The sequence below is a fragment of the Quercus robur genome, chromosome 4 (genome assembly GCF_932294415.1).
Source record: "Quercus robur chromosome 4, dhQueRobu3.1, whole genome shotgun sequence".
Taxonomy (NCBI): domain Eukaryota; kingdom Viridiplantae; phylum Streptophyta; class Magnoliopsida; order Fagales; family Fagaceae; genus Quercus; species Quercus robur.
Genome location: NC_065537.1, coordinates 45,045,566 through 45,117,654, shown reverse-complemented (window position 1 = coordinate 45,117,654; position 72,089 = coordinate 45,045,566). Strand labels below are relative to the sequence as shown.

The following is a 72,089-nucleotide window of genomic DNA, read 5'->3' as shown; positions in this document are numbered from 1 at the left end:
TCATTAAGACTCTTGGTATGGCAACTCTATTTTTTTTCATATGAATAAAAAAATTTGTCACCTCATTATCTTATGCCACTTTGTTGATCACTAAAAAATATTTTCTTTAAAGATTGAAAGTAAACTTTAAAGTGCAAGAACTATCAAATTTCAATGTGGTTAAGCATTGGAACACAATCATTGATTTTAGTGGAAAATGTGACAAAATAACGATCTAAAATATTTTAGACAAAATGTATAGTTGTGATTTCTAACTATTTTGTGTTGGCTTTAATTTCATGCTAAATTTGATTGTAATTTCTTCAATCATTTTCCCTGTATGTATGTGGGTTTATTTGTAAGAGATGAGTGTGAGAGATTGGTGAATAATCAAGATTCAAAAGTTGAATCAGTGGATTTCGCGACTAGCTCGCGACTAGCTCATGAGAAGCAACCCACGAAAAGGCCACGTGTGGAGCACATGATGGGAAGATGAAGAGTTGTGCCAGGCTGTCAATTTCGCGACTGTCTTGCAAGAAGGGCCAACTCACGAAAGCTTCTGTTTAGCAAAAAGATGCGTTTGCTTTACCAAGTCTTTACCCACACTATACATACCCTCATTACCCACAAACTGTAAGGAGTGATTTTCAGAAAGAAAACCCTAGAAAATACACTTGAGAGTTAGAGATTGTTATACCCACAATTATCTACACATTTCCTTTTTGTTTTCCTTAATTCCTACCTCTCCATCTCTAGATCCTTGAGAGGTTGTTAGCCCAAACACTTACCATAACCATTCTAAGTGTTAAGTGAGATTTTGGTGCTGTTAGGAAGCATTGGAAGGAGTTATTCATTGGCGGATGCAATCGGGTTGAATAACAGGATCCAGAAATCTAGAGAAGACAAGACTCTAAGAAGTCCATTGGTAGCAGGAGCTTGGAGGGCTCAAGTACATGGGGTAGACTAGGTTTGGAGGGTCTTTTGTTATTCTTGTACTCCAACTTTATTCTCTAGTGGATCGATTTCGACTTGGAGGATCGCGGAGAGGTTTTTCACCGAGTTCTTCGGTTTCCTCTTCGTTAACACGTCTCGGTGTTATCTTGTGTTTGCATCTCTCTTCTCTACTCTTTAAGCTTTTATTTTATTGTTGATGACGGATGAATATGGATTAAGGTAGTTTTATCGATTCATTGCACTAATTTACTCTTGTTCTGCATTTAGTCTAAGTTAGAGTAAAAGCAATCTAGCCATAATTTTTAATTGGGGGCCTGAACAAGCTCTTGTGTTTTAGCACAAATCTGAGCTTTTAGTTGGTATATGAACGGATACACTTGTCACATTTCAATATCCTTGTGTGATCCAAAACCCCATGTGAGATGGATAGATCTCAATCCCTTAATGCACCTCCCTACTTTGATGAGAGTAACTATGCTTTTTGGAAAGTTCATATTGTTAGGACATATGTGATTCAATGTTAGGAATTTATGTCATTATTTTATTTAATTGGCTAATCTTTCACAAAATGCAATTTACTTGTAATTGAGTAGATCTAGGATGTATTTAATGCTTCAAGAAACAAGGTTTCAAGTTCAAGTGTTAAAGCCATGCAAGTCTATCCAAGAATCAAGTGAAAAAGTGTTGTTCATTAAAGCTCGACAGCTAGCATCCATCGAGGTTTAAGAGAGCTGTTTAGCCTGTGGCTTGACAGCTACTCGACAAATAGGGTATTTGTTGAGGTTTATGAAATTCAGATTTTTAGGTCTGTTTTGATCCAATCTGTGAATGTATGTTTAGAATTTCTTTTCTCACAACCCTAGACATATATAAGGATTATTTTAAGGGCTGTCAAAGGTGACACGAATTGCACAAGTGTGGAGCAAAGTTTTGTTCATGCAAATTTTGATCGGAGACAAAATTTGCCTTAGTTCATCTATCTCTTGAAGAAGCTGCTGTGTTTGTACACCGTAGGGTTTTGTGACCAAGGAGCTTCTTAAACTTCATTGTGTGATGAACTGAAGAACTTTGCAGCCAACATCCTTCTCAAGTTAGTGATTAAATCGCGTACTGGGATCTGCGCAATTGGTCAGTCACGTATTGGGAGCCATGCATTGAAAAGGTGCGATTGTCACTATAGACCAAGTCCAATTGGATATTGGGGTAAGGGATCAACTGTAGGTTGATATAAGGTACTGGAATTCCTTTACTTGTAACCACTTGTTGTGATAATAGTGAATTTTCGGGAGTGATGACCTTAAAATCACCCGGTGGGGTTTTTGCCATGTTGGTTTTCCCTATTCGAAAACAAATCATCTTGTCAACTTTATTTTCTACTGCATATTTACTTAGTTGGTGATTTGTTTGTGCTACCACTCTTTTGCATATTAATTTGATTAATTAATAAACTTGGCTAATTAATCAATTAATTTATCATAAGGGATCAATATATTCTTGGCCTATCAAGTGGTATCAGTGCAAGCACACTCTGATTAGGGTTAATCTTTGCTATGTGATCCATTGACCCCTGTTGTCATGGCTACAACCAGTTTGAAGAGATCTTTGTTTTCAAATACATCTTATTTTTCTAATCTCTACTTGTTTGAGTGTATCAGAAAATGCAAGTCTAAAAGTTATTTGAATTCTATTATGATGACTATTGGAAAAGATCTCAGGTTGACAAAGAAGAAACTAGACTGTCTCAGAATGAAAATGTACAAAGGAGTTCATCTGAGAAGAGTGAAGGTTAAAGGTTTAGCTCATCAAAGGCAGATGTGCAAAGGAGTTCGTTTAAGCACAAAGTGTGCTTCATGATGAAGTTCGCATTTAAGGTTATGGACACATGTTTGTGATACCTTGATAGCAGCTGCTCAAGACACATGATTGGAGACCGATCTCTCTTCAAGGTTTTCGAGTCTAAGAAAGGTGGTAATGTCACTTTTGGTGATGGGAGCAAATCACAGATTAAAGGAAAGGGAATCATCTCTCTACCTAGACTGTTGAACATTGCAAATGTTCTATATGTAGAAGGTTTGAGAGTGAACCTGTTGAGCATAGGTCAGATATGTGATCAAGCCTTCATGGTACTATTCTTGAAAGGAAAGTGCTCGGTCATGGATAAGTCTGGAAAGAAACTCATAAGTGGTGTTCGCACTCTAGACAATTGTTATGGATTGGTTCCTGATGCTGATATTGTGTGCAATAGCATTTGTTTACCAAATAAAGATTTATGGCACCAAAGGATGGGACATGCTAGTTACAAACATCTTTTAATTGAATCTAAGCATGAATCAGTCTTGGGGATACCAAAACTCAGTAGAGTGAGCAATGTGGTGTGTGGACCATGTTAGCTTTGGAAACAAACGAAAGCTAAACATCCGGGCACTCAGACATATGCTACATCTGGACGATTAGAGCTTCTACATCTGGATCTTATGGGTCTAACTAGAACCGAGTCTTTTGGTAGTAAGAGATACATCATTGTTGTGGTAGACGACTTCACTAGGTACACTTGGGTTATCCTTCTGCGATCCAAGTCTGATGCTCTTGAGCACATTGAAGCCTTGTGCACAAGATTATAGAATGAAAAGAGCCTGAAGATTAATATACCTTAAGAATTCTCTACTCCTATTACTCCTCAGCAAAATGGTGTAGTAGAAAGAAAGAATAGGGTTATTCAGGAGATGGCTAGAGCCATGTTGCACAATAAGGATATGGCTAGAAACTTGTGGGGATAAGCCATTAACACTGCATGTCATACGGTTAATAGGGTGTACTTTAGACTCGGTACTAAGAAGACTCCATATGAGTTATGGAAAGGAAGAAAGCCAAATGTGAAATACTTCAGAATTTTTGGAAGTACTTGTTTCATACTCAAGGATAGAGAGAATGTTGGAAAATTTGATTCCCGAAGCGATGAAGGAATATTTCTGGGATACTCCTTTACAAGCAAGGCTTATCGGGTATACAACAAAAGAACCATGAAGGTATTGGAAACAGTGACTGTTGTTATTGATGAATCTTCAGATTCTGGTTCTGAGAAAGTTAGTGAGGAATTCCCCAAAGAAATTCTTCCCCCTGAGCCAAAGGAAGTTCAAGAAATTGTTGAATAAGAGCCCGCATCTCCAAGTACTCCTAGTACTTCGAGTGTTGTGGAAGATTCTGCAGATATATCCACTTCACTAGATTCTGAATTCCATGAAGAGAAATAACCTTCTTCCAGGATTAAATTAAATCATCCTCCTGAAGTTATTTTGGGAAACATGAATGAGCTCACATTAAGGAAGCGTACAGTTGATAAATGTGTTGCTAACTTTATGTCTTATTCTTGTTATTTGTCAAAGGTTGAACCCACTAAAGTTGAGGAAGCTCTTCAGGATGAAAGCTGGGTTGAAGTAATGCATGATGAACTACTTCAATTTCAGAGGAATGATGTCTGGACTCAAGTACTTAGACCGGAGGGTGAGCACATCATCGGCACAAAGTGGATATTCTGCAATAAGACTAATGAGGAGGGAAATGTGACCCGCAACAAGGCTTGTCTTGTAACTCAAGGATACTCACAAATGGAAGGACTAGACTATGATGAGACATTTACCCCAATTGCCTGTATGGAGTCCATCAGAATTCTCCTAGTCCTAGCATGTTACTTAAAGTTCAAGCTTTACCAAATGGATGTAAAGACTGCTTTCTTGAATGGGCTCCTTAAAGAAGATGTCTATGTGGCTCAACCAAAAGGATTCATTGATCCACACTTTCAGGATCTTGTGTTGTACCTAAAGAAGGCACTTTATGGTTGAAAGCAAGTCCCTAGAGCTTGGTATGATCAGCTCACACAATACTTAGTGTCACATGGGTTCACAAGAGGAAAAGTTAATTAGACTCTCTTCATCAAAAGGGAAGATGGCGAGTTGATAGTTGCTCAAGTCTATGTAGATGATATCATCTTTGGGTCAACTAAGGATGAACTTGCACATAGCTTCTCAAAACTCATGCAGGCCGAGTTCGAGATGAGCATGATAGAAGAGCTGACTCACTTCCTTGGATTGCAAATTCGTCAACAAGATTCAGGTATATTTCTATCTCAATCGAAATATGCTAAGAATCTTGTGAAAAAGTTTGGTTTGGAATTGGCTAGTTCTGTCAGAACCCCTATGAATCCAAATGTTAAACTCACTATTGACTTGTTAGGTAAAAGTGTAGATTCATCTTTATATAGAAGCATGATAGGTAGTCTTTTTTACCTTATTGCTAGTAGACCTGACATTAGTTATAGTGTAGGAGTGTGTGCTAGATATCAAGCTAATCCCAAAGAGTCTCATATGATTGCTTTGAAAAGAATCACAAAGTATGTCAAAACCATTGCTGACTTTGGTGTGTGGTATAGCAAAAGCACAAATGATGTCTTAACTAGGTATTCTGACGCTAATTGGGCTGGGAATGTTGATGATAGAAAGAGTACATCGAGGTGTTGTTTTTTATGTGGGTAATAATCTTGTCTCCTGGATGAGAAAAAAGCAGAATTTCATCTTATTATCCACTGCAGAAGCTGAGTACATCGCTGCCGGTAGCTGTTGCACCCAACTCCTATGAATGCAAAAACTCCTCCATGATTATGGTATTTGCCAAGAGCATCTTACCATCTACTGTGACAATACCAGTGTCATTAACATCTCTAAGAATCCAATTCAACATTCTCAAACTAAACACATAAAGATTCGACATCACTTCATTAGGGAGCTTGTCGAAGATGGTACTTTTACTCTTGAGTTTATTCACACTGATGATCAGAAGGCTGATTTGTTTACCAAACCTCTTGACAACAAACGGTTTGAATTCCTTCGTTAAAACATTGGTGTCATCTCCATGGATTGATCTCGTGTTTGTGCTTGCTCACTCCCAAGTGCAGGAGATTGTAGCAATATAATTCTCGGAGTATCGAGGTCGAACCACAAGGAGCGGGGTAAATTCAAAGACAATGTAATTAAAAAAAACTTTTGGTGAAGATGAAGAATAATTTTTGTCTAGTAATTGTAAACAAGAATAACAATGATAACTTATTTAAATCAATAATGTAAATACTAGGGCATCGGGGTGTTTTCCTATATCGATATGAAATTCTTTGTGATCTAAGAAAATATCTATTTCATAATTGATTGTTCTTATACAATTAAAAACTTATGATTCGGTTGAACTGAGACAATTCAAGAACGCATGATAACCTCGATTAATAATGCGGTTAGAAAAGTTTTCAGAAAAACCCATTCACTTTAAAACCTGATTTCTATTTGAAACTATTAGAAATTCATCTAAACAATAAGAAAAACATGATTGAACTTATTGAAAGCATGGCAGGACTAATACATCAAAAGAAATCTAATTGAACAATCAAATATGTTGTTGATAAAATCCTAGAAAGAATCACATTAAATATTCATACCGTATAGAAGAAACATAACCTCTAACCCTAGCAAAGAGTTTAGACTACCATTAGAGAAAGGAAAATACAAGTTTTTCTCCCCAAAATTCGTTCTACCCAACCTCCCTCGAAACCCTAATGTCTAAGTGTCCCAAGAAAATAAAACATTTACTATTTTAATTTCCGTCCAGGTTTACAGCGGTAACTTGTGAGTTAATTTCGGCCTTCAAAAATTGAGAATTTCGAAAAACTCAAAACTGGAAAGTTGTAGATATTTAAGTCACGGTTCCAACCCATCTGGCCTTATGTCAATTGGATTTTTGAGAAGAGAGATACGCCCAAAATACTGATCAGTGCTCAAATCAGATTTTTCCTTTTCAGATTTTGCCTCTTTGATTTCTTTCCTTATTTGAAGCTTTCAATCATGGTAGACGATCCAAGCACTCCAGCTGCACCTCCTTAGACATTTAAGCATGGTCCTTTAGCTCCACTTTAATTCTAGTTTGGCCTCCATTCTCTCACAAATTCCTTTAAACTCATCTTTCTCACATAATTTCCTGAAAGTAGAAAATTACACACAATGAATAGCATTTTATTTAAGAAATTATGTAAAGATAAATAATAGAAACTAATGCAAATCATGACTTAATTATACAAATTAAGCATAATAATAAGAAGATAACGCCCATATAAATATATAACAAGTATACATTTTAAGGCGTTATCAGTTTGTGGTGAGTAAGATTAAGTTATCTCTTGTACTTAACACTCGTATAACTCTTTTTGATGGGAAATACTAGAAAATCTTAAGAGAAAAACATAAATAACCATCTCACCACTGTTGTCTGCCAATCATGAAATGACATTTGTATGCTTCGACATAGCAAAAGTGAAATGTAAAATTCTTAACATAATTGGGTATTTCTTTTCTATCTCTTATGTTCTCATGCATGGTTTGCTTAAAAGAAAAAAAATATGCAAAGAAAAATAAAAAGCAAAAGAAAAAAAAAATCAAATGCTTTATATATGATTGTAAGCGTGTTTTCTAGGAGATGTGGGAATTATAGGATGTACCTCGAAGGTGATAGTCCCCATCAAACAGTTATGACTGTGTGTGAATTAAAGTGATTTTCTCATATCTTAAATCGTCATAACATGTAGACACTTATGCAATCTGGCGATGTTTTTCACACACAACACGCAATATTCTTTGCTACTCTTGATACATGTGTAGGTACAATGTGATTTAACCATTACAAGATTTACATGTGTTAATGTATGCTCACTAAACTGTCTTGACTTGTTTTTGAAATATAAAATTGGTTAGACTTATTTAGTGTGTGTGTGTTTTAGGATCTATATGCTTAACATTTTTTTTTGTTGAGAGATGATTTTGAGAGTTTAAAATGTTGTTTGGGTCCTTGATTGAGTTGCATGTTTGATTGCATTCATGTATGTGTTTTTCTCTTCTTAGAAAAAACTGTTTTTAAGTAATCTCGACACCTTTCGACACCTAGCTTATCTATCGAGCTCTTCAGCTTCTTTTTTATCGCAATCTCGATAGTTGCTCGTTAGCTCCTCGATCCATCGAGAAAGTTTCTGATCTCTCGATAGCTCCTCGATCCATCAAGCTTGTTTTTGCTGTGGACACCTCTGGACAGCTGCTCAATAACTGTATCTATCGACCCTTTAAAGCTTGACACCTCTTGATCTATTGAGAATTACTGAGCTTCTATATATAGGGTCAGCATGATTCAGATCTCATTTCTCTCGATCTCTCTCGACTCCTGCAGACTCTTCACCTTCTAAAACCTCTCTTTCTCACTTTAAACTCCTTTCCCAAAGGTTTTTCGGCCTAGTTTGATCTTTCTTCTTCTGGTAAGATCTCTTTTCTCTCATCTATTATGCATTTCATGCTTTCTAACCTAACTTTTGGGATTTTTGTTAAACTTTGGGGTTTTTCAAAATTGATTGAGTTTTTGTGAAATTTTGGGATGGGTTTTGTATGTTTGATCTTAAAACATCATGCATTGCATCTCATTTGCATTATAACAACGTTTTCATGTATTCTTAGATGTGTATTTACTTTGTTGCAAACATGTGTGCTGGTTGGATTGGATTAGGCTGAGCCCATGATGTTTTTACTATTGCATATCACATGCTCATGCATTTTCATGCATACATACGTTACATTCTCTATATTCTTATATATTGAACTGTATTGGGACATTTCTGATTGTCTCTTTCTCTCTCTCTCTTTCTCTCCTTCTTGCATTAGTTTACTTCTACGGCACCTAAATGCAAATCTACTCCGTCCTGAAACCCTCTTCGTTCTAGTGCATCCACTTCTTCTGATCCTACTCCCTCTTACGTCCAGTTCCGTGATGAGAAGGCCAAATCTGACTTCTTTGAGAACTTTTTTAGACGAGGCATTCATTCGGAACGCCAAGTCATTTTGTCGGACTTCTCCAACACTAACCTTCCCACTGTCATCTACAATAGGGATTGGGGGTCACTGTATGACGTCCCAGTCACTTGTCCATCCGTGCTTATTCAGGAGTTCTACTCCAACATGCATGGATTTGATTATTCAGTACCTTTCTTTGTTACTTGCGTTTGAGGTACACGCATAGTGGTCACTCTGGATATTGTATCCAATGTGCTCCGTGTCCCCAGGGTAGAGCATCTTGACTACCCTGGTTGTGATTGTCTTAACACCATGTCTGAAGACGAACTTATTTCTTCTTTTTGTGAGCGTCCTTCTGATTGGGGTGAGCGTCAGTTCACTTCTTGTTCGGCCTTTGCTAAAGGCCCTAGGTTTCTTAACATGGTCATGACTTTTTTTTTGCATCCTTTATCTCATTATAACTCCATTACAGAGCCCCATTCTCGATTTTTGCTTTCCCTTTTAGAGCATCTTACTATAGATTTTCCCTCTCATTTTATTATTCCATCATAGATGTACATAGGGATTTGGCGACCCACGATAAGCTCATCTTCCCTTCGGCTATCACAAGGATTTTACGCCATTTTTCTGTTCCCTTTCTCATTTCCGACCACTTCTAAGTTATGTGTGCTATAGATGCCGCTACCATTAAACGGAGAGAGGCATAGCTACATTTGAGGAGGTTCGGGTCGGCAGTTCCTTCCACTCCTTCAGCTCCATCCACCTCTGCTCCCTCTTCTTCTGCGGGTGGTGTGACTCTTGATGCGATCATGGCGCAGCTTTAGCGCATGGATGCTCACATTGACACTCTCAGTGATGAGTTATGTCAGGTGAACACCCGTGTCGGCCGTATTGCCAGACGGAAGGCTCGCCTTAGTGGCTTCGTGGAATCTCCCTCTCCTTCTCCTGAGGCATCCAAGGACGACGAGGCATCCGAGGACGATGATGACTTTGACGACAACAATGATGATAAGGATGGAGATGCTAGCTCTTCTAGTGCTGACGATATGTCTACTTGATACTCTTACCCTTTGTCACTCGTGACAAAAAGAGGGAGTAGTTTTTTATATAAGAATAGTCATACTCATAGGGGGAGGGTTAGTATAGGAGATTTTTGTTAGGGGGAGTGTTTATATTGAGGGATGTAGTGAGGATTTTATGTATTTTTTTTTCTTTTCTCTCTATTTTAGATACATTGTTCTTGTACATTGGTCTTGATACCGTTTTGACATTCATTGTACTTATATTTGATTTTTAGATATATTGATGTATGTTATTCACTTATCTCTACATGTGTTGTTTCTTTTCTCTCTCTATGCACATGTTTCTTATTATTGTATGCAAATCTATTATTTCTGTTTCACACTAAGATGCCGTGATGAGTTTTGTTTAAAGTGTTTCAGAAATACAGGTTGTTACAGTCTACTTGCCATAAACTCTCTTCTTGCAGAGTTTTTCAAGAGTTTGTGTTAGGATAGATTTTATTGTATTCAACAAGTAAATATGAGTTGAGTGATTTATGACTTCTCTCATATGTTCATTTGTTTGTTGTGGTTTTGTCACAGATTGCCAAAGGGGGAGATTGTTAAGACATATGTGATTCAATGTTAGGAACATATGTCACTATTTTATGTAATTGGCTAATCCTTTGACAAAACGTACTTTACTTGTAATTAGGTAGATCTAAGATGTGTTTAATGCTTCAAGAAATAAGATTTCAAGTTCAAGTGTTAAAACCATGCAAGTTTGTCCAAGAATCAAGTGAGAAAGTGATGTTCATTAAAGCTCAATAGCTAGCTCTACAGCTAGCATCTATTGAAGTTTAAGAGAGCTGTTCAGCCCATGGCTCGACAGGTGCTCGACAAATAGGATATCTATCGAGGTTTATGAAATTCAGATTTTCTAGTCTATTTTTCATCTAATACGTGAATGTATGTTTAGGCTTTCTTTTCTCACAACCCTAAACATATATAAGGATTATTTTAAGGGTCATCAAAAGTGACACAAGTTGCACAAGTGTAGAGCAAAGTTTTGTTCATGCAAATTGTGACTGGAGACAAAATTTGCCTTAGTTCATCTATCTCTTGAAGAAGCTGCTGTGTTTGTAGACCGTAGGGTTTTGTGACCAAGGAGCTTCTTGATCTTCATCATGTGTTGAACTAAATAACTTTGCAGCCAACATCCTTTTCAAGTTGGTGATTAAGTTACGTACTAGGATCCACACAATTGGTTAGTCACATATTGGGAGTCGTATATTGAAAATGAGAAATTGTCACTACAGAACAAGTTTAATTGGGTATTGGGGTAAAGGTTCAACTGTAGGTTGGTATAAGGTACTAAGATTCCTTTACTTGTAACCGCTTGTTGTGATAATAGTGAATTTTCGGGAGTGGTGACATTAAAATCATCCGGTGGGGTTTTTGCCGTGTTAGTTTTCCCCATTCGAAAACAAATCACTGCGTCAATTTTATTTTCCGCTGCATATTTATTTAGTTGGTGATTTGTTTGTGCTACCACACTTTTACATGTTAATTTGATTAATTAATAAATTTGGCTAATTAATTTATCACAAGAGGTCAATACATTCATGGCCTATCACATATGCGTGTTTTTCTTTGTGCGATTGATAAGATGGTGCGGGATTCTGTCAAAAATGGTTGGGTAAGATCCATAACAGCCAAATTCGAATGGTATAAGACTGCTCTTACTTTGGCAAATGCCAATTGCAAAGTGATTAATGCTATTTTCTATAGTGTTTCTACTGATGAGTTTCACAGGATTTCGCATGTGAAGACTGCCAAAGAGTCGTGGACCATTCTTGAGACAACCTACGAAGTTACCAAGAAGGTCAAGGACACCAAGTTTCAAATGCTCACTACTCAGTTCGAGGAAGTTAAAATGAGCGACAATGAGTCATTTGATTCCTTTTATGGGAGACTCAACGAGATAGTGATTTCCAAGCTCAATCTTGAGGAGAAGATTGAAGACACCAAAGTGGTGAGGAAGATCTTGAGATCCTTACCCGAAAGTTTCCGGGCTAAGGTCACCGCCATAGAGGAGAGCAAAGATTTGGATGAGATAAAGATTCAAGAACTCATTGTATCTTTCCAAACCTATGAGCTCGGACTACCCTCTCACAAGTCCAGCAAATCACTTGCTCTCAAAACTATAAATGAGAGAATGGGTGATTCCTTCGATGAAGACGATGTAGAAAAGGAGGTGGCATTTCTTGCAAAGAACTTCCAGAAATTTCTCAAGATGAAGAACAATGGGAAGTCGTTTGGTACAGGAAATTTCTCATCCCCTAAAAATGACTAGATAGAGTTCAAGAAGAAGGATGGGAAAGACTCGTCATCAACCCAATGAATTATGTGTTATGAATGCAGCGGTCATGGACACCTAAAGAAAGAATGTCCAAACTACTTGAGAGGAAAGGGTTAAGTGTTTGCTACTACCCATAGTGACTCAGAGAACTCAAACTTCGGCGCGAAAGGAGAATGTGATAGTGATGGAAACTATTTAGCCTTCATGGCAATTACCACCGTTGATTCGAGAGATAAGTTGAGTGACTTGGTTGATGAACTTGGTGTACATTCTAAAGGTGAAGAAGTTAATGATTCGAAAGATGAGGATTTGTACCTCAATAAAGGTGAGAAGAACCTTTAAGAAGTGTATGATGTGTTGCTTGAAGATTGTGACAAATATGCCAAAGTTGCAAAGAATGCTGTTGAAAAGACGAGGAAAATTGAAGAAGAGCATAAGTCCATACTTGTACAACTCAAGGACGCGAAATGTGAAGTTGAAGAGCTAAAGGAAGAGTTGTTGAATGCCTATTCCAAATCAAGTTTCTTGAACTTGAAATAATTCAAGCAAACGTCAAAGTGGAGCACATTTCCACCAAGAAGCATAACAGTGTTTTCTCTTCTCAAAAACCTTCAAATGACAAGATCGGTTTAGGCTATACTGGTAAAGGAAGCTCAAGCAGCGGACCTAAGAAGGATGTGAAGTTTGTGTCGGCAAAAAATGTAGAGAAGCCCACGATAGAGAAGCCCAAGGTTGAGAACCCCACTGTTGAGAAGAAAGTTATTGGTCCAAGACCAAAGGAAAAAGGGAAGTCATTGCCCAAAGATCAAAGGGGATCTCATGTGAAGCATTTTTGTCATCATTGTGGTGTACGAGGACATACAAGACCAAATTGCTTCAAGCTTCAGGTACTTAAGAAGGCTGATTCTTTGCATGGTCAAGACAACTCAAGAAGAATGCCAAAGGGAATTCAAGCTAAAGGAGAAAATGAGGGACAACTCATTGGAGATGTTATGGAGATAATGAAAAACATTTCACTATGCCTAGCTAGCTTCACCCTAAAATTTGAAAGTTATGTCGGTCGTACCCCTCCTTCTAAGGATCTCACCCAAAACATTCGTACAGTGTGGGTGAAAAAGGATACTTGTAAAATTGTGATTTCCAACTACGTGTTGGCTTTAATTCTATGCCAAATGTGATTGTAATTTTTTCAATCGTTTTCCCTGTATGTATGTGGGATTAATTATAAGGGATGAGTGTGAGAGATCGATAAAGACTTAAGCTTCAAAGGATGAACAAGTGGTTTTTGCGAGTGTCTCGCGAGTAGCTAACTCGCGAAAAGAGCCACGTGCAGAGCACATGATTGGAAGATGAAGAGTGTTGCCAGGCTAGATATTTCACGAGTGTCTCGCGGGTAAGGCCATTCAGTGAAAGACTCATGAAACTCTCTGTTTGGCAAAAAGTTATGTTTTGCCTTACCATGTCTTTATCCACACTATATATACCCTCATTACCCACAAATTGTAAGAGTGCTTTTTAGAGAGAAAACCCTAGAAAATACACTTGAGAGTTAGAGATTGTTATACCCATAATCATCTACACATTTCCTTGTGGTTTTCCTCAACTCCTACCTCTCCATCTCTGCATCCTTGAGAGGTTGTTAGCCTAAACACTTACCACACCCATACTGTTAAAGTGAGATTTTGGTGTTGCGGGGAAGCATTGGAAGGAGCCATTCATTGGCAGATGCAATCGGGCTAAATTGCGGGATCCGGAAAGCTAGAGAAGACAAGATTCTGAGAAGTCAGTTAGTAGTAGGAGCTTGGAGGACTCAAGTACATTGGGTAGACTAGGCATGGAGGGTCTTTTGTTATTTGTGTACTCCAGCTTTATTCTCTAATGGATCAATTTTGACTTGAAGGGTTGCGGAGAGGTTTTTCCCCAAGCTATTCGGTTTCCTCTTCGATAACACGTCTTGGTGTTATCTTGTGTTTGGATTTCTCTTCCCTACTCTTTAAGCTTTCATTTTATTGTTAATAATAGATGAATATGGCTTAGGGTAGTGCTACAAGCAAGTGGCAAAAGTCTCAAAGCTTGAAGCCCTGATTGGTTTGCCAAAATTTGGAAAGATCGAGAAAAATGTTTATGGCCCATGTCAATTGGGAAAAAAAAACTAAATCAACCCATCCCAAAGTAAATGTCATTGCTACATCTCGTCCATTGGAGTTGCTTCATGTTGATCTAATGGGTCCAACGAGAATGGAAAGCATGGATGGAAAAAGATACATCATAGTTATGGTTGATGATTTCTCAAGGTACTCTTGGGTGGAATTCCTTAGAGAGAAGTCGGAGGCATGCGAAAAGATGGAGAGACTATGCACGAAGCTTCAAAACGAAAAGGGAGTTCCCATCATCAAAATCAGAAGTGACCATGGGGAGGAGTTTGAGACTGCTAAATTTGAAGCATTTTGCAATGAGCATGGTATCAACAAGGAATTTTCAACCCCAAAGACTCCACAACAAAATGAGGTTGTTGAAAGGAAGAAGCAGGTGATCCAAGAGATGGCGAGAGTGATGCTTCTCAACAAAGACATTACACAGAAATGTTAGGCTAAAGTGATGAACACATCAAGCCACATTGGGAATAAAATTTTCTTTCGAGCGGGAACAAAGAAAACGTCATATGAGATTTGGAAGGAAAATAAGCCTAAGGTGAAATACTTCCAAGTATTTGAAAGTAAATGTTTCATTCTCAATAACAGGGAGAATCTTGGGAAGTTTGATGCCAAAAGTGACGAAGGGATTTTCCTAGGATACTCTGTAAATAGCTAGGCATATAGAATGTACAACAAGTGCACAAAAACGGTGATGGAATCAATAAATATGGTCATAAATGACATCATTATGGAAAAGAGTATTGGGGATGGAGAAGTTCCAAGCCTTAAGACGAATGATGGTGATGGTAACATGTCTCAATGTGATGATGGTGAGAGACAATCACCAAAAAGGAGTCTATTCCTACTGCATCGAGAAGGGAGACTAGATCAACTCAAGGGTCATTAAGTCCACTCACTCCTTCGGAAGTTCAGCCTCCAATCTCAAGTGATGAAGAACCCTAAACTTCCAAGAAACCTTTGTCAAGACTAATTCTCAATTATCTTAAAAGCAACATAATCGGTGATTTGGATGAAGGACTTCGTTTGAGAAGAGGACCGAACTATAGTGTAAATCATGTGACGTATCATTGCTACCTTGCTCAATTTGAGCCAAAAAGAGTGGAAGAAGCCTTGAAAGATGAAAATTGGATAGAATCCATGCACCAAGAGTTACATCAATTTGTTAGAAATGATGTATAGGAGTTGGTCCCAAGGCTTAAAGACACTCACGTAATTGGCACCAAGTGGATCTTCAAGAACAAGACTGATGAAAATGGTGAAGTTGTTCGAAACAAATCTAGATTGGTGGCTCAAGGATATACTCAAGTTGAAGGTGTAGACTTTGGTGAGTCATTTGCTTCAATAGCAAGACTTGAGTCCATTCGAATTCTTCTCTCCATAGAGTGTATTATAAAGTTCAAACTATATTAAATGGATGTGAAGAGTGCCTTTTTGAACAGACTTCTACACGAAGAAGTATTTGTTGAGCAACCTAAGGGGTTCCAAGATCCACATTTTCCGAACCATGTTCTAAGATTGAAGAAAGCTTTATATGGGTTGAAGCAAGAACCAAGAGCATGGTATCATCATCTCACGTCATATCTTTTAGATCATGGCTTCAAGAGAGGTTAAGCTGATCAGACACTCTTTGTCAAACGAGATGAGAAATCTCTCCTTATTGCTCAAGTATATGTGGATGACATTGTCTTCGGGTCAACAATTGATAACCTTGCTCAAGAATTTTTGGAAGAAATGAAGAAGGAATTTGAAATGAGCATGGTGGGGGAGCTAAACTACTTCTTAGGTCTTCAACTAAAGCAATGGAAAGATGGGATATTCATATCTCAAGAGAAGTATGCCAAAAATCTCGTAAAGAGATTCAGTTTAGGCTCCAAGAAACATGCATCCATTCTAATGAGTTCCTTGGTAAAACTGAGCTCAGATCCAGCCGGTGTGGAAGTAGATCCAACCCTTTACAGCAGTATGATTGGCAGTTTCCTTTACCTCACTGCAAGTAGGCCGGACATAGCCTTTAGTGTTGGGGTATGTGCTCGTTTTCAAGCAACACCCAAAGAGTCCCATATGACAGCAGTCAAAAGAATCATCTGCTATGTCAATGGATCATCTGACTATGGGATTTGGTACTCATAAGACTCAAATGACTGCCTAGCCAAATACTCGGATGCTAATTGGGCTGGTCGTGTTGATGATAGAAAAAGCACCTTGGGAGGTTGCTTCTACCTTGGAAGCAATTTAGTGTCATGGATGAGTAAGAAGCAAAAATTCAGTGTCTTTGTTAACTGCTGAAGCAGAATACATAGTAGCGGGTAGTTGTGCTCAACTATTGTGGATGAAAAAGCTTCTTCATGATTATGGGATCTCTCAAGACACCATGTGCGTCTTCTATGGCAACACTAGTGCCATCAATCTATCCAAGAACCCTGTTCAACACTAAAAAATCCAAACATATCGAAATTCGATATCATTTCATTCGAGACTTGGTGGAAGAGAAAATTGTATGGCTGGAATTTATCACCACTAACAATCAAAATGCTGATATATTCACTAAACCACTTGATGGTCCACGGTTTGAATCTCTTCATAAGACCATTGGTGTCGGTATCATCCCTTGACTAATATCTCTTGTCTGACCTACACTTGATTATTGGTGCATTCATGTTGAAAAGGTCTCACATGTTATCATATGTTTCTTTTAAAAGGTTTTGTTGTTCACCTTGTTTATGTTGATCTTTTTTTGCTTGTTCTATTTTTGAGTGTGTTGAAAAATTCAAAAACCCATAAAAAGTGAAAAATCTGAATAAGTTTGATCGCTTGTGTTGTGTATATCACATGTGAGTTTGGCCTAGTACCTTTGTACTAATAGCGTAATGCATTTACGAGCTTAGCTTGTTATGTATGCACATTCTTTAAGTGTAAGCGACATTTAGAAATCTATATTTGATTGTTGTAAATAGATTTTCAAACTTATCATGAATGATTAGTTAATAGTCTTGTTTGATCTAGATACATGTGTAGACTTGTGCCTATATATCTCCTCACATTTTTTTTCTTTTTCAAAGAGCTCTACAAATGTCTATCTCTAAAAAGAGAAAAAAGCTGAGAAAGCCTTACTTCAAAAACTAGTTTAACTAGGTAAAGGTGGAGCAAATTTGTATTAAAATGTATGGTGTCAAAGCCAAAGGCTTACTTGTCAAAAATATATCAAAAAATTCATGGCATCATTTCTTAAGAATTTGAGCTGTATTTGATCAAAAAGTATGAAAAATGGAAGCCAAATGAAAAGCTTTCAATCAAAATGTAAACACATTGGTGAAGGATCATATATGTTCATTTCTACAAATGAGATAGGTCACTTGACTTCGTACTAGTTGTGTATGACTTGATTGAATTGATCATTGAAACTTCATACTAAATTATAGTCTAGTTCATACTTGATCCACACACATAACATACAAGTCTAATGTTCAATGAATGCTTATTCCATTTGTGTAATTGTATGTGTTCAAATGTGATTTGTATACTCAATTACTTTATGATCAAACCGAAAAAGATTTTTGAGTATTTTATATGTTTTTAAAAGTGTTTTTATGTATTTTGTGTGTTTAGAGTTTTGTTTTCCAAATAGTCCATTTCATTTTTGTTGAAAAACTTTTTCAGAGGCATTTTCGCGAGTAAGTCGCGAGTAAGATCCTACCTGCGAAAATGAGGAAGCCAATTTCAGTATTTTATGAAATTTACATAGAGACTTTCGCGACTACTTCGCAAGTAGAAGCTACCCGCGAAATCTGTCAAGGCTCTTCAGAGGCCATTTTGCAAGTAACTTTGCGAGAAGCTTACCCACGAAATGAGCGGTTTTGCAATTTTTAAAGCCAAACATTGACAGTTTTTCAAATCACTCTATTTTGCCTCCTCCATGCCTCTCTCAACCCAAAACACTCTTTCCCTCAATATCTCACCCAAAACTCAAGAACAATCATCCCTAAAACTCATCTAAGGTATGTTTTAACATTTTTTCACACTTGATTCCTTAGATTAAGTCTTAGATTCTAGAATTTCCAGGGTTGGGTTATTTTTTGAAAGGGGTTAGGAGAACTTACTTATCTTGCAAAATTTTCTGTTTTTCTTGATTGGGTTGTGTCCCATTGTGTTTGTGTTGGCCCCAAGTGGCATTTTTAACATGTATTTAGACAAGATTTCATTAAGTTCATGCATTGCTTTACATGTCAGTGGTTTGTATGCACTCTAAGTGTTTGATGAAATGCCCAAATGACATTTTTTTCGTTGTTTTGGACTCCGATGAGTACCAAATTTTGGGGATTACTATTTTTTTACATTCTTAACATGTTTTCAACATTAGTTATATGTTTGACACACTTTGCCCCATGAGTGCTTTGTCATGCATTGCTTTGTCATGCATTGCTCTTGCATCTCTCATGCACACCACATGCACGCTTGATGCACACACTTGATCACTTGACATATTTTGTATTTCACTCATGTTAGATAAGTTTAGTTAGACCTTTAGCACTTAAAAAATGGTCGTGTGACGTTGTTTGCTTGTTTTTATGTTCTTTTTAGGACTTTTGTTCGTTTCTATGGACTAACTTGTATCTAATCAAGTTTGTTTCCTTGTTTGTATTTGTCTTTGTTTCTTTGTGTTTATGTTTGTTTTGTAGATGTCTCCTATTAAGCAAAAGACCATAAAGAAGTCGTCCAAGCATCCCTATACCTACTTGGATTTGTTCCAAACTGATGATGCTGATATGGCCTTCAATGATCACAACAAAAGGGCCCCAATCATCTTAGAGAGGACTATGGACTTAGACTCCTTAAAGGGCACCTTCATTCCAAATGTGTTCAAAGAAAGGACATGGACGAAGTTGCTTCATCTGAAGGGCGATGTCTTTGAAATTCTCATTCGAGAATTCTTCGTAAATGCCATTGTGGAAGGTGATCACATCAATTATTGGCCAAGGGGTAGAGAGTTCTCAATCTCTAGGGATTCAATGCAGGATGTTTTGGAGATTTGATTGACGACTTCATACACATCTCTACAATATGATAAGAGACAAGAGAAACTAGAACCCCTTGTGGAAATCCTTGGTGGCCAACTCAACAAGAAGGCCTTGCACACCATTTCATTCACCCCGAAGATGCGAACTTTGGCCTACATCATGATCTTTAACCTCTATCTAGTGAGAAACTTGACGAACTTGTTAGCACCGAGGACCATTTTCCTATATGATCTTTTCACTCACATGGAGATCGACATCTGCAGTCACATTTACCAGCTCTTCGTCAAATGCATCACAAAACGGAATTCAAGGCTAACTCTACCTTTCCCTAGCCTTGTCATGTCTCTTATCTTAAGGGAAAGGGTGAAGATACCAAGTGGACTCTAGGTGATGCAAAGAGAAGATCTAATAAGTGCGCAAACCATGATCCGAAGCAAAACTCACATCCCCGAACCAACTATTGATGTGTCTCAAATTTCAAAAGTTGACGCTGCTGAAGAAGGAGACACCAAAGAGGAAATCGAGCATTTCACTTCAATTCCAGAGGACACTGCACAACCTTCTTCCCAAGCACGCATAAGAGCTCCTAATCGCCTTGATCGTCTACTCGGAAGGGTTGTAAAGTTGTATGAAATGCTAGCTTCCCACATTAGCCACTCCACATCTCAATTCACCTACCTTGAAGGCCAGATCACTGCCCTCTCGTCTCAGATTGATGACATGATGAGAAACTCGAGGCAAGAGCCGGCATCAGATTCGGAGTCCAATACATTCTAGTCTCTTTGGCCATTCCTGTCAAAAAGGGGGAGTAGTTTAAGGGGGAGTACAGGTTGAAGGGGAGTAGCAAAGTAGCAAAGGAACACCTTTTAGTTACATTGGTTTATTTTGGTAGTTTCTAGTTTACTTTAACTTTTTATAGCTTTTGGATATTTACAATGCTTTAATTTAAAGCCTTTAAGTACTTTAGTTTAAAACTTCGTTTTCTTTAGTACTATTGTGTTTCTTGGTTTTTATAGTCGTTATAATGCTTATTGCTCTCCAATGCTTTTAGCTTTAGTTTATTTAATGCATCATGTGTTTGTTGGACATGTAATTGATTTTATTGCTCTTAATTGTATTGCGTGTCCGTATGATCATTTACTTGATAAATGTTCATTGTGGTCATTTCTTAATGACTGTTCATGTTTGATCAAGTTATGCTTTATAGTTTACATTTCTTTGGTATCTTGATCGCATTTTACTTATTCCTTATATGTACCTTGTGTTATACTTGTCGTGAGCTTAATGAAAGTTTGATGTGTGTGCAAGTGTTTCAGGATACAGATGCATACAGTGCAAGTGCTTCACAGCTTTTAGAATTAGGTGTGAGTGAGTTTTGCCTATGTTCCCAAACTCGTGTTTAAGTCTAGAGTCTGTCTAGGAGTTTTGTCACAGAATAGCCAAAAAGGGAGATTGTAAAGTTGTGATTCCAACTATGTTGTGTTGGCTTTAATTCCGTGCCAAATTTGGTTGTAATTTCTTCAATCATTTTCCTTGTATGTATGTGGGATTAATTGTAAGAGATGAGTGTGAGAGATCGATGAAGACTCAAGCTTCAAAGGATGAACAAGTGGTTTTTACGAGTGTCTCACAAGTAGCTGACCTGCGAAAAAAGCCACATGCAGAGCACATGACTGGAAGATGAAAAGTCATGCCAAGATAGATATTTGTCTCGCGGGTAAGGCCAACCAGCGAAGGACTCGCGAAACTCTTAGTTTGGAAAAACATTATGTTTTGTTTTACCATATCTTTACCCACACTATATATATCCTCATTACTCACAAATAATAAGGAGTGTTTTTCAGAGAGAAATCCTTAGAAAATACATTTGAGAGTTAGAAATTGTTATACCCGCAATTATCTACACATTTCCTTGTGGTTTTCCTCAACTCTTACCTCTTCATCTCTACTAGGGGTGTGCAGAAAACCCACCGACCCGCCAAACCCGACCCGACCCACCGGGTTAGGTCGTTTTTTAAGACTTGGTGGGTTGGGTTGGGTTACCAAAAAAATTATTATCACGGGTCAAGTTGGGTTTGGGTCATAAAATTACAAACCCGCCAAACCCGACCCGATCCACCCATATTTAATATATATTTAAAATATATTTTATATTTAATAATTTTTTAAAAAAAAATCAATTGTATGGCACTTTTATATATATATATATATATATTTAATAATTTGCATTTCTTCAATTCCTTTTACTAATACTAATTTAATATATATATATATATATATATATTATATAATTAATAAATTTCTTTAAATAACCAATTCTTCCTATCCTATATAAAAGTCAATTAGTTCACACAAATTCTAATAAATTACTATTTTTGTTTAGTCATTAGTGTTGAGCCTTCAAGGAGTTACATTGATACTAATCTTTAGGTTTTTTTAATATATTAATATTTATATTTTTTTTCTACTCAATTTAATAATAAATAAAAAATTGTCAAACCCATCGGTTCAACCCGACCCACATGGGTTGGGTTGGGTTGGGTTGAATTTTTTTTGACCCACCATGGTGGGTTGGGTCAAAAAATTCCCTTAACCCGACCCATGCACACCCCTAATCTCTACATGCTTAAGAGGTTGCTAGCACAAACACTTACCACACCCAAACTGAGTGTTAAAGTGAGATTTTGGTGCTTCTGGGAAGTATTGGAAGGGGTGGCACGATAGAATGGGTTTATAATCTTAATAAAGTTTAGTTATCGTTGTTTTCAATATAAAATAAATAAATAAAAAGGTAGCACGAAAATAACATTATATTCGTAAAGGATAACATTATATTTGTAGTATTGGTTTACATTTACTATGATTGAATTCAAGTAGAGTATCTAAAATTATATTTACTATGTAGTATCTAACATTATATTTGTAGTCTATTTTCGGTTCCATACATTTACTATAATTATTATTTTTTTTTCCTAAAAAAAAAAATTAGGGTACTTAAAATACCATACATAAAGATATATATCTAAACTCTATCTAAGTTTTTCTCGAATGATTTTATAGGTATCAAGCTAAGTGATCACCTATTACTTCAAAGTTAGACCCAAAAGTAAAATACCTTATATATTCTATAAGGTTGCATTAATTTTATTATTATTATTATTATTATTTTATTTTTTGTGTGTGTGTGTTTGGTAAGCACTACGCTTAATGTGTGGCCATAAATTATGTGGATTAGGGTGGTTAAATGTGTGTAATGGACATGTGTTGAGTCCCACACCGATTGTTTACAAAATGGAACCAAGTTATGTAAACAAGTATAATGAGTTTCAATTGTAACTAAACTATTTCTTGTGGCAAAAAGTAATGGGAATTTTTGTAGGCTCTTTCTTTTTTTCTCTTTTTTTTTAGGCTTTTGCATGGTCATAAACCGACAGATACAAAAGGGTCAGCCTGGGTTGAACCACAGTCAGCTTGGGTCCGCAAGCATTGGGATTTTAGTGCAAACCCACGTTGGGTTCGATATACAAAATCCATGAAGAACAGTATATGCGATGGGACAACCATCACAACTCAAACAGCCCTACACCCCATCAATATAAATACATGCATACAGCTTTTTTGGATCGAAACCAGTTATTCAGTGAATGGACCACCAACAAAGATAAAGGAAATATCTTCATTTGGTTCGTCTCTAGCGAGATCGCACCAGCAATTCTTTGACACTACTAATGCATTGCCGCAAGGCTAACATGATATGTATCGTTTTCTAGTGTTCAGTCACAATCACTAAATTAATTCAACAACAATAAGCTTAGTCCATGCATTTGGGTTTAGCTTTTTGCTGATTTCCTTAAGTATAATTGTACTTAGAAAAGTGAAGCTTTATAAAACTGACAAATAAGTTCAGAGGAAAAAGCTAAACCAATAGCACATTAATTAGCACGCAGGGCTTTAAAACATCCTCTACAATAGTCAGTATCCACTGAATATTGATTTTTTTTTGGGGGGAGAAACCACTGAGTTTTGAAATTGATTAGCTGCTTAAATGGATACATTTTTATATGAAAGATATTTCTTTTAGTGAACAAACTTTGTAGGCCAGATCGTTATTATTTTCTGAAAAGATTAATCTGTCTCTTTGTAAAGGAGGTCCATATAATTCCATTCCAAGAACAATTTTTAAAATGATAAGATCAGAGTTTAATCAACTAGACAAGAATTTCATGAGGTTTCTCAACATAAATTAAGTAAATAGCAGACCTTGGCTGTTCCTATAATCCCCATGTGATTCGTACTAAAACTTGAAAATAGCAGCACCACTTGATGGCTTCGAAGCAAAAACATAGAGGCCAAGATCATTCTTGTTAATAGTCCCTTTGTCAATCCTTGATTGATAGAAGCGTTCCTGATACACGTAACAAATCACATTGTCAACAATTGTTTCGTCCAACTGTATAGGAAGAAATTTCCATTTAGGACATAGAAGACTTACCTTCAAATTGAGGATAAACAGTGGAACAATGCTCTCTTTCACCAAAGCAACCGCACAACCACCCCATCCAGCTCCTGTAAGCCTTGCCCCAAGTGCAACATGTTCCCGACATGTACGTAGAAGTTCTTCCAACTCCGGACAGCTAGTTACAACAAAAATAAAACGAATGTAAATACAGTAAGATGCTGTGAAATAAGAGAGCATATTTCGTAAAAGGAACGATTAATGCAGATTGCAGTGTACACAACAGGGGAAAAAATCATCATCATAATAGTAGTAGATTAAATACAACAGTTTTTAATGTAATAAAGATGCATGCTTTCAATCAAGTCCTGCTAAAGCAACAAAGACACATCGCTCTCTCTAAGTAGAGAATGCCAACTGCCAAGAAGATGTTTGTGAAGGGCCTTCATGAAATGCTCAAATTTTTTAAAGAACAAAAAAAAAAAGGAAAATTTGTCAACACAAAAACCATGTAATTGAGTACATATAAGCTGCAAATTTATATGAGAAATTATTCAAATTTTTTTACGAGGTTTTTTCACTAATGATGAGAAATAATTGGAAGTGTGTGCTTTCACATTCTAGAAGCTGGACTTGAACATTTATACCTGCACTCATATAAAACACTACAGCTGTGATGGCTCTCATTCATATGGTCACCAAGCTTCTTTAGCTTGTCCTACTCACTGCAAGAATTAGTAGAAAATTAGAACCAAATAAACTTGAACTTCGTATTTTTTAAAATTTTTTTTTAAAGTCGAACTTGGATGATAGCATGAACAGGTTTTACATCATGTAATTTATTTAACATTGAAATATAAAAGGACACAACAGAAAATAATAATGAAAAATAAAATCAGCCATAATTAAGTTGGGTATAATCCACATCACAGAGTTCTATTACCATCAGACCTTCATCCAATGACTAAATTATAATTCCCAAGTCCTAACCTAGTTCATAAGGGATCCAAATGCATATAAGAATATCCCAATTACAGAAATTGCACGAACATATAATGCATAAACTATGGTGATTAAGTTTTATTCTGGACGCCAACTTACCACCTCCCTCCTTTTTGGGGCTTGGACCAGCCTCATAAAAGGATTAAGGCCAGAAGTGACAACAAAGGCAGAGTTGGATACAAATGCACACAACCATGCCATAACCGATAAAAATAAGCTAATCCAAATGCAAACATTCTCACACAGCCATGCCATAGATGCATGTCAGTAAGAAAAGCAAGCACTAGAAAGTATGTAGAGAAGCTGTAACAAGCTAACAAGAGTTTCTATGAACATAATGTGCCACAATTGATAGGAACTCTATCAAATCTGGAATTCATCATTCTTAACAGACCTTCCATGTGCAATAATGCAATAACAAATACACAACTGAAATGCAATGACAAACCCTCCATTTACAAAATCCAACATTTCACTTGTAAATGGCAGGTTAAATAATCAAGAACAGCAGCAGAAGTACAATTACAAAGTTATGCATACCATATCAAACCAAACAGCAGAACCTTTAATAACTTACCTACACAAAAATGAGTGCTGTAAACGTTGAATCACAAGTTATGCAAAACTATATGGCGTTTAATAACAGCAGCAGAAGTACAATTACAAAGTTATGCATACCATATCAAACCAAACAGCAAAACCTTTAATAACTTACCTACGCAAAAATGAGTGCTGTAAACGTTGAATCACAAGTTATGCAAAACTAATACGGCGTTAAATCAGTGTTTTGGTACTTTAGTTACTAATGAAAATTCTATACAAAGTTTTGGTACAAGAAAATTTTGTCAGCATTAAAGCTGTACTAAAAGGAGAATCTAGAAACTTCTTCATCTTCGTCCTCATCCTCATCTATAGCATCTTCATCGTCAGTAAATCTGTCATTATCATCATCATCTTCATCTTCTATTTCTTCATCTTCCTCATCCATCATGGTTTTACTCTTATCTCTTTTGTCCTTCAGACCAGTGCTCAAGACAACAGTTTCTCCCCCAGATTTCTCCATATCCTTCCTCAATTTATCCAAGTTATCCTTCCTGCGATCTTCCTCCAAACGTTGCTTCTCTGCCCATCTCTTGTCGAGATCAGCCCTGCACAAACAAGAATAAGCAGCAAAAGTAATAAAAGTTTGATTATTTAGTCTGATCATTATGGTAGCAATAGCATTGCCAAGCAATAGAACTGTAACAAAAAAGCAAGGAGAACATTTATCAAGTTCAAGCAATACTTATATGTTTCCATGTACTCCTCAGCACTTGCTTCAATGGCCTTGAAGAAGGCATCTATTCCAGCACCAGAAACAGCAGACACACCAACTGACCGTAAATTCTTGTAGAACTCATCCAGCACAAGGGCAAGGCTCTGAGTTAGAGTTGATGTGTACGAGCTGTCTGAACTTACTGCTGCGTGAAAGGCCTCAAAGTCATCCATCCACTGCATGCACATCAGCATTCAAGACAAGGTTATAAATACAAAACAAAATCTGCTCGTATATATATATATATATATATGCAAGTTAACCAGATGACAAAGGGAATGGAGAAAAAATTAGTGTCCCAAGAAAAATGTAAAGGCTATTTACTTTTTCTTTCCTCTTTCATCATTTAGCTTTAAAAAGAAATAAGCAAAACTATTTAGAATAATTTTAAAAAATAAATAAAAATGACTAACCAGTTGAGGTAGAATTCCAAAATAACCTTGGCAATCAAATATGATAGAAATGAACACTATATTTTTCTGTTAGGACCACTAACAAAATTTGGCACAATAGAAAATGCACAGCTTTGTATTATTCAAATTCAACCAGACTACAAAGATCCCAAACACTAATGAGTTTACCCTAATTTAGCTTCTCAATGCACCAAACAGACTGGTTACAAGTAAAAAATACATAAAATGAACACTCTACATAAAACAATTACAAGTAACTCAAGAAGAAAAACTGACAGATTGTAGAAAATCAGAAATGGAAATACGTTGTGTGAAACCCCAAATTCTAGACCACTGAAACAAAGTCCCAACTAGCATATAGACTTCAAAAGATCTAAACATATTGATATTAATATTACTTGCTTGACTAAAGAAATTGTTAGTTCGCACTTTGGGGTTTAGTTCCAAAGGTTCACCAACATAAGACACGTTCAAAATTTATCAGCAAACAGAAGCATCAGTTCTTTTTTCTTCTTCTTCTTCTTTTTTCTTTTCCATTTTTCTAGTAAGTAGAAAGCTAGAAGCACAAGGATTTAAATAATGTAACTTCAACATAAATTATGTACTTGAAGGGTCAAGTAAAAACAAACCTCCAAGGCAAATTGATGTTGAGCCACATCAGTCTTGTTGAATGCCAGCACAAAAGGCAACCTTGTCTTGTAAAGTATACTACAAGCATATAACATATTACTCATGAAAGTAACTGGACTTGAGGAACGAGGCGTATCGACTACATAAGTGACAACAGTAGGGAAGGTTGAAGCAAAAGCTTCTGTAATAATAGCACCAGAAGCAGACCAAGTAAATATTTCAATTTGTCCAGGAGTATCCACAAGAACATAATCAAGCTGATCTGCCCGCTTCTCGATAACAGAAATAACCTGACATAAGGCGTCATAAAGATCATTACACAAAAAAATACTTGGTGAAAAATGGAACAAACAATAAATGAGAGTAAAAGATTTTGAAATGAGAACATAAACCAATCCAGAGATATATAATCACCATAGAGTATCCATGGCTGAAAAGTGCTTGGCTATGCATGCAAATTAATAGATATTGAACTAGAAGTACAATCTATATGCTTAAACCAGCCAATTCCAATCTAAATTTTCTCCAAGAGATTTCTTCAGGATGTTTATTAGTTTGATAGTCCAAAGAGGACACTTATAAATGGCTGTAATACCACCCATTCTATAGGTCACAAGACTCACAACAAGGCCTCATTAATGGCAAAGGTGAAGCTGGACGTGCTAAGCAATTGAGTTGTTCTAATAGTTTAATATACGTTTTTGTATTGGTAAGCTACGTGCACACAATGGGTCTTAAAACATGACTAAACCCTCCACCCCATCATTGTGAGAGGAGGAAGTGTCAATTGAGCTAGAAATCATAGGCTAGAATAACAGATTTACTCTAAAGCAGATATTTGACATGTAAGCTTTACCTCATCAAACTTCGTAGCAAACAAGTTAAGCGATGTCAAAATTCCACCATTAGGTCCTAGATTGTACTGCTTCATCACTTCCTTATACTTCACAGTGTCTCTTATATCAATGTTAGCGCCAAATGGAAGCGTCATCACTGCAGGGTCAAGGTTAATCACATAACCCCTAATATTCGAAGCCTGGGTGTGGCAAACCAGTCGATGAAGAAACGTTGTTTTTCCACTCCCTAAGAAAATCCATATAACATCTTTCAGTCTTTATCTCCAAACAGTAAACATTACCAAAAAGTTTCCAAAAATCCAAACCCATATAAACCAACGAAAAGACAACCAATATTACTTCTAAACAAAACTGATTAGAGTTAATTTAATCACCTGCCATCCCTACAACAATGATGATAACTGGTTTTCTCTTGAAGTTGGTTGACGAAGTCCCAGCCTGCCCAGATGATGATCCCTCAATATTTAGCTTATCCATTGTCTCAGCAAGCTCCTCTTTTTCTTTACCCTTTGCCTTTGACACAGATTCAATCAATGAAAATCAATACTGTGCATCATCCAACTAACAAAATTAAGCTAAATCTTACTTTAGTCAGCGACTACAAGTGTTACAAAAAACTAAAAAACAAAAACAAAAAATCAGATACTGCACCTATGAAACATGGGTTTATATAAATTTATAAAAATTGGGATCTGAGCCAGCAAAGCACTCAAAAAGCATACTTCCCTTTGTTTTCTAAACAACTAACAGAGATAAAACACACACAAAATGAACTAATTTAGAGTAAATAAATAAAACACTTCAAAATGTAAAATTCTACACTTTTCTTTGTCTGTGTGTTCCTATTACTTTCCTTTGTTTTCTCAACCACAAACATAGATAAAACACATGAAAGATGAACTTCTATATAAATAAACGCACTCAAAATGTAAAATCATACACTTTCCTTCATTTCCTATATTTTCCTAAGTTTTCTCAACAACCAAACAGAGATTAAACACATGAAAAATGAACTATAAAAAAAAAAAAAAAAAAAAAAAAAAAAAAAACAAACAAACAAACAAACAAACAAACTATAAAAACAAAATTTACTGCAAATGTAAAATTCCACACTTTTCCTTCATATTCTCAGCAACCAAACAGATTAACATATGTAAAACAAAAAAAAAAAAAAAACAAAGAGGGGCTGAGTGAGAGCAATAACTTGAGCGGCTGACGAGTCAGAAGAATCCATTTGCATTGCCGCACCTTCCTCCGATGACTTGACATTCAAATTGTTGGAATCAGAATCAATCTCCATTTCAAAAACCCTCGATTTCCCAACCTATTCCAGCTCTGCCATATCAAACGAATTTAATGCAATAATCAAATGAGCAAATAAGTTTCAAATAGAGAACTAAATAAATAAGTTCATTACATTCAAATAACAAAAAAGTTTCAAACAAACAACTACTAAGTTTTAAGGTTCATTTGATAACACAAGCCTCGTTTGTCATGAAGAAAATTGAAATCATAATAAAAAGAAAAGAATATTAATTATTACCTGATGAAGCCGAAAAAAAAAATGAAAATCAAGTAATCATAATCAAAAGAAAAGAATATTACCCAGAACTTCAGACGCCGAGAAGCAGAGAGCAGAGCTCAGAGGGCGAGACCGAGAAGGAGAAAAAAAAAAAAAAAAAACTCAGAACTTCATTATTTCAGACGAAGTCAGGATGAGAAGGAAAAAAAAAATTGAGAGGCGTGCGTGCATGCGTGAGCTTGAGTTGAGTTCAGGTGAGTGAGAGAGTCACACAGTGAGGCAGAGAGTGATCGTGAGATGAGAGTGAGGCAGGGAGTTTGAGAAGAGGCAAGAGGCGTGAGGCGTGAGATCAGATGAGAGTGTTTTGGAGTTAAGGGTTAGTTTTTAGGTTCCCGAAACAAAACGGCGTAGTTTTATTTCCCAGAAAATTCAACAAACCCCAACCGGTCATTAACCGGTTCGACCATGCCGGTTCCCGGTTCTCGGATTGAACCGGCCGGTTTTCTAATTTTTCCGATTTTTAAGTTATTTTCGGTTTTAACCATAATCGGACTGGATTGAAGACTGATTTCTGGTTTAACCGGTCAGACTGATTGGTCTGATCCGGTTTTTAAAACCATGGTTATTATCTTATGTTAAAACTTAAACGACGTCGCTAGACGTAAAAGTAAAATTGAGAATGAATGAAATCCTATCATATTTCTCAAAAAATTAATTGTCGTTTTTAATAAAATTATAAAAACATTTTTAAAAACAAAAAAAAAAAATTCAAGTAACAACGTCGTCTGCCTTAGTTAAAGAAGAAACAGAAACAAAAGTACAAAACAAAAACTTGAAATGGGTTTTCAGTTTGCATTATTGTCCTGTTTGGTTGCTGAGAAAGAAAGTAGAAAACCAATTGAAACTGGAAACACATAGAGGCCCACAAACAATAGCCAAAAAATATTCCAAAAGTTTCTCCGCTTACTTTCCTTCAACTCCTCAACGACCAAAACCCAGCAAACTAACTAAACAAATAGTAATGATAACTTACAGAGATTGTATGAAGTTTTGACATTTGAAATGAAGAAATACGGTCAGGTTTGTGGTGGAGACCAACAGTCCAAAGTCCCCTCTCTTTTAGTCGGCTCGTCGAGTTAGGGATTTGGGGTATGTTTCAGTTTTTTTCTCTCTTTTCTTGAGTTAGACAGAGACCACGTCGTTTGGGGTTTTTTATTTATTTTATTTTAATTAGTGCAACAATAATTTTAAAATAATTAATTAAATATTAATAAATTTATTAATTAAAAGATTACGAGTTGCTGAGAAAATTGAATTCCAAGAAAATCAAATCAAGTAAGAAAAAAATGGCGAAACACAAAGAGCTACCAATACCAGTGTTCTTGTCACTTGAGCAAGTGTACAACGACAGTTCTCAAGTCGAAGAAGCTCAGCTTCGTTTCGACAATTTCAAGTCCAAGTTTGTCCAAGTTTTCGATCACACTCCTCACGTTTTCGCTTGCTCTCTAAGTGTGTGCGTTTATCAGTGTTTGGTTGCTGAGAAAGTGTTTATAAAATACCAAAATCAGAATTTAGAGAGAGAGAAAAACTCTGTTTGGTTGCTTCGAAACTCTGCGATAATAAAAAATCAACTTTGTTTTAAATCTCATTATAATACTATTGAAAACGACTCTAATCTCTCTTTCAGCGTATACGTGCTTGTATGTATTTATATGTGTATGTGTATTGCAGTAATTTTAAGTCTTTAAGACTGTTGTACGTATATTTATGTATGAATGTATCTATATTTGTGTATGTACGTGCACGTATGTATAATGTATGTCTCTATCATATATACATACGAGACGTATTGATAGGAAGGAGAACTGCGATGATAAAAGTTGTGATTGGTGTTGCTTTTGATTGAATTTGAGAGATTGTTGATTGAATTTAATATGATCATCTGTGGTATCCTGAATCTGCAGACTATGTTCTTCCACATGAAGTTCTGGATCTTTGCCTCCGAGATAGTTGATAGTGCTTCTGCTTCAACCCATTTTGTGAAGTAATCAATTGCGACTAGTAAGAATTTTACCTATCTCTTACCTTGGTGTAGTGGGCCCACGATGTCAATTCCCTACTGAGCAAATGGCCATGGGGAGGTTATTGGCATCAACTTCTCCACTAGGATACACTGAACGTTTCCAAACCTCTAACACTTGTTGCATCGCTCAACAAACTCTTTTGCGTCTTTCTGCATAATAGGCCAGAAGTAATTTGTTTTGATGATCTTACTTACTAGGGATCTTGGGCCTGCGTGGTCTCCGCATGTTCCTTGGTGGATCTCCTCCAGGATGTACTTAGCCTCACTTTCGTCGACGCACTTCAGGTAGGTCATGGAGAAGTCTCTTTTGTACAGGGCATCGTTCAAGATAGTGAACCTGGCTGCTCTTTTCCTGACTTTCCTAGCCTCCTCGACGTCCTGTGGAAGTCGTCCATCTTGAAAGAAAGATAGAATTAGGGTCATCCAGTTGCTTTCACTTTGAATTGCGAAGGTGTGGATCTCTTCAATACTGGGACACTTTTGGACTTCCATCTTTAGATCTATGGTCGTCGGTCTTGCTTCTGACTACGCTTGCTTTGCTATCTCGTCTGCCCCTATATTTTGACTCCTAGGGACCTGTATGAACTCTACCCGATCAAATTCTCAAGCCAGATGCCTTGTCAGCCTCGGGTATTTCTGCGTCCTTGCCTCCTTTGCCTTATACTTTTCCTTTATCTGTCCCACGACTAGCTTAGAATCACTCTAGAGGAGCATGTTTTTAGCGCCCAACGCCTTTCCAACCCTTTGTCCCGTCAGCATTGCCTCATACTCCATTTCGTTGTTGGTGGCGGGGAACTGAAGCTAGACTCCATATCTAAGCGTATCTCTTTTTGGGTGGTGATAATAACCCCTACTTCGCCCCTTTTTTGGGCTGATGATGTTGAGATCGTCAGTCGAGTAGGTTCGTCTAGATTAAGTCAGCACGAGCTCCGTCTCTTTACTTGCAAGGTCGTGAAAGGAATCCTTTATGGGTGGTCACCGGTGTGGTGCAGGCCACAGAGTCTCTGATGGTAAAGTCAGCAAATGGAAGCTAAGAGAGATTATGAGAACTAGGAAATATCAGTGCTTTAGCATGTGTGTATCAAATGTACCTTCTTTAGTTCTAAAAGGGGCAATATATATATATATATATATATTCCTCTCTATTCTAGCTATTGTTCCCTATTTATGGTGGCTTTAGTGCTCCTTCTATAATGCCTTTGGTCTCATTAATGTGGGTTTTGATGGACTTCCAACGGTCTCCTAGATAGTTTGTAATTATCCAAGGTATTGAATGCTCTTTTATGGCTTCGTTTACTGCGTCCAGGCTGGGAAGGGGTGGACGAGGATGCCTTAAGGGTTCATCTGTACAATAGCATTTATTGGGCCTATCAACCTACATTTACGAAATAAACCACCCTTAACAACTATATCTTTACTATAATGCTAATTCAAGTGTTATGATGAATCCAATATGGGGTATTTAGAGGAGACTAAACCCTAAACTAACCATTCAGTAAAACATGGTTAAGTAACTTGTAATGCAAATAATATTCTTGACTTGCACATTGAAGATTGGGCTTGATACCTTTAACCAGCAGTAGAGCCAAAATTGGGACTAAATATAACAAAATTCTTAAGTTAAAAAAATATTAATGAGATAATTCTTAATTGATAAAATATTCTCCTATTGATTGTCTAAATCTATAATAACATTATAAGGAAGCATTATTTATTTCTTCAAATTCTTGTCTTTGAACCTTTTTAGGATGTTCAACATCTAAAATTTTAACATTGGAGATATTGAGTAGTAACCTCTAACTTTTGAACACTTTTATCTTACTTTATATATCAATTGTGAATAGTTTTCCCCTTGAAACATTGCCATGCATGGATAAGGAAAATCTCTTGGAATCTTTGACAATAAATGAGGTAGAGTTAACCATTACATACTCACATGCACTCCCACACCTTCACCCAACACATTTTCCACTATCAGTATTATCAACCAACTTACCTGCAAATAATGAAGGCACATGGAAGAGGGTATCAATGATTCCTATCGAGAGTGATACTATTATGGAAGAAGCAGTGGGAACTAAGAAAACTACAAGGCACACAGCTAGTCAATATGCGTTACTAAAGAAAAGGAAGACTGTTTCTCAGATAGACAATGTATACACTAAGATATTGGCGGAGGCTGGTTCCCAACCTTGCCAGATGCAATGAGTCTTTTATGTTGGAACTGTCGAAGGCTTGGGAACCAGCAAACAGAAAATCAGCTTGCAGATATGGTGTGGGCAAAAGATCCCTCCGTTGTCTTTTTAGTCGAAACATGGACGGATGAAGAAAGGCTAAATCGAGTTCAGGATCGTTTGAAGTTTAAACATAAATTTATTGCTCTTAGGAGAAACAAGTATAGGGGTTTGGTAATTTTTTGGAAGGAAGATTTTGATCTAACAATTGAGACATTCTCAAAGAATCACATAGATGCTACGATTAAAAAGAATCAATTGGAGGAATGGAGACTCACTGGATTTTATGGTGAACCCGATACTCGGCTAAGGCATGAAGCATGGTCAAAATTGAGAAACTTGAAGTCTAGAGGTACGATACCATGGCTTTATGCAGGGGACTTCAATGAAATAGCAAAACAATTCGAAAAAAAAGGGATGGGAGAGCAAGACCTCATTCAAAAATGCAAGATTTTTGGGATATACTTGATGAATGTGGCTTTATGGACTTGGGTTTTGTGGGATCCATGTTCATGTGGCGCAAGCACTTTGATAATTACACAATATGGGAAAGGCTCGATAAAGGCGTGGCAACCAATGATTGGTTCTCGATTTATCCAGATACAAAGGTTTACCATTTGGACGTTACTATCTTAGACCATAAACCTTTATGGATCATGCCGGAAGGGATGGACTATACACAGTAGAGGCCTTTTAGGTTAGAACAGATGTGGATGTCTGAAAAGGGGTGTGGCGATACAATTGAAGCTGTGTGGCAAATGAATTATGTAGATTCGGCTGGAGCTAAAGTCTTAAAAAAAAATTAACATCTGTGGTAAGGAGTTGACATGGTGGAGTAAAATAATTTCTGAAATGTTAATCGTGAATTAAAGAAGAAGAGGAAGCAACTAGTACAAGTTAAGAGAGTAGCTATGAATGGGGGTTCAGTTTTGCGAATGAAGAAGTTGGAACAATAAATAAATATCTTGTTGGATCGAGAGGCTAAACTGTGGAATCAAAGGTCGAAAGTGTAGTGGTTGAAAGATGGAGATCGAAACGCACGATTTTTTCACAGCAAAGTGTCTCAATGTAGGCGAAGAAACTACATCAAGGGACTATATGATCGAGGTGGGTAGTGGTGTTCAGCTCCTGGCCATGTAGCAAAAACCGTTTTGCAGTTTTATCAGTAGCTTTTACTACTGCCAACCCAGATAACTTTGATGAGATTCTAGAACAAATACCACAGGTTGTGATCGCAGAAATGAATACATAATTGACATGTGATTTTATAGTAGAAGAGGTAGAGACTACTCTAAAACAGATGGCACCATTAAAATCACCCAGCCCTGACGGTATGCCACATCTTTCCTATCAAAACTATTGGTCTTTGGTTAGCAATGATGTTATTGAGGCTATTTTGATGAACTTAAATACTGGCACTCTCCCATAAGCACTATGCCACTCTTTTATCACTTTGATTCCGAAAGTAAAAAATCCAGAATTTGTCTCACAGTACCGTCCCATTAGTCTCAGCAATGTTTTATACAAAGTCTTCTCTAAGGTTCTGGCAAATAAATTGAAAAAGATTCTACCATAGTTAGTGTCTGAGCACCAAAGCACATTTATGATGGATCACTTAATCTCAGATAACGTTATGGTGCCTTTTGAAACTATGCATTACATGAGAAACCATAGTTCAGGCAGCACAGGTTATATGTCGCTCAAACTAGATATGAGCAAGGCTTACGACAGAGTTGAATGGAAGTATATGGAGAAGCTAATGAGAAAGATGGGGTTTGAAGATACCTGGATTAAGCTTATGATGGAGTGTATCTCCATAGCTACTTATTCAGTTTTGATCCATGGGGAACCTCATGGTAATATTACAACCAATAAAAGCCTTCGCCAAGGCGATCCACCCTCACCATATTTATTCTTGTTGTGCACAAAGGGTTTTCATGGGTTGTTAAAAAATGCTGAATTACTTGGGGATATAGGGGGAGTCTCTATATGTAGAAGTGGACCACGACTAACCCATCTACTTTTTGCATATGATAGTATAAGAAATGAGGTTTTTTTTTTTTTTTTTTTTTTTTTTTGATAAAAAGAAAGAAACAAGGTTAAAATCATAAATAGACAAAAAATAAAAACAAAAAACCTATAGGGTAAAAACTCCCCACTAGATAAATAACCCATGTTGTTAACAAAACATTTCTCAAAAAAACAAATGTTCCTAAAAAAAACAATAAAAAAAACTAACCCATGCTCCTATAAAAAAAAAAAAAAAAAAAAATACCCACATCACATGAAAAATAAATATAAAAAGCTCTGCAGAAACCAATTGCAACTTCCTAAAAAAAAAAAAACCTTCCCATTTCATTTGTTATCCTCTTCCCCTTCCCAATGTTGTGGAATGTATATATATGAAAAATTCTAATAACATTAAATCCCTCAAACTGCAAACACACAGTATTTCTTCAATATTTTTTATTCTTTCATCCTATATCCAATCGACACTATCTTCTTTTGCACTCTCTTTTTAATATACTGAATTCTTCTCAATGGTTAGGCGTTTTTTTTTTTTGTCAAATTTGGTAAACCTATGAACAAAATTTATACACAACTTTCTTAATTGAATTATATTGTGTATCGTACTTTATCAACTACATATATTGTGAATTAGTAACTCTATGACCTTTTGTGATATGTAAATTATATAAAAGGTGTTATAGAAAATTTGGCTATATATGGAAAATTATGACATTGAACCCAAAAGAAGAGCCTCATCACACATGCCTGTGATGAGGCTAGTATATCCTATTCACTTACTACAATAGATATGTAAAATTGTATTCCATTTATAATTTCTATAACTCATGTTTCTTACCCACTTACTTTTGCAGTGTTAAAAAACAAAGAAACTACTTATCAGTTATCATGTACGTGTTATTCTCAAAACTTCCCATCAATCATTTGCTATAAAAATTATAAGAAAAAAATTGTGATAATTTTTAACGTTACCACCACAAACTTCTGACAAAGAGAAAGAAGGTACTCTATGAGAAGAAAGTGGTAGATTATATCAAAAAGAGAAAAAAGAAAAGTAATGAGATCTAAGAGTTTTTGTGGGTGGCTGCCTCCAATTTTATGATTATTTTACTGTGTGAGTTTCAAGACTTGTGAATTTTTTTTGTTGGTTTTTTTTTTTTTTTTTTTTTTTTTTTTTTTTTTTTTTTTTTTTTTTTTTTTTTTTCTTTCTAATTCATCTTCAAAGTCTTCAGGCTTTCTTTCCTAGGGAATTTTTCAATATTTTTTTAACATATTTTTGCAATTTACTTATTTGTGCATTCATTTTGTATATATATATATGATTATTCTACAGGTTAAAAATTATTAATCTACTGAAAAAAAAAAAAAAAAAAAAAAAAAATAGAAGCGCCACTGAGTACACATATGAGTGCGTACTTAGAGACTAGTATTATATATAGACTAGTCACACAGACTCACATAGTGCGTGTGGATATATAACTATTTTGTAATGTGTATAATATTTAATTTATTCTCTAAAATTTATTGAAGATAATGTGTTCTCCCTAAAAATTGAACTACTTCTAAAAATAATTTTTCCATCTCTTTATCTGTACAAATATCTGATTCTATTATTTTGGCTTTTTTTTTTTTTTTTTTGGGTGAAACTTTGGTATGTTTAATTGATATTATTCTTTTTGGAAGTGGTCTATATTTCTTCAAACTTTTGGTATATTGTGTTATGTTTTTTTTTTCTTTTTTTTAATTTTTAAATTTTTTTTTAAGTTTCAAATTAAAAATTTATGTTTCTCATTCTCTTAAGGAGATTATCATGATAATCAAATCTAATCATAAATTTAGAATTAATATTACTCAAATAATTAAAAGACACTTTCAAATACAAAGACTTGTAGATTGTATTTTGATATAAACTCAAATTATCACTTCTAAAATATCTAAAAAATAACTAAAAAAATGTATTGTTATAAACACCACAGTATCCAAACCATACTACATAATAAAATAACATTATATCATTATATACTATAAAATTTCATAATATAACTATAACATCTATCAATTAAAGAGAAGAAAAGAAAAGAAAAAAATTAAAACACAACAAAATCATAACAACCTAAAGTAGAGTTCAACACAAAAATTCATCAATCTAAAGCAAAGATGCAATAAAGAATTAAAACTCTACTCAGAGAGAGAGAGAGAGAGAGTATTTACCATTTTGTGTGGTAAAATATGGATTGAATGAAAAAGAATATAACACATTTTTATTGTAAATATAATGGGAAGAAGAAGAGTCAAAATAAAAGAAAGATAAAGGGATGGAAGAATTGTGAAGTTAAGATATAGACTACAGAGTAGTGGAGAGATAAAAAATGTAAAAGTGAGGGAGAAATATTGGAGGAGTGTAATTATAATGTGAGAGAAAATGTCGGAAATAAATGGATGATGTGGCCGTTAATATGGCGCAATAAAAGTGTACTACCAATAAGTGTAACACTTCAACTTTTAGATATATATATATATATATATATTATCTATTGTCTAAAGCACATATAGCCAATAATAAATAAAAATTTTAAAATCACTGTCATGGTTGGTGATTTCTTAAGCACAAACTTTATTCCACTATTTTCTCAAAAAAAAAAAAAAAAAAAAAATTATTCCACTTAACCTTATCTACAAGCTTAGCTTAAAATACTAGTTCCTCCCACTCTTTTCGTATTGAAAAGGCTAGACTCTTGCCTCTAGTAGGTAAGATGTGCAATTTTTCTTCCTCGATTTTTCCTTTGGAAAATGGGAAAAAAATGTTGACCATCTTCAGATGGTTATCTTATAGGTAGCAGACAATCTTAATCACCAAAAAAAAAAAGGGAAGAAAAGAAAAAGAAATTAAGGATGATCACGCTGATCTTCTTTTCCCTTGTTACGATATCCGTAGTAGTTGCCGTGGTTTCCTATTTATCTGTATGCTTATTGTGTATTGCTTTTACACGATTTCCAACCACAATCACCAGGGACCAAGGCTTAAACAACATGGAACGAGGCCTTGATAAAGCCATTGTCGATAGCTATCCGAAACTCCTCTACTCACAGGCCAAGCTCCAGAAGGGTGATTCAATTGCTTTTTGCTGTCCAATATGCTTGGCTGACTACATAGACACTGACAGGTTGAGGATGCTACCTGATTGTGCTCATGTCTTTCATGTCAAGTGTGTTGACCCCTGGTTAAGAATGCACCCTTCGTGTCCCATCTGTCGAAAATCACTGCTCCCAACTCCTCTTGCTGTGGGAACTACCCCGTTGACGGCTCGACAAGATTGATGACATGAACAAGGGTATGGATTTGAAATTCCATCCATTTTAGATGTTTTAGGTAAACACTACAAAATTTTGTATGGATTCATGAGGTACGTGTTGACTATTCTGTAATGGATTTCTTATCTATTCTTGCAGCTGAGAAACTACAAACTTTGATTCACCCAACAATAATGCATTGGATGACTCTTTTGGCATTTCCAATATCATTAGGTTGAATGTGTGAGTCGTCCCTGGGTTCAATAGTGTACTTGGCGAATTAGAAAGTTTCCAAAACAGAAGGAAAAAGGAAAAAAATAAATAAAATTGCCAAGTCATTTTCGAGGTAATTTCTAGTCTTTGGGTAATCCTGTTCTTAAATTTTCCCCTATTTCCGGCTAACAAAAGGTCCTATTCCAGACATAACATTTATCAGTCTTTGGACTACTGTAAGCTTTGAGCATAATATGTTTTCAATCGAGTTTTGTTTTTGTTTTTGTATTCTTGAACAACCCTAGAAAAAAAGGGAAAAAAAGAACAAGTCATTATGATATAATAAAGCACTTCCTATATAACCTATTTTATGTTATTTTTAGGTTTGATTAACCCTAAGAGTCCGTTTAATTGGAGTGATTTAAGGAAGGATGGAAAAAAGGGAGAGAGAATAGGAGAGAAAATAAATTTTTGTATTGTTTGGTTGGGAGGGAAAATAGGAGGAATTTTGGTGAGGCTAAAACATTTTCTCCCAAGGTCCACTAAAAACCAATCGGTCCAATTTGGAGAATAGGATAGAAAAGTTGGCTTCAATCCAATGACAATTTTGCCTCATTTTAACGTAGAGTTCCTACCTGCTTCTTCGTCCACTTTTTTATTTTTATTTTTTGGGGTCCAGCTGTTGCTTCTATTTATAACTAACTTTACCATTTTTATCATTATTCTTTTTAACAATACCATCGTTCAGGACCTTAACTTCCACAATTCATTTGAGATATTTTTTCTCTATTTTTTAATATTTTTATTTTAACCAATTTAATTAATCTCATTTTGTATATATAAAAATAAATAGAGAGAAATAAGTTTAAATAAAGTAATAATTTTATTGTTGTCACTTTTATAACGTGTCTGTTGAAGCATTTTAATATTAATTAATTAAAATGAATTTATATTACAACATAAATGTTAAGATGTTGGAGTTAATATGGAAGATAAGAAGTTAATAGAATGTTTAATCCTACATTGAAAATGTGGGAGACTATTTTATTCTTTTTAATTGCGCTGATTAATAGGCTGATATGTATTATATTAATTTGTGGGCTAGATACATTTAGAATAATTTCCTTATTCATTAGTGAGTAAACAACCTTTTTATTATGAAAAATGAAGAGTCATTCACTCACTTAATGGATTAGTTGTTGGACCTATTTATTTCTTTAGAAACTCCTTTATCTCATTCATTTAATAGTGTAGCTCCAGCCCATCAGATTTATGTCCAATAATTAATCTTGTAACACCCACTACATCAAAATAATAGATCTAATCAATCAGATTAATTTGGGTAATAATTTGTGAGGCCCATTGAGTTTATAAATAGACTCATTTAGACCTATTCAAGTTACTACAAAATAACAATATTACAATACACCAAAAAATCCAACAATTGCAAACATTTTTATACATTAAAAAAATAGAGAGGTTCTTGGCAAAGAAGAGTGTTCGTTCTGGTGGAGTTTTGGGATTGAACACTTTGTGCAGAGATTGTTCTAGTCATACGACATTTGTTGAACTGTTGTACCCTGGGAAAGACAAGTTAGATCAGAAGGTCGGCACTAGTTACAAAGTTTAGCCAACTAAGCGCTTGAATCTCCTTAAAAAAAAACGAGTGTCACGTCTTAGTTCAAATAGTGTTGTGTATTTCTTATCTTCAAATTAATAATATTCAGAAGTATTATTCAATTTCTCTCTGTGTTATTTCCATTATTATTATTTTTGCACCAATAGTGTCCAGTTATTTCTTATATACTATGTAGTTAGGGCATACGAGTAAATTCATGCAAATTACCTTTTTCATTCTCTCACTTTTCTCTTTAACCAAACAAATGAGTTTTTTATTCCTCCACTTTTTTACCACCTCCAACCAAATGAAGTCTAAGAATCCGTTTAGTTGGAGGAATAGAAAGTGAGAGGATAGATAACAGGGAGGGGATAGAAAAGTAAAGGAATAGAAGAGATTTTAGTTTCCTTCATAATTTTTGGTTTATGTGAAAAAGTGGAGGGGTGAAAAATTCTTTTGTTATGATAGAAAATATTGTTTATAGAAATTTACTCTTATGCTGCTATTACATAATTTGTTTATACAAATATTTTATTAGGGAAAAAAAACTAGAGTTGGTTATAAAAAATCATAACAGACGTTAATTTCAAGTGGGTGAAAAAAGAAGAGAAAACCAACGATAAAAAGTGGGGAAGGGGGTAAGGGGTGGAATTTGGTGGACCTGGAGAAAATCTACCGGGTCCTACCTTTTTCTTCCCTCCCCCCTTCTCTTCTCAAGCAAACACTTATCTCTCTCTCTCTCTCTCATTTTCTATCCCTTCTTTTCTATCCTTCATATTTTCAGACCCTAAGAAGAATTACAATCTAAGATGCCCATATATATATATATATATATATATATTTTTTTTTTTTTTTCATTTTCTTTCTAATATTTGACAACAATTTATTTAGTTGAATTCAATTAAAGGAACAAGCATATTGATACACCAAATTTCACACATAGTTAAATTATCAACTTATAATGAGAGAATTTTAATTAAACTTTCCGAGAATCTATGAGGTAAGATTGTAGAGATGTGAGTTTGCGGCGTTCGTTTTGTCTTGTCCTCCTGATCTTTTATCTAGCAAGCTATTAGTCTTTCTACAATCCTTGACCTTACCCTACCCTGTATGAGTATGAGTTGAGGACCATGTCTTCTCTTGACTTTGTTCTCATCTATCCCTATGGTGAGCAATCTTTATGACAAGGTCAAACTTGCAAGTTGAGCTAATTTGGTTCATGATTTTTAATCTTTATCCAGTTGACCACTTGTCATACTTGCACACATTACATGTTCGGTTTTTGTATGGTATTTGTTTTTGAAGAAAGCACGGGTGTAGATTCGAGTTTAAGTGCAGGTACGGGTGCGGCGACACGACAATTTTTGAAAAAGTATGACATGAGTATTGCAGTGTTGAACACAGGTGCAGCGACCAGATTGCCGCACTTGTGCTTCCCATATTCATCCACATATGATTAAGAATTTTGCTAGAAAGTCAACTAATGGGAGTTTATCTTATCCCTCGCTTATCACTAAACTTCTTTATCAGCTTCATGTTCCTTTCCATATATATAGTTTTGGTCCTCACCCTTTCCTCTTGCCATTGATGCTTGTACCTTGCATCTCAGTTTTGGCCATTTGCATTAGCCATACTAGGATGCCCCTTCAAGGCGATACAAATGATGAGATGCTTATAAGGCCTGCGAAGAGGTACAAAGTCAGGGTACTCAAGCACAAGTCTAGCCATTGGAGGCTGACATTCTCCAATAGCTAATGTAGAACATGCTTCACATTGAAGAGTAAGAGGGTGGCTTAGAGCCCTAGGCACTCGTATTCCTTCTTCTTCCTCTACGGTGCTGGGGATTCAGGCTTTGACAACCTCATCTAACCTTGAGTCAATTGTAGTTAATTTTTAGGAAAAACACACACCAAGCTTGTAGTCCTTAGTTGATCCATCCTTTTTCTAGGCTATTGTGCATCAATGGTGTTAGGTTCTAAAAGTTTAGAACAATTGGCAGACCGTAAACACAAACTTGTCTAGATATAGATCTTAGAGTTTATAGGATTTATTAGACAATGCTCAAGGTACTGCAAGTTAGAATACAAGAAAAAGGAAGTTGTAGGTTCAGGAAATTCAAAACATTCCAGGTTTGATTGATCGAGATGCGAATTCTGCAGATTTTAATTTTAGCCCACTGCTCATTAAGCTCATTAAGTGATTAGGGTTTTCAATATATTTCACATAGTATATAAAGGAAACCCTAAGGCACGTTTTGTAGAGACTTTGAAGGTGCTCTTGTGAGATCTAAAAGGTATTGTGTCTTCCTCTTTCAAAGTTACTACTAGAAATTATTCTTATATCATTAGATCGATAGATCTGAAGTTACTGCAACAAGATCATATATAGTTGATGATTTAAACCTTCATGGGTGGTCTTGAAGTCATAAACTAGAGAGTTTGTATTGCTAAACCTTTGAGTGAGATATCAAAGTCACAAACATGGGAGTTTGTGTTTTGCAAATCCAAGAGAGAAGGAGTTCATGAATTCGGTGTTTGCACGTGGTCGTGTTAGTAAGTTACTACTGGAGGCAGTAATAGATTTAGGGTTAAATATTTTGTAAAAGCTTCGATTATCTTATAGTAGATTTGTTTTACCTTGAGGATAGTTACGTCAAATCCTCCCCATGTTTTTACTTTGAGACAGTTCGTTTCATTGGTTCTCCTAAGTGATCATATCGTTGTATTCTTTATTTTTTTGCTGTTGTGCATGATATGATCCCTCTTTGTTTAATCTAGATCTCTTAATTAACCTAAATAATTACTTGGCTAATATATTAGGTTAAACAATCTTCTTTAAGGGGTCTAAACAGAACAAACAAATGGATAACAATCATGTGGTCACAATCATAGTTATATCTCTCATTCTTTCGGAACATATCCCCTGCTTGCCTATTTCTTGTGCCATGAACCTGAGGACGTAGCTAGCTTTGGACTAGGGGGGGCAATGGCCCCCCCTATTTTTTTTAATATATATATATATATATATATGTATATGTGTGTGTCCTAATTTTAGCAATTTTGTTCTATAAAATTACATTTTTTTTCTTAAACAATATCATTGAATCTTTTAAGAGTAATGCTATACTCACAAACTTTTTTACAACATTTTTACAAACTATTTTGGTAGTAAATTTTTATTGGTTCGCACATGGACCCATCACTCACATAATTTTTTTACTTACTAGTAACCACTTATTACATCAATAATTTATAAAAAGTTTGTAGCGCTAGTATTTTCCTTATTTTAGTGATTATAAAAAAATTTATAAATCTAAAATCTAAAAAAAAAAATTTCAAGCCCTAAAAAAATAGCCTAACAACAAAAATTACCAATAGTAAAACTTAAAAAAAAAAGAAAAAAAAGCTCAATTAACCAATATTATTTAAAATAAAAACTCTGTCATTTAAAAAATTCTAAACAAAAATAATTTGTTCTTACCAAAAAAAAAAAAAAAAAAAAAAAAAAAAAAAAATCTCAGCAACTAAGTAGTAGCAGAGTTAAAGATTCAAATCGTTGCACACAGCTAATAGTAAAGCCATCCCTTTTAACTCAAAACACTGGCTCTGTCCCTGCATGAATCCTAAGTCATAAGTCTCCATTACCGGTGATTTTGGCCCATTAGCATTGATTTTTAAAATATTTAGGCTCGAAACACTGTTTGTGAAATATATAGCAATATACCACTTTTTTAGGTACTCGAGCTTGGCAAGCTCGAGTACCATGTTTTTTTAATCCACTATCGCCCCATATTCAAGGAGCCCTATAGTGGCGTTTTTAAGCCTTATAGTGACGTTTTCGGGCCCTATAGCGGCGTTTTCCTGCAAAATTTTTTTTATAAGTCCCCATAACAGGTTCAAGGGGCCCTATAGTGGCGTTTTTAAGTCCTATAGTGACGTTTTCGGGTCCTATAGCGGCGTTTTCCTGCAAATTTTTTTTTATAAGTCCCCATAACAGGTTCAAGGGGCCCTATAGTGGCGTTTTTAAGCCCTATAGTGACGTTTTCGGGCCCTATAGCGGCGTTTTCCTGCAAAATTTTTTTTATAAGTCCCCATAACAGGTTCAAGGGGCCCTATAGTGGCGTTTTTAAGCCCTATAGTGACGTTTTTGGTCCCTATAGCGGCGTTTTCCTACAAAATTTTTTTATAAGTCCCATAACAGGTTCAAGGGGCCCTATAGTGGCGTTTTTTGGCCCGAAAACGTCACTATAGGGCTTAAAAACGCCACTATAGGGTTCCTTGAATATGAGGCGATAGTGTATTAAAAAAACATGGTACTCGAGCTTGCCAAGCTCGAGTACCTAAAAAAGTGGTATATTGTTATATATTTCCCAAACAGTGTTTCGGGCCTAAATATTTTTAAAATAAATGCTAATGGGCCAAAATCGCCCTCCATTACCTCATACTTTGGTTGCTATGATTTTACTAACACCATTGTGGTGCAAGTTTCTTTATAGCCTAAAGCGAATAAATGGCTCATTTGTTTTGGGATGGGCCTCTGTTTGGGCTTGTATTCTTTTGGGCGTCAACATTTTCTATAGCAAAGTCTTGGGCTATGCAACGGGCCCAGTGCGATGCAACCTCAATTTTGGGCGAGTCTCGTATGGTGCATAATTGGGTCTGATGGTGCGTATAATTATACGGTAAGTAAGCTTAAAAGGTCCTAGGCCTTTTGAAGCCGTCCATGTGGAGTTGGGCCTTCAAAGTCTTATAACAAATCCCTCAAAATGCTAAAATTAATGGATTTAGATTTATTATATTGCTTCATAGTTGTGGAAACATGAATTGTATTGCGAATTGATTTTTGAGATTACACTATCGTGTATTGTATTGTATCGTGTATCATAAGATATATAAATATTTGATAAAAATTATAAAAAATTATAAATATACATATATAAAGGGTAAATTCATTATAAATTTTAAATATGTTCAACTAATGATTAATTTATTCATTACTTATGTAGTAATATTTAACAAGCTTACTAAATAAATCAAAGTAAATTGTGTTTATAACATATACATTCAAATTGCTTAAATTCAAAAGTAATAATATATTACAAATGACCAAAAAATAATAATTTATTTTCATCATATTGCCTAATCAACCCCATTTAAATCAATGTTATCATCATATTAATCATTTTGCAAACTTCTTTTTTTATTAAAATTTTCTTCATCATCATTGACATTTACTATCTTTTCTTCTTCTTTTTATTTTGATAATTTTTTTTATATAAAAAAGAATTCTTGTTGGCATTCTAGTTTCTTGGACTTATAACAATAATGACAAAAATAAAAAATAATTATATTGTCAATTAATATCTTATTCATAGTATAGAAAATAAATGTGTTAATATCAAAGTGAAGTGTAAGTGTATATTGTGTAGTCAAAATTTTGTAGGAGAAAGAGAGAAAAAAAAAATTATAGATATTTTATTAGGCTAAATTAAGTGTGAGTTTGGTTATAACGTCTACGTCTGTGCGTTTTTTAGGTCCCATGCACTGATGGGACTTGTAAATACTTTTTTCAGCAAAAATAACTTCAAAATTGGGTCCTACGGTACTATTCACACATTTAAAAATTATTTTGTTATAGTGTTTTTAGTTTTCAGTAATAAACGATATCCAAATAGACCCTAAGTAACCTAATGATTTTTTGTTAAAAACAAGCCTAACAACTTGTTAGATTCAAATAAAAATACAAATTTTAACAAAAAATCTCATTTTAAGCATTTGTCTATGTATTGTACGATATGTACACTTTTACGATACGATACGATTTATATGATATGCACAATGTATTGTACGATTCACGAACTCGTATGATTTATGAGTACTTACGATACACCGATACAATACCGAATGTTTTACACACGATACTATACGTATCGTACGATATGTATCGTGTATCATACGATGCTGACAACTATGCATTGGTTAATTATTAATACTATACAAAAATAGTTATATCAATTATAGATGTTGCCAAAACCTGCTTGTAACTTATTTGACACAACTTGGTGTATAAATGAATTCAAGATGTATTAAGGGCTCCAATATTAGCCGACTTTGGCTATTTTCTTGGAAATATTATGTTATTCCTATATGGATTTGTTAAGGAAGTCCTATTTTGTTTGGTTTTGGTCTCCATGTCTTAGCCAATTTGCCCTAACATATATATATATATATAGATATATATGCACGGTTATAACTCAATTTGACACAATCTCCAATTTTGCATGCCAAGGCTAGAGAATTAACTAAATAGAAATTCTCTGGTCTTGTTGTGCGCTAGTGTTAGTTGTGTGAGAAAGTGAGCCTTGACCATATTTGGGTTTTGGGTTTTGTGAGAATAACTTTGTACCACTATTGTGATCTTCTTAATTAAGTTTTTAGTGAAATTTTCTTTTCGTCACTACTTATAGACTATTGCCAAACCAAGGATTTATTTATTTATTTTTTTGATACAAAACCACTGAAATTTTTAGTGTTGCATTTCTTTTATGTTTTATGTTGTCTCTTTTTTCTTTTAGTTTATGTCATTTTACAGGTTCATAATAATGGTCATCATTAATCTTGTGTGGTGCTATATAGAGGCCGTTTCCCAGACATGAGAGAAACATATAAAAGTTGATTCAAAATTGGTCATCAACAATCTTACCAGAAATTACTAACCTAGACAAGGATTGTCAATGTCGTTTTGTGTGATGTTAATTGATTTCTCAGAATAAATATCTATGGAGAGTGTGATTAATAAGTTGTTTACTTTATGCCTTAATTATATGGATTAACTTAGTTTCTTTGACAAATTCAAACCTTTTGTTTTAGTCTTTTAATCGTTGTAAGATTTAATTGAAGATATTTGTAGTAGACTTGGCAAGTTGATATTAAATAAAAAATAAAAAAATAAAAGGGAAATATGAAATGACTAGTACTTCCTCCCACTCTTTTCTTTGTAAAAGCTAGACTCTTGTCTCTAGTAGGTAACTTGAGCAATTTTTCTTCCTCAATTTGTCCTTCGCAGAAATGGGGAAAAAATTGTTGACAATCTTCAGATGGTTATCTCATAGGTAGCAGACAATCTTCATTTAAAAAAACATGACTAGTGTGTTTGTGATCTTCTCTTGCCTTCTTTTGATACCCATAATCATTACCCTAGCTTCTTATTTGTGCGTATACTTCATGTGTGTGCCTGATTCACCTGCCAACCCATCTTTCCAGCGAAGGATTTCCAACCAATCTCGCCGTAGGCGTCTGCAAAGGGTTGCCAACCCATCTCACCAAACGGTCAACGCAACCACAATCGTCACAGACCAAGGCTTAAGCAACATGGAACAAGGCCTTGACGAAGCCACAGTTCACAGCTATCCAAAGCTCCTTTACTCCCAGGCCAAGCTCCGAAAGGGTGACTCAATTGCTTCTTGTTGTTCAATATGTTTGGGTGACTACAAAGACACTGAAATGTTGAGGATGTTACCTGATTGTGCTCATATCTTTCATCTCAAGTGTGTTGACCCTTGGTTACTAATGCACCCTTCGTGTCCCATATGTCGAAACTCACCGCTTCCAACTCCTCTTGCTGAGGTAACCCCTTTGGCAGCTCCACGAGACTGATGACATGAACAAAGGTTTTGATTTGAAATTCCAACCATTTTAGATGTTTAGGTAAATACTACAAAACTTTGTATGGATTCATGAGGTGTTGACCATTTTATAATGGATTTGTACTTACCATATTTTTCCCGTTAATTTATATTGATCAATTAATTTTGTATGCAACTTGATTTCTTATATATTCTTGCACATGAGAAACTACCAACTTTAAAAGACCCAAAAGTAATACATTGGAAGACTCTTTTGGCACTTCCAATATCAATAGGTTGAGTATTTTAATTCTGTATCTTCCAAAAGCAAAAAGACCATGTGAGTCATCTCTGGATTCAAAATAGTGTACTTGGGGAATTCGAACGCTGCCAAAAGAGTAAGAAAAAGGGGGAAAAATTGCCGAGTGATTTTCAAGCTAGTTTTTAGTCTTTTGATGATCTTGTTTGTAATAGTTTTTCCTATTTCCCTCTACAAATAGAAATAGGTCCTATTCCAGACATAACCTTTATCAGTTTTTGGAATACAGTAAGCTTTACTGTTCCACATAATTAATATATTTTCGAGTTTTGTTTTTTTGTTTTCTTTTTTTGCCTTCTAGAACAGCCATAAAAGGGGAAAAAAAAAAAAGATAAGAAAAAAGAACAAGTCAATATGATATGACATTATAATAAAAAATAAAAAAATGATATAACACGCTTCCTAAACTATTCTTTTGTTATTTGGATTTTATTAACAGATATTTTTAGGGCATTCATTAATAAATTATTTTAGGATTTTTTTTTTTTTTTGGAAAAATGAAAAAGTAGCTTTTTTTTTTTTTTTTTTTTTAGTTTCAATTTCCCATAATCTTCTAAAAATAATTTCCATAAAAATATTTCTCAAATGGTTGATTAATAGATGTTCTAAGACATCCGTAAACCTGACTCTTGTTATTTTTAGGTTTAGTTGACTCTTACAAAAAGTACAATTAGAGATACCCATATTTTGTCATTTCCTTTCTAATATTTGACAGCAGTTTATGTTGTTGAATTCAATTAAAGAAATAAACATAAAGAGACGCCAAATTTCAAATGCAGTTAAATTGTCAACTTATAATGGGAGCAAATTGTACTTAAACTTTATGAGAATCTATAAGGTTGAGATTGTTGAGATGTGTGTTTGCGGCTTTGTCTTGCTCTTTGATCGCTTATCTAGCAAGCTAGTATGTCAATTAGCACAACCTGTTGGCTATTGTCTTGGACTCAATATTCCCGTATTCCTACAAGGATTTGTTAAGGAAGTCCTATTTTTCTTTGTTCTGTTCTTTTATATATATATATATATATATATATATATTGTGGGGGGTAAATGACCAGGAGGTCCATGTCAATTTCCACATTGGGCCAAGGGTCCAGCCCAATGAAAAACTCCTCCTCGGCCATGAAAAGAACCCTCCTCGGCATGGATGTAGCTGAGGACAAAGGGGGCAACTTGCCACTGGTAGTGACACTCCAGGTCATTCCACGGAACAGAAAAAGTACTAAAGCAGAAAAGGACAACGGAGAAAATAGAAATGTCAAAGGGAAAGACTGCCATGATTTCATTCAGTGCCTTGTGTCTGACATAGCCATGCTTTTCTGCCTTTACAATCACTCCCAACAACTGGAGGGGAGGGCTGATGGGACAAGTACCAACCCTACGAACCACATTCAGGAGGGAGGAAATTACTATAAAAAGGGAGTGGAGAGAGACAGAAGGGGGGTGGAGACCCCCCAACACACCAGAGGCACCAGAAAAGCTCCTCGGACCGTGCCGAGGACCAATCCTCTCTGGTAAACTCGGTCCATCTCAGCTTGATCGTGAAGAACATCGTATTAATTGTTGTCCATATACTAAAACCTAATTCTTTGGCCCACTCTCTACAAATTCATTGTACCGGGCTCATAAGGTCTGAGGTCCCATGCATTTTGGGCCTGGGCGGAAAAACGTGACCCTATATATATATATATATATATAACCTTAACGTTTAACTTTATATCAACTGCTCTTTATTGCACCACATAGCTACATAAATTAATGCCACGTATACATTTAAAAACACGGAACAGTTGTGACTTTTCATAGCAATAGACACATTTTCATTCGATAGACACCTTTTCGGTTAATATGCACATTTTCATTCAATAAGCACCTTTTTGATCAATAGGCACACATTTTTATTCAATAGGCACATTTTCAGTCAATAGACACATTTTTCAGTTAATAGGTACCTTCTCATTCAATAAGCACATTTTTGACCAATAGGTACCTTTTTAGTCAATATGAACATTTTAGTGTATCCAATATGAAAAGTTATGACATTTCAATAGACATTTTTTGGTAAACATTTTTTTTTTCATTTAATAGACACATTTTCGGCTAATAGGTTCATTTTCGATCAATAGGCACTTTTTCATTCAATAGACATCTTTTTGGTCAATAGACACATTTTCGATCAATAGGCACCTTTTAGTATATCAAATATGAAGGGTTATGACATTTTAATAAACATCTTTTGATAGGCACATTTTCGGCCAATAGGCACATTTTCGGTCAATAGTTACATTTTTATTCAATAGACACATTTTTGGTCAATAGACATTTTTTGGCATATATATTACAACCTCTCTTATATATACCTATATATATAACACAAACTAAACTAGAGACACAACATTTTGTTTCTTTTTCCTTCTCACAAAAAACTAATAAATAAAACAATATTGTTTTTTTTTTTTTTTTGCTTAACTAATAAAACTTTGTACTATTTCTTTTAATATCATTTTTTTAAAAAGAAATATCATTTTTTTTTAAATTTCATGCATTTTTGTTTACTATTCCAACTAAAAAATAATGGTTTTTTTAAAAAAAAAAAAAATCTAAAACTCATTTAGTAGTTATTCTCGTGCATCGCACGAGTTAGTGATTAGTCTATATATATATAAAATCGAAACTTTTGAAACTCCCACAATTTTTCACGTTAGCACAATATTTATATATATATATATATATATAACTGAAGCTTTTAAAGCTTTCACAATTTTCTACGTCAACACAATATTTAAATAAAATTATCAATTAAATTTTCCACCTCATCACTATTTTCTTTTTCCAATGCGAATTAGACTTCTAGCCAAATAAGGACACTCTCCCACCGCCTCTACTCTCTCCTATTTAAGAATTACTTGCGTAGAAAACCTAAGCCCCAAAAACTATTCGCGGAGAAGATGATGTTTGAGGACCCTCACCACAAAGTGAATGTTGAAACTGACATCTTTTTATAAAGGTTGGTCAATATCTTATATTTATATGTATGACCGTTTTCTGTTAACTTATTGTTTAGCTACATTGTATTGTCAACGGAAAATATACAAAGCTATGGAGGGGTAGTTCTTCCTCCTATTGAAATCCATCTTTTGTTGGACTCTTTGAGTTTTGACATATCAAACATTAATTTCAAGATTCTTATTAATACAAATAAGTTAAAGGTGCGTTCGTCGTATGGTTTTGTTTTCAGCTAATAAACTAATTTTATTAGCTAAAAACACAATGGCTCAAAAGCTCTTTGCAGTGGAAGGTTCAAAAGCTCTTTGTGGGATCATGTTATATATCATTGTTATCTCTATTACTTGTGAATCTTATTACAGGCTAGATCAGCATAAGATTGTCTCTTCCTTTATAGGATGCCTTAGAACATTTATTTAATTATTTTCAGTTAAATTCCTTAATATTTTTTGGTATTTTAGAAGTTTTAACATATGAATTTTTGAGATATTATTTTGCAATATTGAAATTATTTGATAGATTTCCATGACTATAGTGATAAATTACTTCTTTTAAAGGTAACACTATACTCACATTTTGATTCTTTATTTTTTTGTCATTTTGTAAGTTTTAATATCGATATTTTTGGGTTTTTTTTTTTAATATCTAAAACAATTTGGCAGATTTCAACCGTTATAATCATAGATCATTCTTTTAAAGATAACACATCTTTCTCTTATGTTTCTTTATTTTGCAGTCACATATATATTTTGTTTTGTTTCAATAATTTCTAGATAGTGAATCTTTTGATTCTTTAATATTTTTTGGCATTTTGGAAGTTTTTATATCTAAATTTTTTATTTTTTATTTTTACAATATCTGAAAATGTCTAGAAATTTTTTTGCAAGTCATTGCACATTCAAGCAATGAATTGTTTATCAAATTTAAACATAAAAGACTGGAGTAATTTATGTGATGGTATAGTTTTATAATCAAGTTAGGACTTTATAAAATTATTTTAGCCTACTACACAAATAGGTAAGTAGGTTCCCGTGCGTAACACGGGTTTGCGACTAGTATAATATAAAAACGAAACCTTTGACTTTTTGTTGTCTACTACTTCTTACTTCATGTGGCTACATAAATTTACAGCACCTATAAATTTAAAAATACAAACATTTGTGCTTTTTCGTTTTGCCTATTTTTTTTTTTTTCCCATCTTTCAGCACGGTGGAGAAAGTATGAGGAAAAAAAACGTGTTCTGCAAATAGTAACCATTATTTCTGCCTTCTGCTCCATATCCATTTTATAACAATGCCACAATGTTCTCCGCAAAAAATAAGTAAAACAAATTCATCATAAACATATCTAAAAGCACAACCTTGCCTAAGGAAGCGCCCAACTTTTGGCATCAAACATGAACACAACATGATTACTTCTGTACACGATTACGTATTGTAATTCTTTAGACTTCTTTGTGTTCTTTGCACATGAAGTAGTCCTTTTCTTCTCCAATAAAATGTGCTTATAATAAAAATAAAAAAAAAAAAAAAAAATTCTAAGAGATTTCCCTTTTAACTTTATGAGTATTATACAATTACATTAGCGGATGCAAAAAAATTTGGAAAGATCATTTGATGATTGGGTTCTACATGATTATGAATTGTAATTCTTTACACTTCTTTGTGTTCTTTGCACATAAAGTAGTCCTTTTTTTTCCCAATAAAATTTCCTTATAATTAAAGAAGAAAAATCAATTCTACGAGATTTTCTCCTTAACTTTATGGGTATTATACAAATAGATTAGTGGATGCAAAAAATTTGGAAAGATCATTTGATGATTGGGTTCTACAAAAAGCAATTTCAGAGAAGACCCATAGATTTTTTGTATTTCTAAGAAAGATGAAAGAGAAGAAGTTGAGAAGAAGTTACCAAATGAATATGAACCACTATTTATACTCAAAAGATTATGACCCTTCGATAGACACATTTTTTGTCAATAAATACTTTCTTCATTCAGTAGGCACATTTTCGGTCAATAGACACATTTTCGTTCAATAAGCACATAACCCTTTATATATATATATATATATATATAATATAATATAATATAATATAAAGGGTTTTGACAATTCAATTAGTGGCAGCTTTCGGAATTTTTTTGAGGGTGATCATTAAGAAATTTAAATTATACAAAATTTAATAAAAAGAGAACTTCACATATTGAAAAAAAAAACACACACATGCAAACACATAAAGTCTTATGATTTCCTTATACGAATTTTCTTATTTTGAAATCAAAACATGATAGTCCCATTATCAATGTTGCAAGCTACATCTCTTCAAAAGTTTAGTTAAATAAAATTTTTCTTGGACTTTTATTTTATTTTATTTTATTTGTAAGGACCTAATATATTGTAAAGGGGACCAAATTTTAAGGTCAAAATTTGGCTACAAACTTAGTTGTAGCCTAATACTACAACTCTCATTAAAACAAATTAACATTGCTACATATTTTGAAAATCTAACAGCTGAATTGCATGTTCTCTATGTTCTTAAAATACATGTCAAATTTCATGCTAATTGGACGTTATTTACTATTCGATCCCTAAACTTATTTTTTTATGTATAATTTTAAATTTAAAAAACTCAAAATTTAAATATTTGATTGACGACATAACTATTGATCTTTTCTCTTTTTGAACTTTTGCAAGTATGATAGATATAATAAGAAAATGTAATTAAATGATGGATTTATTAAAATTCACGTTCAATAAAAAAATATTGATTGAAGTTGTAGCCTTAGTCTACAACCAAGCTTGTTGCCAAATATTGTCTAAACTTTAATTATGTTGGACCTAAAAAAAATTTAGGGTGGTCACAAAGTTTTTTTAAGGAGAAAAAAATCATAAATTTTTAAAATTTATACATTATAATTATTATTTTTACCAGGTTAGGGTGGTCCTTTGACCATCTTGAACTTTATTTAGAGCCATCCATGCTTTCAATAGGCACTTTTTGGTATATATATTACAAACTATCTTTCACATATATATATATATATATATACACACACACACAACACAAATTGAACTAGAGATGCAACATTTTGTCTCTTATTCCTTCCAGGGTTGGCTCAACAATTTTGGAGGTTTTAGGCGAAAATTTTAAGTGGGTCATTTTTTATATTTAAATATGAATTAAATAATATTTATTGAATTTTTTTATTTAAAATCTATTTTTCTTGCTTTTTGAGATGTTAAATTACTAATTAAGTTTTTGTATTTAAGTTCCTTTAAAATTTCTTTTTCAATTGATAATATGACTAATTTACTTAATCTTTCTTGTAACATAGTAGACCTTATATAATATTTTATTAATTTTAATTTTGAAAAACTTTTTTTGCAGATGAGTTGATACAAATTTTATTAATTAATATCACTATAATACAAATGAGTTGATATAATATACATCAAATTATTTATTAGTATAATAACTTCTAATAATGGATAAAGTAAAAGTTTGCATTAAAAAAAAAAAAAAAAAAGATGTAGTGGGTGTGTGCGTATACATTGAGTGTGAGTGTGAGCGTGGATAGGTTGGTGTGTGGCCATGTGGGGGCTAGCAGTGAAGTGTGAACTATGGGCTTATGGCTGTGCAAATCAGGATGCGCTCATGTGCAGTGCTGTGGCCTGTGGGCAGACTGTGTAGTGCCGTGTACACTATGCAGTCAACAGTGCTATGGGCTGTGCAAGCAAGACAATCGTATTGTCCCATCAAAGTATCAATCAAACAAATTAAAAAAATATAATTTAATTTTTTTTCCTTTTCAGTCTTCTGTATTTTAAGATACCATGGCCTTTTGAATGCATTTTAGTGACTAATAAAAGTTTTTAAATTTTTTGTAATTAAAATATATAGATAAATATTACTTTTATATATATATATATATATATATTTATATATATTTATAAGTGGGGCATTTTTTTATTTGGAAGCTTTAAGTGATTACATCAATTGTATTTATTGTTTAGCCGGGCCTGATTCCTTTCCACAACAAACTAATAAATAAAACAACATTTTGTTTTTTTACCTAATTAATAAAACTTTGTGCTATTTCTTTCAATATATTTTTTTTTCCATTCATTTTTGCTTACTAATCCAACGAAAAAATAATGACTTTTTTTCTCACTTGAAACTCATCCAATAGCTATTCTCATATATTGCACATATTAGTGACTAGTTTGTGTATATATATATATATATATAGAGAGAGAGAGAGAGAGAGAGAGAGAGAGAGAGAGAGAGAGAGAGAGAGAGAGAGAGAGAGAGAATTACTTGAATAAAATTTACTTGGTCTTGCTGTGAGCTAATGCCAATCGTGTGAGGAAGCAATCCACGAATGTATTCAGACTTTGGTTTTGTTTGAATAACTTTGTTCCACTATTGTAATCTATTTAATTTTTTTAGTACAGTTTTCTTTACGACACTGCTCGTAGGCTACCGCTGAACAATGTAATTTTTTGTGTTCATCTCTCGTGTGTGTTTGTGTTGTTTATTTTTTCTTTTAGCTTCTTTCATTCAGAAGTTTATGTGAATGAGAAAAGCACAATCTTGTGTGGTGCTATTTAGAGGCCATTTCCCGAAAATGAGAAAAGTATATAGAAGTTGATTTAAAATTTGCCATAAATAACCTTACAAAATTACTAACCTGATAAGTGATCAAGGATTGTTAATGTCATTTTGTGCAATATTAATCGATATCTCATGATAAATTCTCTAGAGAATGTAATTAAGTTGTTGGTGTGGATTTCAATTAGCTTAATTGGTAAAGTTTTTTGTTGTCGAATAAAATATTTGAGATTCAACTTCTTATATCATAAACTAATTAATGTTTTGGTCTGATAATAAAAAGAAAATTATCTTAAAGTCATCTGAAGATACTATTTTATCTCTATAGAAAAAAAATAGTTGGTTTTTATGGCTTATATGGATTAACTTAGTTTATTTGTCAAAATCATTTTTATTTTATTTTTTTTTTTTTGTGTTGAGAAAAAACTTTTTTTATTTATTCGTTGTAAGATTTATATGAAAGTATTTGTAGTAGACCTTTTCAAAGGTTATGAAGTTCTCTGTCTTTTAATTCATCTCAGAAAAAAGATTCCTCAAATGACTAGTTCCTGCCGCACTTTTCTTTTACCACATATCCCTTCAGAAAGCTAGAGTCTACTTAACTTGTGCAATTTCTTTTCCCTTAATTTCTCCTTTCGGAAAATGGGGAAAAAAACACTCGTCATAATCTTTAGATGGGGTTACAGACAATAACCAGATGGTAAACTCTTGAACTTGGAAGCTCTCTCTCTCTCTCTCTCTCTCATATGACTTCCCTCAACAACTTCACAACCTAACGCAAACCGTTCATAATAAAAAATGGATGGGTTTGGTTATGGCGTGCTTCTCTCCCTTGGTGTTCTTATGTTTACCATAATCACTACCTTGGTTTCCTATTGCTGCACCCTGATGCGTATGCCATCTCCACCTGCCAACCCATCTCATCAAAGGGTCAACACAACCACAATCATCACAGACCAAGGCTTAAGCAACATGGAACAAGGCCTAGACGAAGCCACAGTTCACAGCTATCCAAAGCTCCTTTACTCCCAGGCCAAGCTCCAAAAGGGTGACTCAATTGCTTCTTGTTGTTCAATATGTTTGGGTGACTACAAAGACACTGAAATGTTGAGGATGTTACCTGATTGTGCTCATATCTTTCATCTCAAGTGTGTCGACCCATGGTTACGAATGCACCCTTCGTGCCCCATATGTCGAAACTCACCAATTCCAACTCCTCTTTCAACTCCGCTTGCTGAGGTGACTCCCTTGGCGGCTCGACGAGATTGATGTCATGAAGAATGGTAGGGATTTGAATACTGAAATCATTTTAGATGTTTGTGTATACACCAAAACTTTTGGATAGATTCTGTAGGTGTTGAGCCATCTGTAATGGTTTTGTATTTACAAGTTTTTTTTGGTAAGTTATATCGAACAATTAATTTAGCAACTTGATTTCCTATCTTGTACGTGATAACTGAGAAACTACAATAATTAAATTCGTTTTTGAAGATAGCCGAAAGAAAAAAGAAAAAGAGAGAAAAAAAAAAAAAAACTTTGCCTTGTGATTTTTTCAAGTAATATTGTTAGTCTTTTGATGATCCTGTTGGTGATTTTCTTCATATTACCCGCTACAAATTGGTTCTATTGTTCTGACATAACATGTTTCAGTTTTTGGAGTAGAAGAAACTTTGAGCATAATATGCTTTCCTGTTTTTTTTTTTTTTTTTTGGAAGAGCCCCAGAAAAAATAAAAAAATAAAATAAAACAAAGAACAAGTCGATATGATGGAAGATTCTGGCATTTTACCCCTAATTCTAAAAAAAAAATAGTAATATGCCCATGTTTGCAAACTATATAGGAGCGTGCCCCTATTTCGATACTCGATTATCCTAAAATCGAGTTTAATTAAATACTCGATTTGTAGAAAATCGAGTTATGCCCGATCAAACTTAAAAAAAAATATTAAAAAAAAAAAAATTTCCGTGGAACTCGAGTTTCAGGAAATCGAGTTCCATGCAAAAAAATTTTTTATAAGTGTGATTGCCCTATATTCAGGGAGCTCTATAGTGGCGTTTTTAAGCCCTATAGTGACGTTTTAAATCCCTATAGCGGCGTTTTCCTGCAAATTTGTTTGTAAGTGTGATTGGCCCATATTCAGGGTGCCCTATAGTGGCGTTTTTAAGCCCTATAGTGACGTTTTAAGGCCTTATAGCGGCGTTTCCTGCAAAAATTTTTATAAGTGTAATCGCCCTGTTCTGGGTGCCCTATAGTGGCCTTTTTGGGCCCTATAGTGATGTTTTAGAGCCCTATAGCGGCGTTTTCCTGTAAAAAATTTTATAAGTGCCCATACCAAGTTCAAGGGGCCCTATAGTGGCATTTTTAAGCCTTATAGTGACGTTTTAAAGCCCTATAGCGGCGTTTTGGAACTCGACTTCCTTAAAATCGAGTTCCATGCTTTTTTTTTTTTTTTTTAAAGTTTTATTCGGCATAACTCGATTTTCTAAAAATCGAGTATTTCATTAAAACTCGATTTTAAGGTAATCGAGTATCGAAACAGGGGCATATCCCTATATAGTTTCGAAATAGGGGCATATTGCTAAATTTTTTAAAAATTAAGGGCAAAAGGCTAGAATCTCCCGATATGATGTGATCATATGACTCACTCCCTATATCCTAACCTATTTTCTAGTAGAATCTAAGATGTCCATATTTTGTCATTTTCGTCACAATGGTTGACTACAGTTTATAGATTAAATTCAAATAAAGAATGTCATCCTTCAAAGAAAAAGAGTTGTTACTTAACGTATAGAATTAAGGAAGACACCAAGGCCAATTAAAAAAGCATATAACCAACAAAACAGACCAGAAGTCAATTGCAGCATGAGGGAAGCAATTGAATAAGTAATCAATTGTTCTCGAATTATCTTGTTAGTAAGTTACTTCTATTTTCTGACAACGAATTGGCCTAATTTGCTGACATATCTTTTCTCATTTTTTTGGAGAAGAAAAAGCATTGAACATAATATATGTTCTAGTGCTTTTGATTTTTGTGCGTGTGTGTTTTTTATTTTTATATTTTAACAGCAAAATGTAAACGGAGAGAAACAACACTGCAATATATCACACGAATACCTTTCATTTTTTTTTCCTCTCTCTTTTTCTTTTACTCTAAAAAGAATAAAATCAAAGATGGGTGGCTTGTTTTGTTAGTATGATCCCAAAAAAAAAAAAAAAAAAAAAAAAAACCCATTTGGAGTATAAAGAAAAAAGATTACCAAGGTTATATATGCTTTTAGTCATTTTATTTTATAAATAAATAAAAAATATTCACAATTGATTTTATTTCAATATTTTTTAAAACCTATTTTTATTGTTAGAGTATCTTACTTTGTGTATAAGTTAAATCTCCTACTTGTACTAAAAGTCTATTAGTCATAGGATTTAGTCTATTATATATTGTAACACATTATTTGTACTAAACTCTGATATAATAAAGATGTAGCCCATATATATGATTTTTTTCAATGGACGTAGGCCGTTAAATTGAATCACGTAACTCTCGTATTCTTGTGTTTTCTATTTTATTCTTCATCTTATCTTTTGTATCTATTTTAATATATTTAATATAGCATCAGAGCTAATGTTCAACATTTATAAATAATTTTCTTAATTTTATTTAAAAAAAAAAAAACATATTTAATAGCTTTGAGATTGCTACAAGGTCATCATAACTTATCATGATGACCAATTCTCTTCTCTAGGATTCCCTTGTTCATGTTGAGATCGCAAGGGTCACTATGCCACAATGCCCTTTCACTCTTCTATACCTAAACTTCAAGGAAGTTGAATAATCATCGTTGAGTTCTTCTCAATTCGAGGAAGTCACAAAATTAAAGTTTGAAAAATTGGATTTTACACCCTAAGTTGTAATTCATTAGCAAAAGTAGCATCTTTTTTTGGACTCACCTACATGGCTATTAATTAAGTGACATGTTGCTGAAACACAGTCCAGTTGTCTTACAATTATTATTATTTTTTTGTAAATTACAAAGTAAACCTTTAAAGTTTGTTTTTATTTGAATTTTACACCTTAAAGTTTGAAAATTTATATTTTACACCATGAAGTTTCCCTCTGTTAGCAAAAGTATCTACTTCGTTAGTTGACTCACACTCACCTGCATCATCAAGTGACACGTTGGTAGCCGAGACAGACTTGTTAGAAAAGTAATCACTGTCAATCTGGTCTCCTTGGACTTGATCTCTCATCGTCAAGTTGGAGCCGTTACAGATGGAGAGACAAAGCTTAGAGCTGAGAACAACAAGGGTTTGTGGGGGTTCAAAAAATTCGTAACAGGTTTGGGTTTTTATTTTTTGGCAAACAGCATTGTTCAATGGAGTGACATCAAGTTTATGATTTTTTTCTCAACAAAACATTGTTGTTCAATGGGGGTATGGTTGTGAAATTCGCTAGAGGTGAAACGGAATCGGGAGGCTGACTTGGCAAAAACAAATTACACGTCAAACAACAAATTACACGTCAAACAGTTGGAATGTGTCTCAATTGCCAACGTGTACTTGACAAGCATTTAGATGAGTCCACTAACGGAGGGGTTGCTTTTGCTAACAAAGGGGAACTTCAAGGTTTAAATCTCCAAAATTTCATGTTTCAGGATGTAAAATATAATCAACCTCAAACTTTAAGGGTGTGTCTTGGTTGCCAATGTATCACTTGATGGCCATGTAGGTGAGTCCATTGACGGAGGGCCTGCTTTTGCTAACGGAAGGGAACTTCAAGATGTAAGATCAAAATTTTCAAAATTCAAAATGTACAACACAAACAACCCCAAACTTTAGGAGTGCACTTTGCAATTATAATTTATGTTATCTACTCCATAATGGTTACTCTTATCATTAAGTTAAGACACAAATCAATTTTTGGTATAAGTAGGATTTGAACCCTCAATTTCTTATTTAACGACAAGTTACTTTATTGCATGAGCTAACTAGAACCCATGTATATCCTTGTTTAGTTACGGGCATTACATTGTTTGATTACAAGGATTTACTGGGCTATTTGGCAATTGGATAGAACTTTGCCCTTGGTTTTTTTTTTTTTTTTTTGCCTATTTATGAATTATTCTTATGATTTTCTTTTCTATTCTATTTTCTAAATAAATGAGGTATTATGTAGACTTTGTTATGTTTTGTTTGCCTTATGCAAAGCACATTTTGAAAGTTTTTAAGACATTATTATTAGTACCGATATAAAATTAGAGCTTTCTTATTGATGATAGTAACGATATTGACCATAACCTTGATATGGATTGAAGCTTCTAACAATATATGATGAATGCAAGTATTATTTCTTTAAATACAAATCAAAGGGTCAAGATTCAAGAGACTTGTAATTTAATTGATATTTTTTCTAACGTGAATGTTTAGAGTTGAAATATCTTTTTCTCAATTATAAAATTCTAAAATAATATAATATAAAAAAAAAAATTGTAATCTTCTAAAAAGACTTAAATGCCAAAAGAAAGGCACAATGGCCACAAAAAATAAAAATAATAAACACAGAGCCCACAAAAACAGATCAAGTCAACTGCAGCTTCCGGAAAGCAATTGAGTTGGTGAAGTGAACTTAATATTAGAAAAGAAAAATCCCCTTTTGTTTGTGTACCACTGTTTTTCGTCTCAAAAAAAAAAAAAAAAAAAAGTTAGAACAGAAAAGAAAAATTAAAAATAAACGTAGTCAACTAGCCTTCCCCCTAAAAAAAAAAGATTCTACTTTCCTTTATAGGTGTGTTTGGATACTGTCTATTTTGTTGAAACTGAAAAATTATTGTTGAAAATATTATAGATAAAGGTAAAAGTTAGTTGAAATAATATAGTGAGACCCATAAATAGTGCCAACAAATATAATGGGGCTATAAATAGTAACAAAAATAAACTAAATAGTAAAATTATTTTAATTTTTCATCCACTTTTAAATGCACACTATAACACCCCGCCTGCGAGATTGGTATTCTATATACAGACAAACAATAATATAATATCAAGTCAAACCAATAATTCAAAAATAAAAAAGAAAAACCAAAACCAAAATAAAGGGTCAAAACCATAAGTTAGTTCATCGTTTATCTAGGACGGAAGTGGAACGGATTAAGATTCAAAATTGAAGATTGTTTATTTAATTTTAAAAAATGATAAAGTTATTACAAATTTTACTACACAAAATTTATAAATTGATATGATATTAAATATAGTTGGAGGGTTTTGACTACGTACCTAATAAATAAATGTTTAAAGTTTATTTATTTATTTATTGGTGGAACTTCAATTTAAATATTATATGTAGTAAAATTTGTGATATCTCTGCTATCACTAGTTTAGTTAAACGCCCGGTTATTACTGATGGGTTGTGTGAGAACTGTAAACTGTGTGTGGAAGATATTGTTCATGCTCTCTATCGATGCCCAACTCAGGCAAATAATCCCAATGTGGAACCAAGGCACTCCTAGTCTTAGACAAAGTAATAGCTTTGTAGACATTATGGGATTCATCTGTGCTAAAAACTGGACCCAGAATTATTTTTGGCCGTCTCATGGACACTATGGAATCGTCGACTGGGAAAGCAAACCTCCCAATTAGATCAAGTGCTGGAACGAGCAAAGCAACAGCGGCTGGATTTTAGTTCTAGCTCAGTCCCGGTTTCACCTCCTCAGAAACGGCATGTCTGTCAGTGGACTCCTCCAAACTCTCCATTTTACAAGATCAACATTCCACGGGGCCACCTTTGAGCAGAAAAAGAAAGCAGGACTGGGTGTTGTGATACGTAACCAAGAGGGGTTGGTGATGGCTTCTCTATCACAACTTATCCAGTTACCCCCTAGTACAGTGATTGAAGTGGAAGCTTTAGCTGCAAGACGGGCACTTGAGTTAGCACTGGAACTGGGATTTGATTGTATTGTTTTGGAGGGAGACTCAGAAATACTGATCAAGATTTTGAAGAATAATAGCAGCTCATTAGCACCTCTCGGCCATACTGTCAACGATATTTTTTTTCCCTGGCATCGCATTTCTTTGTTTTTAATGTGTCACATGTTCGTATGCAATGTAATGAGGTTGCTCATTCACTCTCTAGAAGAGCAATTCTCCAACCCCCCCAGCCATGTTTGTTTAGATGGAAGATATTCCACCAAAACTTTTACTTGTAATCCAGATTGATTTGAACAACCTCCTTTAATAATACACACTGGAATTCTTCAAAAAAAAATATATCTAATTTTATATTAAGTACGAGTTGAGCTCAAGCTAATTCCCAAATGAAATTACATGTTTAACCTTTGTTCATTTCTTACTGAACAAGCTTCTTGAATTTGTTCATTAGCTACTACATTTTACAACTAAATTTTTAGTCATTTAAAAATGTATAAATTATAATTGAAATTATATTATTTTAGCTAATAAGATAGGATGATATTAGTTTATGAAGCTGTAAAATTAGATTTAATAACCTTGAATTGTTAAAAATTGTATATAATTTTACTACAAAATAATATATATATATATATATATGTTATTAAGTTACAAATAATAATTTGATCTCTTACGAACTTATTTCCAAATTTAGACAATCTAATTCCATCTCATATTAGTATATTTTAAATATTTATACATATAAAGTTATAAACATATAATATATATATATATATATAATTTAAATTAAGCTCATGTTCACGAGCACATTATTATGTTTAAGCCTGGCTTGTTTAATATTTGAGTTTAAACTTAGGCTTGAGCTAAGCTTTTATTTATTTATAACAAGCTAGACTCATTTAATAAATAAACAAATATAAATGAGCATTTTCTTGAGTTGAAGCTAAACTATTCAAGTAATTTTTTTTTTTTTAGATAGAAAAAGTGGGGGAGGGGGGGGGGGGGGGGGGGGGGGGGGCATTAAGAGCCACCATAGTTTACCAAAGTCACCATTTCAGATTATCTAAAAAGTTCATCCAAGTAAAATCTCTTTGTAAAAACAAATCATTTTTCATAATTGACATACAATATGTTTTAAATAACCATTTATTTCATGTGAGATAATCGATTTAGATCCTATATATACATTTTTGGTTTTGCATTATTCAACTTCATAAGTTCTATAGAGTAAAGATAACCATGGATGGAAATTATTGGCGGAGAGTTGCGAAAATAATAATAATAATAATAATAATGCATATTTTGATAGATTTAGTTGTTGTTCAAGCAGGTACTCCTCATTTCCACTCTCCATCTACACTGTCTCATCTCTCATGACACACAGTGTTTCCCCTCAGACGGTGCTCTTACTATCTTCGTAATTTGCAGTGGCATATCTAACTATACAAGCAACGGCAACAATGCAAAGAGAATTTATCTTTACTATATATAAGAGAATTCTCATTTTTCAATTGGATTTTTATGTGGTTTAAAAATACTTTCATTAATAAAGGGTAATTTCATTTAGAAATAAGGTCATAAATATCCAATAACAAATTTCATTTTGAATTCAAAAAGAGAATTCCTAAAATTTAGAATATTTTCCTTTAACGTCAAAAAAGAAATTATATTTACTGCTTATCTCCAAAGTTTATCTTTTTTATTTGTTTGAAAAATAAAAATATATATTTTTAAATTATAATAGATGTAAATTATTAACTTTTATTCAAAAAAAGAAGAAAATAGAAGAGCCTCTAAGCACGTGCGTGAGCACGTGTTCAGAGGCTAGTTCATGATATGTTCTTCTAAAATGATGAAGGGAAATGTTAACCAATGCCCTAAGGGCATTGGTTTAAGAGATATTTTTAAAAACATTTTATTGGGAAAATAATAAAACAATAAATATTGTAGATAGTTTTTTATATTTCTCATGAAAGTTGTGTCAAAACTTTTTTATTTGATTTATTAATAATTTCCCTAAAGACATCCATTAACATGACCCAATGATGAAATGATGTCTTTCTCCTACCTCTAACATCTTTCATAATTGCGCTCTTGGTTGTGCAGAGTCGCTGGGAATCCAATTTGGAAATGGTATGAAGTTTCAAACTTTAGACTCCAATTCTTTCTCTCTATTCAAAACACATAAACATGCATGCATAGATAAGGACAGCTCAATGTCTGTTGAGTCCTAAGACGACGACTTAGAGTTGAGCCTTTTTTTTTTTTTTTTTTTTATTATTATTTTTTTTAATATTCAAATATTAACTAAATAATATTTATTTAACTTCTGATGGTAAACAAATAAAGTAAAAGATCTTTCTAAAAAAGAAGAAGTAAAAGATGATATTTAAAAAATAATAATTTTGTGTTGATTACTATTTGTGGACCTTTAATTAATACCAATTAACTAGTTTTCGAGGCTAATCAAGTTGAGGGGTCTTTAGTGGGTTTCAGTTAGCTTAACTGGTAAAGTCTCTGATGGTTGTATAAAAGATCTGGAGTTTAATCTCTATCTACACCAAAAACTGATTGGTGTCTTGGTCTAATAATAAAGAGCTTTCATCAAAAGCAAATACCATAGATTGAAACTCCCTCTAAAAAAAAAAAGTTGAGGGGTCTTTATTTATTTATTTATTTATTTATTTATTGCTAAACTATAATATCAATTTGATATAATATAATATTGGTTAATGAAGGGCATTTTTCTATTGGGGCCTGAGGCAATTGCCTAAGTGGCCTAAAGGTTTAGTCACCATTGTGCATAGATAAATATGCAAACATATAGAAATATCTTTACATTTTGCTTCAGCAATACAGCTCTATTGTTGTCTAGGTAATTACGTAACTATTGTTAATTTATAATATAATTCCCACGTTTAATAATTTATCTTTTATTTAGAACAAGATTCGAAGCATGATCATAATCAATTACGAAACTATGAAAAGTAAATTTTTAATTCATTGATGTGACCTTTAATAATCAGTAGTGCAAATTTTGCTACATCGGTAATAGTCAAATATGATGTTATAGTTATAAATTTAACAATGATGCCTGCAACTAGGGTTGTAAGCTTGTAATCAAGTTCCACTGAGCCAAATGTTAAAAAATTCTAAATTTCTTCATTTTAATTATATTTCAATCACAAGCATGAGTTTGAGTTCTTCACCCAACTAGATTACATGTTCATATTTGGTCTATCTTTTGTTGAACAAGCTCAATCTTGTTCACGATTAAGTTGATAAAATTGCTCTTTTCTCATATAAAGAAAATATTATGATTAAAAAATGTTCCCCCTTAGCCCATCTATGCTAATGATTAATAATTAGATTAAAAGTGAGATCATATATTATATAATAAGTTAATTAAAAAATTAATTTTCAGTTTTGCACTTATAAATATTAGATTCACCAAGTTGGTACTATTATTAGAAATCATATATAATATTCTTTTAAATTATATATAGTTTTTACTATGATTGGACTATAAACTTATTTACAAACCTACACATCAAATTGCAAGTAAAGATAAATATATTTTATATACACACGCACGCGAGTGTGTGCACACACACACTCAAATCAAATCCCTTACGAGCTTAATCAAGATTACATTTTATGTTTGAACTTCATTATTTAATAATGGAGCATAAACTTGCGTTTGATTATTTACATATAATATCTAAGTTCTTTCAAATAGACTCTCATGGACATTCTCAATGTGGCAAATATGAATCAAGTGTACGACAATGCTGCAACTTGCTACGATACTTATAGCCAGAAGAATTTTTAGCCCCCCCCCCCCCCCCCTCCCCTTTTTTTTCCTATAACACTTTTGTTCGTTTTTAGACCTCTTAAAACACAATTGGATTAACCTAGTTAATTAGCCAAGTTATTACTTAGTCCAAATTCCAGATCTAAGTTATCACAATCAAACAATCATATCATGCATAGCAACAGAAATATAAATAACACAATGATATGATGACCCAAGAAACCACACTAGTAAAAACTTGAGGAGGATTTAACCTAGCTATCCTCAAGGTAAACCTAAATCCACTATGAAAAAATCGAAGTTTTACAATAAGACTTAGACCACTAACATCCTATTGCTACCCACCAGTAGAAACTTATTGACACGACCACGTGCAAGCTCCGAGACCACGGACTCATTCTTTCTTTGGCCTTTGCAAAACACAAACACTCACGTTCGTGACTTTGAGATCCCACTCAAAGGTTTAGCAACACAAACTCTCCTATTTGTGACTCCAAGACCACCCTTGAAGGTTTAGATCATCAGCACCTTTGATGATTAGAGAAAGCAGCAACTTCTACAACACCAGATCTTGAGATTCTTCAAGTAATAATATCGGTAGAAGACATGAGAGAGCTTTTTAGAAACAAAACCCTAAATACAAAAGAGACACTTTTTTCTCTCTAAAAAGCCTCATAAAAACGTGCTTAGGGTTTCTTTTATATACTGAGAGAAGTAGATTAGAAACCCTAATCCTTAATGGGCTTGAACTGCTGTTTGGGTTTAATTAAAATTCTGTAGATACGACTTTCGATCAATCGAGCCTGTCTTTTAATCAATCGAACCAAATAGATTATGAAATCTTCTTCCTGCAGCTTTTATGTTCTTGAATCTTGACTTGAATCACCTTGAGTATTATCTAATAATACCTATAGACTCTAAGATCTATATCTAGACAAGTTTGTGTTCACGATTTGCCAATTGTTCTAAACTTTTAGAACCTAACAACTTTCTTAATTTACTTCTTAAAAAAAAATTGTACTAATGCATCTTTGGTTAAAGATATAAAATTGCTTGCCATTATATAGTATCTTTTTGTTTTGTTTTGTTTTGTTTTATCAAAACTAATGCATCCACTTTTGATATTTTGGTCAAGTGGCTATGGTTATCAAGATGTTTTTGAAATAAATATTGGGCTTTAAATAGTGACCATAAAATGTCTAATAGGGCTTTATTATACCTTTCAGCTATTTTGTTCTAATACTGTGTACAGTAAGTTGATATATTATGCCATTGCCTTTTAATAAATCTTCTAATTAATCTCCCTACAGTCTGATTGTAATATCTTAATATTTCTTCCTAGCTCATTTTCAACTCCAACTATGTAATCTTGAAAATTTTCAAAGCTTCAGATTTGTACACATTAAATATATTTGTCTATAACAAGAAAAATCATCTATGAATACAACAAAATATTCCATTCATCTACTAGTTCTAATATTTAGTGGACCACATACGATAGCTAATAATTCATTATCAAATATGCAAGGGTTCCTAAGTAGTAAAATATATTTATGTTCTAAATTAAATCTCATGCTAATCATCCTTTTTATTTTATGTACAGGGATCATCCACGCGTAAACAAACATCATTATAAGTAGAAGAAGAATCACCAACACACATTAAAATAAGTGACATCACCAACTGGTATACATTACTATTAGCAAACAAAGTAATATTAAGATGATACAATCCATTTGCCAACGCCCAGCCAAGTGAACATTGTGTATGTATGAACTAATTAAAACCGCGTTAATAGTGTTAATGTATATTTTGTGTAGACAACACTGTACAATATAGAACCTTATATAAGCTAAGTATTTGTGAAGTATAAGTAATATGAGTATACTACAAGTATAGTATACTAGGCTAAGCCCAATGGGCTAGACTAGACAAAGCTATATACTAACACCCCCCTCAAACTCAAGGTGGCAAGAAGGAAGCCAACTGGAGTTTGGATATAAGATCTCGAAGATAACCAGGCAAGTGAGTTTTGGTGAAGATATCAGCAGGTTGGTCGGCAAAGGAGATGGAGAATAACTAGAGATTGCCTTTATTGAGATGTTAGCGAGTGATGTGGTAGTTGATCTCAATATGCTTGGTGCATTTATGAAAGACATCATTATGAGCAATGTAGATAGCACTACGATTATCACAATAAAGAGGAGTGGCAGTGGACTATGAAGCATCCATGTCAACCAAGAGCCATCGAAACCAGACAAGCACGCAGGTGGTGTCGGTAAGGACACAATACTCAGCCTCGGTATTGGAACGGGAAACCACATCCTACTTCTTACTATGCCATGAGACAAGAGAAGTACCCAACAAGAAACAAAAACCTATGATGGAGCATCAATCAATCGGATCACTTGCCCAATCCGCATCTAAATAAGCATGGAGCTCGAGAGGAGACCAAAAGGAGTAGTGAAGACCATGATAAAGTGTGCCCTTGACGTATCGAAGAATCCAAAGAACGGTAGCATAGTGAATAAAATGAGGGGCATCCATGAACTTACTAACCATACTCACAACATGTGAAATATCTAGGCGAGTGACAATGAGATAGATCAGACTACCAATCAACTAAAAATAACGAGTAGCATCTTATATAGGTTCAACATCTAAAGGTGTGAGTTTGACATTGTATTCCAAGGGAGTGGAAACAATCTTGTTGTTTGTGATATCGACTTTAGAGAGAAGATCAAAAGCATATTTAGCTTGGGGAAGATAGTATCCATCAGAGGATGAGATAACCTCAAGCCCAAGAAAATAGTTGAGAGTGCCTAGATCTTTCATTTGAAAATGTTGACTAAGGAAGTGCTGAAGAGAGTTGATACCTGTAGAAAAGAATTATTCGTTGTTTAGGATACTTTAGGATTAGTTTTGTTTATGTGTTAATCATATGCATTAATCAAGCAATAGCAAATGAAGAAGAAATTTGATTAAAAAATAAAACATGAGAGAAGGGAAACATTTGGGGTAACTGACGTAATATTTGCTTCTTGAATAATTCTTATTCCAAATAAGCCAAAACTTGTTTCCATAATTTTTTTTTTTTTGGAGTTTTTGCAGAAAGTAAGTTACGGTCCTTATGGAAAGAGGATTCCCTTTTATTGAAAAAAGGTTACAGAAAGAGGTAAAAGAATGAGAAGAAACAGCAGTTTTTGTAACTGCCCATGTAAACACCAAAGGATGCAACTTGAGTTTGGCAAAATTTGTAGACTGCTAGAAGGAAATGTTTGATTGATATTTTGTAACTACTATCCTAGAGACAGAATATTGTGTCTCTAATTTACCACAGGTGACTAAACACAACGGTTTTGAAAAGTGAAACTATCACTGAAACGTTTATCTTATTCCTTTAAACTAAAAAATATAATTGTAAGAACCAAGTACAAGAACTCTGGGCCTTAGATCCCTTGGGCTCACAATTTATTTGTAGTGGGTTTAAGGATTTCCTACAATGGGTCGTTCTCGGCAGAGAGACTCAAAGCAACATTCAGTTGAAAAGCTCTCTCCTTGACTATTTTCTCTCCATTTTTCTGAACCCCTTCTTCTCCCAACTTTCCTCTATTTATAGCCAATGTTAGTGGGGAGACCATGATTATGTTCATCGTTAGTGCTATTGAAGGTCCAGTATTATCTGGTTAAAGTGGCTGTTTTAGGTGAGAGGGCGGTGCAGCATTTATGATCTTGGAACTTGGCTCCATTTTCACCGATTGTGTTCGGCGACTCACGTTCCCGTGCATATCATGACCTTCCCGGGTATTGACTCACGCGCTATACCGGGAAATGTTAACCGGTCAACCCCGAGAGCCTGATAACCAAAACTTGTTTTTGGCCCTAAGGCAGTTTTAAGAAGGGCATAAGGTAACGGGAACTATCTGCCGGGCCTGCGCCCAAGGCTGGTATGGGCTTGGGCCCGGGGCCTAGATGGGTCTGGGCCCAAGGCCTGTATGGGCTTTGGGAGCTCGGTGCCGTACAATAGCCCCCCCTTGATTCATACTCGGTTGCCGAGGAGAATCAAGGAGCTGCCTGGGCTTCTTGACCTCGGGAATCTTTTAGTCTGGGACTTCTGGCTGTCATTTCTCATTAATGGCCATCTCAAAAGACGCGCCGTTCCGCGGCGCCAGGCGCAGACGTCATTATTGCCTGACGGTTCGTGAACCGAAGCGGTGCGCAAATCAGTTACGCCTGGCATTTGCTGGGTCGCTCGCTTGCTGTGCCCATTTATTGTTTGATCAAGCGTTTCTTCTTTCCCCATTTCTTCTGGCTCTATAAATAGTTCTTCTCCAAACGTCATTCCACTTTTCCTTTGCCTCTGATTTTTAGCGCCTACTCTCTGCCGACCACATTTCTGTGTGCTTGCTTGCTCAACGCTCTTTTCCTCCTTAGAACCCAACGTAAGTCTCTTTTTCCCTTCCTGTTCCTTCAGCTTTGTTTCTTTGATTTTATTCTCGTAGTTTTAGGCTTTATAGATGGGTTATTCTTACCTTCTAGATACCCCGGTTGCTTTGGCCAACTTTAGGAATAAGTTTAGTATCCCCAGTGACGTGGACGTGGCTTACTGCCACGAGAGTGATATGGAACTCCACCGAGGGCATGGTACGGCCTTCTTCCCTTTGATGTCCATCTTAGAAGGAGGGGTTAGGTTCCCGGTAGATCCCCTCCTGATAAGCACACTTACCTACTATGGGCTGTGCCCCGACCAGCTTCCCCCCAATTTTTACCGGGTAGTTAGTTGTGTCGGCCAGTTGAACC

General features: G+C 34.4%; 1 protein-coding gene across 3 annotated transcripts; it reads right to left on the bottom strand.

Moving 5' to 3' along the window:
- Positions 1-23,422: 23,422 nt before the first annotated feature.
- LOC126722178 (GPN-loop GTPase QQT2-like) lies at positions 23,423-29,894 on the bottom strand. Of its 3 annotated transcripts, none has more exons than XM_050425329.1 (10): positions 29,611-29,894; positions 29,210-29,340; positions 28,380-28,518; positions 28,005-28,231; positions 27,148-27,438; positions 26,076-26,281; positions 25,506-25,938; positions 24,436-25,367; positions 23,825-23,966; positions 23,423-23,737 (listed from the first exon to the last, which is right to left on the bottom strand). In XM_050425329.1, exons 2-7 carry the CDS (start codon positions 29,303-29,305, stop codon positions 25,653-25,655), a joined length of 1,245 nt encoding a protein of 414 aa, XP_050281286.1. In that variant the 5' UTR covers positions 29,306-29,340; positions 29,611-29,894; the 3' UTR covers positions 23,423-23,737; positions 23,825-23,966; positions 24,436-25,367; positions 25,506-25,652. The 3 variants fall into 3 exon arrangements, with proteins under 3 accessions (XP_050281286.1, XP_050281287.1, XP_050281285.1); XM_050425330.1 differs by having other exon boundaries at positions 24,436-24,513; XM_050425328.1 differs by having other exon boundaries at positions 24,436-25,938.
- Positions 29,895-72,089: the final 42,195 nt, after the last annotated feature.

Coding starts and splice junctions, on each gene's coding strand:
- LOC126722178 (XM_050425328.1), bottom strand. CDS start 29,305: ATGGAGATTGATTCTGATTCCAACAATTTGAATGTCAAGTCATCGGAG. Junction 28,232..28,379: donor CATTGTTGTAGGGATGGCAG/GTGATTAAATTA, acceptor GGATTTTCTTAG/GGAGTGGAAAAACAACGTTT. Junction 26,282..27,147: donor AACATCAATTTGCCTTGGAG/GTTTGTTTTTAC, acceptor ATGTGCATGCAG/TGGATGGATGACTTTGAGGC.